General features: G+C 44.0%; 3 protein-coding genes across 11 annotated transcripts in view; 2 read left to right on the top strand and 1 right to left on the bottom strand.

The window, feature by feature from the left end:
• Positions 1–25953, top strand: part of LOC115136144 (protein Jade-1-like) — a 239888-nt gene extending 213935 nt beyond the window's left edge. For all 7 annotated transcript variants that reach the window (XM_029671640.2, XM_029671641.2, XM_065023874.1 and 4 more), the window contains one exon: positions 17943–25953. In XM_029671640.2, coding sequence (XP_029527500.1) covers positions 17943–18865 — 923 coding nt within the window. In that variant the 3' untranslated portion in view covers positions 18866–25953. The remainder of the gene's footprint in view (positions 1–17942) is intronic.
• Positions 25954–36151: 10198 nt separating this feature from the next.
• Positions 36152–44576, bottom strand: LOC115136138 (GTP-binding protein SAR1a). Its single transcript, XM_029671628.2, has 7 exons — positions 44404–44576; positions 40381–40456; positions 39457–39576; positions 39197–39262; positions 38982–39085; positions 38053–38184; positions 36152–37724 (listed from the first exon to the last, which is right to left on the bottom strand). The coding sequence occupies exons 2-7, from the start codon at positions 40436–40438 to the stop codon at positions 37608–37610; spliced, it is 597 nt and encodes a 198-aa protein (XP_029527488.1). The 5' UTR covers positions 40439–40456; positions 44404–44576; the 3' UTR covers positions 36152–37607.
• A 471-nt stretch (positions 44577–45047) lies between these two features.
• LOC115136137 (protein transport protein Sec24A-like) lies at positions 45048–70797 on the top strand. 3 transcript variants are annotated; one of them, XM_029671626.2, is made up of 24 exons: positions 45048–45433; positions 49663–50226; positions 52617–52784; positions 53099–53176; positions 53534–53608; positions 53736–53881; positions 54173–54354; positions 54495–54597; positions 54953–55079; positions 56185–56294; positions 56602–56714; positions 57102–57220; positions 57519–57574; positions 57798–58004; positions 58308–58431; positions 60117–60275; positions 62010–62183; positions 63411–63521; positions 64158–64333; positions 64672–64809; positions 65012–65116; positions 68416–68508; positions 69011–69114; positions 69429–70797. In XM_029671626.2, the coding sequence occupies exons 1-24, from the start codon at positions 45376–45378 to the stop codon at positions 69541–69543; spliced, it is 3405 nt and encodes a 1134-aa protein (XP_029527486.2). In that variant the 5' UTR covers positions 45048–45375; the 3' UTR covers positions 69544–70797. The 3 variants fall into 3 exon arrangements, with proteins under 3 accessions (XP_029527486.2, XP_029527487.2, XP_064879945.1); XM_065023873.1 differs by lacking the exon at positions 45048–45433 and adding an exon at positions 46684–46736; XM_029671627.2 differs by lacking the exon at positions 53099–53176 and having other exon boundaries at positions 45049–45433.
• Positions 70798–72089: the final 1292 nt, after the last annotated feature.

Genomic DNA, 72089 nt, shown 5'->3' with positions numbered 1-72089 from the left:
AGTAGACTAGAGGGAGTCAGGTACAGTAGACTAGAATGAATCGGGTACAGTAGACTAGAGTGAATCGGGTACAATAGAGTGAATCAGGTACAATAGACTGGATTGAATCAGGTACAGTCGACTAGAGTGAATCAGGTACAGTAGACTAGAGTAAATAAGGTACAGTAGAGTGAATCAGGTACAGTAGACTAGATTGAATCGGGTACAAGTAGATTAGAGTTAATAAGGTACATTAGACTAGAGTAAATAAGGTACAGTAGACTAGAGGGAGTCAGGTACAGTAGACTAGAATGAATCGGGTACAGTAGACTAGAGTGAATCGGGTACAATAGAGTGAATCAGGTACAATAGACTGGATTGAATCAGGTACAGTAGACTAGAGTGAATCTGGTACAGTAGACTAGAGGGAATCAGGTACAGTAGACTAGAGGGAGTCAGGTACAGTAGACTAGAATGAATCGGGTACAGTAGACTAGAGTAAATAAGGTACAGTAGAGTGAATCAGGTACAGTAGACTAGATTGAATCAGGTACAGTAGACTAGAGTAAATAAGGTACAGTAGAGTGAATCAGGTACAGTAGACTAGATTGAATCGGGTACAAGTAGACTAGAGTTAATAAGGTACAGTAGACTAGAGTAAATAAGGTACAGTAGAGTGAATCAGGTACAGTAGACTAGATTGAATCAGGTACCTTAGACTAGAGTGAATCAGGTACAGTAGACTAGAGTAAATAAGGTACAGTAGAGTGAATCGGGTACAGTATACTAGAGTGAATCAGGTACAGTAGACTAGAGTGAATCAGGTACAGTAGAGGGAATCAGGTACAGTAGACTAGAGGGAGTAAGGTGCAGTAGACTAGAGGGAGTCAGGTACAGTAGACTAGAGTGAATCAGGTATAGTCAACTAGAGGGAATCAGGTACACTAGAGTGAATCAAGTACAGTAGACTGGAGTGAATCAGGTACAGTAGACTAGAGTGAATCAAGTACAGTAGACTGGAGTGAATCAAGTACAGTAGACTAGAGTGAATCAAGTATAGTCAACTAGAGGGAATCAGGTACACTAGAGTGAATCAAGTACAGTAGACTGGAGTGAATCAGGTACAGTAGACTAGAGTGAATCAGGTACAGTAAACTAGAGGGAATCAGGTACAGTAGACTAGAGGGAGTCAGGTACAGTAGACTAGAGTGAATCAAGTACAGTAGACTGGAGTGAATCAGGTACAGTAGACTAGAGTGAATCAAGTACAGTAGACTAGAGTGAATCAAGTACAGTAGACTGGAGTGAATCAGGTACAGTAGACTAGAGTGAATCAGGTACAGTAGACTAGAGTGAATCAGGTATAGTCGACTAGAGGGAATCAGGTACACTAGAGGGAATCAGGTGCACTAGAGTGAATCAAGTACAGTAGACTAGAGTGAATCAGGTATAGTAGACTAGAGGGAATCAGGTACACTAGAGTGAATCAAGTACAGTAGACTGGAGTGATTCAGGTACAGTAGACTAGAGGGAATCAGGTACAGTAAACTAGAGTGAATCTGGTACAGTAGACTAGAGGGAATCAGGTACAGTAGACTAGAGGGAGTCAGGTACAGTAGACTAGAATGAATCGGGTACAATAGAGTGAATCAGGTACAATAGACTGGATTGAATCAGGTACAGTCGACTAGAGTGAATCAGGTACAGTAGACTAGAGTAAATAAGGTACAGTAGACTAGAGTAAATAAGGTACAGTAGACTAGAGGGAGTCAGGTACAGTAGACTAGAATGAATCGGGTACAGTAGACTAGAGTGAATCGGGTACAATAGAGTGAATCAGGTACAATAGACTGGATTGAATCAGGTACAGTAGACTAGAGTGAATCTGGTACAGTAGACTAGAGGGAATCAGGTACAGTAGACTAGAGGGAGTCAGGTACAGTAGACTAGAATGAATCGGGTACAGTAGACTAGAATGAATCTGGTACAATAGAGTGAATCAGGTACAATAGACTGGATTGAATCAGGTACAGTAGACTAGAGTGAATCAGGTACAGTAGACTAAAGTAAATAAGGTACAGTAGAGTGAATCAGGTACAGTAGACTAGATTGAATCAGGTACAGTAGACTAGAGTGAATCAGGTACAGTAGACTAGAGTAAATAAGGTACAGTAGAGTGAATCAGGTACAGTAGACTAGATTGAATCGGGTACAAGTAGACTAGAGTTAATAAGGTACAGTAGACTAGAGTAAATAAGGTACAGTAGAGTGAATCAGGTACAGTAGACTAGATTGAATCAGGTACCTTAGACTAGAGTGAATCAGGTACAGTAGACTAGAGTAAATAAGGTACAGTAGAGTGAATCGGGTACAGTATACTAGAGTGAATCAGGTACAGTAGACTAGAGTGAATCAGGTACAGTAGAGGGAATCAGGTACAGTAGACTAGAGGGAGTAAGGTGCAGTAGACTAGAGGGAGTCAGGTACAGTAGACTAGAGTGAATCAGGTACACTAGAGTGAATCAAGTACAGTCGACTAGAGTGAATCAGGTATAGTCAACTAGAGGGAATCAGGTACACTAGAGTGAATCAAGTACAGTCGACTAGAGTGAATCAGGTATAGTCAACTAGAGGGAATCAGGTACACTAGAGTGAATCAAGTACAGTAGACTGGAGTGAATCAGGTACAGTAGACTAGAGTGAATCAGGTACAGTAAACTAGAGGGAATCAGGTACAGTAGACTAGAGGGAGTCAGGTACAGTAGACTAGAGTGAATCAAGTACAGTAGACTGGAGTGAATCAAGTACAGTAGACTAGAGTGAATCAAGTACAGTAGACTGGAGTGAATCAGGTACAGTAGACTAGAGTGAATCAGGTATAGTCGACTAGAGGGAATCAGGCACACTAGAGGGAATCAGGTGCACTAGAGTGAATCAAGTACAGTAGACTGGAGTGAATCAAGTACAGTAGACTAGAGTGAATCAAGTACAGTAGACTGGAGTGAATCAGGTACAGTAGACTAGAGTGAATCAGGTATAGTAGACTAGAGGGAATCAGGTACACTAGAGTGAATCAAGTACAGTAGACTGGAGTGATTCAGGTACAGTAGACTAGAGGGAATCAGGTACAGTAAACTAGAGTGAATCTGGTACAGTAGACTAGAGGGAATCAGGTACAGTAGACTAGAGGGAGTCAGGTACAGTAGACTAGAATGAATCGGGTACAGTAGACTAGAGTGAATCGGGTACAATAGAGTGAATCAGGTACAATAGACTGGATTGAATCAGGTACAGTCGACTAGAGTGAATCAGGTACAGTAGACTAGAGTAAATAAGGTACAGTAGAGTTAATAAGGTACAGTAGAGTGAATCAGGTACAGTAGACTAGATTGAATCAGGTACAAGTAGATTAGAGTTAATAAGGTACAGTAGACTAGAGTAAATAAGGTACAGTAGAGTGAATCAGGTACAGTATACTAGATTGAATCAGGTACAGTAGACTAGAGTGAATCAGGTACAGTAGACTAGAGTAAATAAGGTACAGTAGAGTGAATCAGGTACAGTAGACTAGAGTGAATCAGGTACAGTAGACTAGAGTAAATAAGGTACAGTAGAGTGAATCAGGTACAGTAGACTAGAGTGAATCAGGTACAGTAGACTAGAGTAAATAAGGTACAGTAGAGTGAATCAGGTACAGTAGACTAGATTGAATCAGGTACAGTAGACTAGAGTGAATCAGGTACAGTAGACTAGAGTAAATAAGGTACAGTAGAGTGAATCAGGTACAGTAGACTAGATTGAATCAGGTACCTTAGACTAGAGTGAATCAGGTACAGTAGACTAGAGTAAATAAGGTACAGTAGAGTGAATCAGGTACAGTAGACTAGATTGAATCGGGTACAAGTAGATTAGAGTTAATAAGGTACAGTAGACTAAAGTAAATAAGGTACAGTAGAGTTAATAAGGTACAGTAGACTAGATTGAATCGGGTACAAGTAGATTAGAGTTAATAAGGTACAGTAGACTAGATTGAATCGGGTACAAGTAGATTAGAGTTAATAAGGTACAGTAGACTAGAGTAAATAAGGTACAGTAGAGTGAATCAGGTACAGTAGACTAGATTGAATCGGGTACAAGTAGATTAGAGTTAATAAGGTACAGTAGACTAGAGTAAATAAGGTACAGTAGAGTGAATCAGGTACAGTAGACTAGATTGAGTCAGGTACAAGTAGATTAGAGTTAATAAGGTACAGTAGAGTGAATCAGGTACAAGTAGATTAGAGTTAATAAGGTACAGTAGAGTGAATCAGGTACAAGTAGATTAGAGTTAATAAGGTACAGTAGAGTGAATCAGGTACAAGTAGATTAGAGTTAATAAGGTACAGTAGAGTGAATCAGGTACAAGTAGACTAGATTGAATCAGGTACAGTAGACTAGAGTAAATAAGGTACAGTAGAGTTAATCAGGTACAGTAGACTAGATTGAATCAGGTACAAGTAGATTAGAGTTAATAAGGTACAGTAGAGTGAATCAGGTACAGTAGACTAGATTGAATCGGGTACAAGTAGATTAGAGTTAATAAGGTACAGTAGAGTGAATCAGGTACAAGTAGATTAGAGTTAATAAGGTACAGTAGAGTGAATCAGGTACAAGTAGATTAGAGTTAATAAGGTACAGTAGAGTGGATGGCAGTGGGAGGTAGAGAAGTGTGCTGAGTATCATCTCTGTTTTGTACTCTCCTCCTTCCCTGCATCCCACACCCTTCCTCCTTACCCTTCCTTACTTCCCTCCATCCATGTGTGTCTCGGTGCTGAGATGTTAACATGCTCAACATCTCTTTAGTTGATAGCTTACTGTCACTGATATCATACAGCATCTCCCAGACTGAGGGAACGGGAGTAATCAAATCTACCTTTATTTATACACCACATTTCAGACGCAATTTACAATAAAAAAAAATAATTAAAAACATTGAAATAAAAGCTGAAATATTTACTACACAACAAACATAAGATACAAAACAAAGGAATGACACAAACTGAACAACTAAAAAGCACCCAGAGGAAAAGCAAAGCAAAAAATATACGTTTTCAATATGTCCACAGTTTCTGGCAGGCTATTCCAGAGTCTGGGGGCATAGTAACTAAAGCCTGCCTCTCCATGCGTCTTGGTCCTAGGCTTTGGGATAGTTAAAAGGCCAGTGCCAGAGGACCTGAGGGACCTACTGGGTACAGAACTTAAAGCATGTCTGACATGTATTGCGGTGCACAATCATGGATTGATTTAAAAAATCTATAGAAGAATCTTAAATCATTCTAAAACTCACAGGCAGCCAGTGCAGAGACCTTAAAACTGGTGTAATATGTGCTCTCTGTCTGGTCTTGGTCAGTGCCCGTGCTGCAGCATTCTGTATGTTTTACAGTGCCGAGACCTTAAAACTGGTGTAATATGTTCTCTCTGTCTGGTCTTGGTCAGTACTCATGCTGCAGCATTCTGTATGTTTTACAGTGCAGAGACCTTAAAACTGGTGTAATATGTGCTCTCTGTCTGGTCTTGGTCAGTACTCATGCTGCAGCATTCTGTATGTTTTACAGTGCAGAGACCTTAAAACTGGTGTAATATGTGCTCTCTGTCTGGTCTTGGTCAGTACTCATGCTGCAGCATTCTGTATGTTTTACAGTGCAGAGACCTTAAAACTGGTGTAATATGTTCTCTCTGTCTGGTCTTGGTCAGTACTCATGCTGCAGCATTCTGTATGTTTTACAGTGCAGAGACCTTAAAACTGGTGTAATATGTTCTCTCTGTCTGGTCTTGGTCAGTACTCATGCTGCAGCATTCTGTATGTTTTACAGTGCAGAGACCTTAAAACTGGTGTAATATGTGCTCTCTGTCTGGTCTTGGTCAGTACCCGTGCTGCAGCATTCTGTATGTTTTACAGTGCAGAGACCTTAAAACTGGTGTAATATGTGCTCTCTGTCTGGTCTTGGTCAGTACTCATGCTGCAGCATTCTGTATGTTTTACAGTGCAGAGACCTTAAAACTGGTGTAATATGTTCTCTCTGTCTGGTCTTGGTCAGTACTCATGCTGCAGCATTCTGTATGTTTTACAGTGCAGAGACCTTAAAACTGGTGTAATATGTGCTCTCTGTCTGGTCTTGGTCAGTACTCATGCTGCAGCATTCTGTATGTTTTACAGTGCAGAGACCTTAAAACTGGTGTAATATGTGCTCTCTGTCTGGTCTTGGTCAGTACTCATGCTGCAGCATTCTGTATGTTTTACAGTGCAGAGACCTTAAAACTGGTGTAATATGTGCTCCCTGTCTGGTCTTGGTCAGTACCCGTGCTGCAGCATTCTGTATGTTTTACAGTGCAGAGACCTTAAAACTGGTGTAATATGTGCTCTCTGTCTGGTCTTGGTCAGTACCAGTGCTGCAGTATTCTGTATGTTTTGCAGTTGACCGATGGCTTTCTTGGGTAGACCAGACAGGAGAGCATTACAGTAGTCAAGCCTGTTTGTAATAAAAGCTTTGATGAGTCTCTCTGTATCAGTCTGAGAGAGAAACAGCCACATCTTGACAATGTTTCCCAGGTGTTAAAAAGCTATTTTAGTCACATTCCTAATGTGTGATTGGAAATTTAGTTCCGAATTTAAAATAATACCTCTGTTTTTTAGCTGGTGTTTTTATCTTTATTACCCGTGAATTAAAATGTGCGGCTAGATTCTCTCTCTGTGCTTTCGCTCCAACATTAAGTACCTCTTGTCTTGATTTAGCAGGAGGAAGTTGAGCCAACCAAGTATTTAAATCACTAATAAATCACTAATTTATCCGTGGAGCTAAAATCCTCTGGTGACACAGAAATGTAAAAGTTGTTATCGTCTGCATAGCAGTGAAAATCAATGCTGTGCTTTCTGATAACTCTGCCCAGGGGTAACATATATAAACTGAACCGTACCAGAACCAAAATCGAAACTTGTGGAACGCCACATGTGATGTGTATTTTCTCTGAGTTATGTTCATCAATGGTGACAAACTCTCGACCGGTTAAAATAGGTCCTAAACGAATTTAGAAGTGGATCGGAGAGGCCATCGCACCTCTCCAGTCTGTCCAGAACAACATTATGATCAACAGTGTGGAATGCAGCACTAAGAGTACAAGGACAGAGAGCTGTTTAGCATCTGTGTTGGCTCTAAGATCATGTTGGTTATCTTATCTCTGAAACATGCCGTAAACTCGTCACATTTAGATGTAGAGGGAAGTTCACAGGTTTGCGGGGGTAGGATTTACCAGGACATCAATGGTAGAGAAGAACACTCTCAAAGTATTCTGATTTATAGTGATCAAGTTAGAGAAATGAGCCCGTCTGGCATTTCTAATTGCCTTGTTATATTTTCCAAGTTGCTCTCTCAGAATATCATAATTAGAGGTCGACCGATTAGGATTTTTCAACTCCGATACCGATTGAAGGAACAAAAAAAGCTGATTCCGATTCATTTTTATATATTTGTAATTATGACAATTACATCCATACTGAATTAACACTTTTATTTTAACTTAATATAATGCATCATTAAAATCAAGTTATAGTCTCAAATAAATAATGAAACATTTTCAATTTGATTTAAATAATGCAAAAACACAGTGTTGGAGAAGAAAGTAAAAGTGCAATATGTGCCAGGTAAAAAAGCTGCCGTTTAAGTTCCAAGAGAACGTATGAAAGCTGGTGGTTCCTTTTAACATGAGTCTTCAATATTCCCAGTTAAGAAGTTTTAGGTTGTAGTTATTATAGGAATTATAGGACTATTTCTCTCTATACCATTTGTATTTCATATACCTTTGACTATTGGATGTTCTTATAGGCACTATTGTATTGTCAGCCTAATCTCGGGAGTTGATAGGCTTGAAGTCATAAACAGAGCTGTGCTGCAAGCATTTCGAAGAGCTGCTGGCAAACGCAGTAAAGTGGAAATTAATGCTTACGAGCCTGCTGCTGCTTACCACCACTCAATCAGACTGCTCTATCAAATAGCAAATCATAGACTTAATTATAATATAATAAACACACAGAAATATGAGCCTTATTAGGTCACTAATATGGCCAAATCCGGAAACTATCATTTAGAAAACAAAATGTTTATTCTTTCAGTGAAATACGGAACCGTTCTGTATTTTATCGAACGGGTGGCAACCCTAAGTCTAAATATTGCTGTTACATTGCACAACCTTCAATGTTATGTCATAATTATGTAACATTCTGGCAAATTAATTACGGTCTTTATTAGGAAGAAATGGTCTTCACACAGCAACGAGCCAGGCGGCCCAAACGGCTTCTGTCACGGTTATCGTAAGAACTGGACCAAGGCGCAGCGGATGTTGAGTTCCACATATTTATTGCAAAGTGAAACTTAAAGAAAAAAAACAATAAATCAGTAAACGAACGACTAAACGTGACTACGTGGTGCACAAACACAAAACAATATCCCACAAACACAGGTGGGAGAAATATCTACTTAAATATAAATATGATCCCCAATTAGAGACAACGATTATCAGCTGCCTCTAATTGGGAATCATACAGAACACCAACATAGAAAATATTAACTAGAACACAACATAGAAATTATAAACTAGAATACCCCCTAGTCACACCCTGACCTACTCCACCATAGAGAAACAAGAGCTCTCTATGGTCAGGGTGTGACAGCTGCATATGCCCTGACGCGTATGTGCTTTTGTTAAATCATCACCCGTTTGGCGAAGTAGGCTGTGAGTCGATGATAAATAAACAGGCACCGCATTGATTATATGCAACGCAGGACAAACTAGTTAAACTAGTAATGTCATCAACCATGTGTAGTTAACTAGTGATTATGTTAAGATGTATTGTTTTTTATACGATAATAGTTATTATTTATTTATTTTTACCCCTTTTTCTCCCCAATTTCGTGGTATCCAATTGTTTTGTAGCTACTATCTTGTCTCATCGCTACAACTCCCGTACGCGCTCGGGAGAGACGAAGGTTGAAAGTCATGCATCCTCTGATACACAACCCAACCAAGCTGCACTGCTTCTTAACACAGCGCGCATCCAACCTGGAAGCCAGCCACACCAATGTGTCGGAGGAAACACTGTGCACCTGGCAACCTTGGTTAGCGCGCACTCTGCCCGGATCAAGACAAGGATATCTCTACCGGCCAAGCCCTCCCTAACCCGGACGACGCTAGGCCAATTGTGCGTCGCCCCACAGACCTCCCAGTCGCGGCCGGTTACGACAGAGCCTGGGCGCGAACCCAGAATCTCTGGTGGCACAGCTGGCGCTGCAGTACAGCGCCCTTAACCACTGCGCCTCTGCCTCTGCCTTTCTGCAATTTTTAATTGATTAATTTCCTCACTCATCCAAGGAGCTCTCCATTTGGATGTGGCCCTTTTCAACTTTACTGGAGGTATGGCATCAATGGTCGCTCTTAATTTGCTATTAGTTATCTAAATAATCAGAAGAGGAAGTCAGAATAGGTGGTGGAGTATTGTTCATACACTGAAATCTGGAGCAACTTCAGAGGTAAGGTAGCATTTCTTAATAATTCATTCAGTATTACCCTGTGCTACAAGGTCGTAAAAAAGACACTATGGTGACCAGATAAGGCAATATCAACAATAGAGGATATGTCAATAGAAATCCCCTTGGTAATAACCAGGTCCAGAGTACGGCCGTGGTTATGTGTGGGCCCAGTAACATGTTGGATAAAGTCCATAGAGCTCAAAAGATGAATACATTCAATGGCCCTGGAGTCCATGTCTTTTTCAACATGAATATTAATATCGCCCAGCACAATGATTTGTCATAGTTCTCAAGGACAATAGACAATACTTCAGATAAATCAGTAAAGAAAGTGGGGCAGTGTTTTGGTGGCCTATACAGGGTTATGGCCAGCACTGGTGGCCTATACAGGGTTATGGCCAGCACTGGTGGCCTATACATGGTTATGGCCAGCGCTGGTGGCCTATACAGGGTTATGGCCAGCGCTGGTGGCCTATACAGGGTTATGGCCAGCGCTGGTGGCCTATACAGGGTTATGGCCAGCGCTGGTGGCCTATACAGGGTTATGGCCAGCGCTGGTGGCCTATTCAGGGTTATGGCCAGTACTGGTGGCCTATACAGGGTTATGGCCAGTACTGGTGGCCTATACAGGGTTATGGCCAGCACTGGTGGCCTATACAGGGTTATGGCCAGTACTGGTGGCTTATACAGGGTTATGGCCAGCACTGGTGGCCTATACAGGGTTATGGCCAGCGCTGGTGGCCTATACAGGGTTATGGCCAGCACTGGTGGCCTATACAGGGTTATGGCCAGCGCTGGTGGCCTATACAGGGTTATGGCCAGCACTGGTGGCCTATACAGGGTTATGGCCAGTACTGGTGGCCTATACAGGGTTATAACCAGTACTAGTGGCCTATACAGGGTTATGGCCAGCGCTGGTGGCCTATACAGGGTTATAACCAGTACTGGTGGCCTATACAGGGTTATGGCCAGCACTGGTGGCCTATACAGGGTTATAACCAGTACTGGTGGCCTATACAGGGTTATGGCCAGTACTGGTGGCCTATACAGGGTTATAACCAGTACTGGTGGCCTATACAGGGTTATGGCCAGCACTGGTGGCCTATACAGGGTTATGGTCAGTACTGGTGGCCTATACAGGGTTATGGCCAGTACTGGTGGCCTATACAGGGTTATGGCCAGTACTGGTGGCCTATACAGGGTTATGGCCAGTACTGGTGGCCTATACAGGGTTATAACCAGTACTGGTGGCCTATACAGGGTTATGGCCAGTACTGGTGGCCTATACAGGGTTATGGCCAGTACTGGTGGCCTATACAGGGTTATGGTCAGTACTGGTGGCCTATACAGGGTTATGGCCAGTACTGGTGGCCTATACAGGGTTATGGTCAGTACTGGTGGCCTATACAGGGTTATGGCCAGTACTGGTGGCCTATACAGGGTTATGGCCAGTACTGGTGGCCTATACAGGGTTATGGTCAGTACTGGTGGCCTATACAGGGTTATGGTCAGTACTGGTGGCCTATACAGGGTTATGGCCAGTACTGGTGGCCTATACAGGGTTATGGCCAGTACTGGTGGCCTATACAGGGTTATGGCCAGTACTGGTGGCCTATACAGGGTTATGGTCAGTACTGGTGGCCTATACAGGGTTATGGCCAGTACTGGTGGCCTATACAGGGTTATGGCCAGCACTGGTGGCCTATACAGGGTTATGGCCAGCGCTGGTGGCCTATACAGGGTTATGGCCAGCACTGGTGGCCTATACAGGGTTATGGCCAGCGCTGGTGGCCTATACAGGGTTATGGCCAGCACTGGTGGCCTATACAGGGTTATGGCCAGTACTGGTGGCCTATACAGGGTTATAACCAGTACTAGTGGCCTATACAGGGTTATGGCCAGCGCTGGTGGCCTATACAGGGTTATAACCAGTACTGGTGGCCTATACAGGGTTATGGCCAGCACTGGTGGCCTATACAGGGTTATAACCAGTACTGGTGGCCTATACAGGGTTATGGCCAGTACTGGTGGCCTATACAGGGTTATAACCAGTACTGGTGGCCTATACAGGGTTATGGCCAGCACTGGTGGCCTATACAGGGTTATGGTCAGTACTGGTGGCCTATACAGGGTTATGGCCAGTACTGGTGGCCTATACAGGGTTATGGCCAGTACTGGTGGCCTATACAGGGTTATGGCCAGTACTGGTGGCCTATACAGGGTTATAACCAGTACTGGTGGCCTATACAGGGTTATGGCCAGTACTGGTGGCCTATACAGGGTTATGGCCAGTACTGGTGGCCTATACAGGGTTATGGTCAGTACTGGTGGCCTATACAGGGTTATGGCCAGTACTGGTGGCCTATACAGGGTTATGGTCAGTACTGGTGGCCTATACAGGGTTATGGCCAGTACTGGTGGCCTATACAGGGTTATGGCCAGTACTGGTGGCAGGGTTATGGTCAGTACTGGTGGCCTATACAGGGTTATGGTCAGTACTGGTGGCCTATACAGGGTTATGGCCAGTACTGGTGGCCTATACAGGGTTATGGCCAGTACTGGTGGCCTATACAGGGTTATGGCCAGTACTGGTGGCCTATACAGGGTTATGGCCAGTACTGGTGGCCTATACAGGGTTATGGCCAGTACTGGTGGCCTATACAGGGTTATGGTCAGTACTGGTGGCCTATACAGGGTTATGGCCAGTACTGGTGGCCTATACAGGGTTATGGCCAGCGCTGGTGGCCTATACAGGGTTATGGCCAGTACTGGTGGCCTATACAGGGTTATGGCCAGTACTGGTGGCCTATACAGGGTTATGGCCAGCGCTGGTGGCCTATACAGGGTTATGGCCAGTACTGGTGGCCTATACAGGGTTATGGTCAGTACTGGTGGCCTATACAGGGTTATGGCCAGCGCTGGTGGCCTATACAGGGTTATGGCCAGTACTGGTGGCCTATACAGGGTTATGGTCAGTACTGGTGGCCTATACAGGGTTATGGCCAGTACTGGTGGCCTATACAGGGTTATGGCCAGCGCTGGTGGCCTATACAGGGTTATGGCCAGTACTGGTGGCCTATACAGGGTTATGGCCAGTACTGGTGGCCTATACAGGGTTATGGCCAGCGCTGGTGGCCTATACAGGGTTATGGCCAGTACTGGTGGCCTATACAGGGTTATGGCCAGTACTGGTGGCCTATACAGGGTTATGGCCAGTACTGGTGGCCTATACAGGGTTATAACCAGTACTGGTGGCTGACATTTAAACAGTAAAGTATGATGCTCAAAAGACCCAAAATCGCCAAACGAAATGACCTTACAGCTGAGAGCATTAGTAAAAATAGAGGCTGTCCTCCCATCCTTTTTCTGATAGAGTATGAAAAGCTGTCGTCTGGGAGGAGGCTTCATTAAGAGCGGCACTACAGTCTGATGACAGCCATGTTTCAGTTAGAAACATGCAATCAACTTTTCACTCTAATTTTATTATTATTATTTTTTATTTCACCTTTATTTAACCAGGTAATGAGGTCATTCACGAGAAAGGTTTTTACTTGTGATTGCTCTAACATTTAAAAGCGCCATAGTCCTATGAGTGTAGGCCCCTCTGCCTCTGGGGCATCTGCCTCGAAGTAACCAATGGAATAACAACCAAATTATTAAAGTTACAACCACGTTTTCTGACAGTCTCCGATCCATCAGAATGGTAGGCGATAACTGTTTGTATTAACTCGAGTTAAAGGAACATAAAGTAGGTTACTCACAATAGCCATAGTGCCATTTCTATAGGAGTTAATATGCTTTCCAAGTCCTCTGTTGCTTATTCTGACAGGGAGAACTGGAGCACTACCAGACCATGTCTGTCAGTCTCTAATACAGTTTGCGATGTTGCTGGAAATAATCCTGGAACCCCTGCAGTTAGGGTGAATCCCGTCTCTTTTAAAAAGTGCTGGTTGCTCCCACAGTAAATCAAAGTTGTCACAAAAAGAGACATTCCTGTCGTTGCAACGTTTCTTCGGGTACAAGTTCAGGGCAAAAAGTTGGCCGAAACGTTCCGAACCCCTTCGGTAGTACGGGAGGGGGCCAGAGGTAATTATTCTCTTCCCTGTGCTAGCCAGGGTGTAAAAATATATATATATAATTGGTGTCCTCCCTCAGTTCTTCAGATCGCCTAAAACAAAGGTAATTTAAACCGATGTGAGTGACGATGGTGTCGATGTTGGAGTAGTTGCGCCTCTGTGGTTTTGTCACTCATTTTGTGGCACTGTTGCCGCGTTCACGTACTAGTCAACAAGGAAATGCTCCGAAATTTCCGACTTGCTAACTGGTTGTAGTTATATACGTGTCATGTTCAACGAATCAGCAAGCCTGTGTATATTTGGTAAATGTACTTGTATATTTTGTATGATATGGTGCTTTCACCATTGGATCACCAAGACCTGTAAATAAATGTACACTCTGAGCACGTCAACCTGCCTTGCCTTCTGCTGATTTCATGCCCTTATGCCCAACATGTCCCTATTTTACAATTACATCATCAAAATGTGTTGTAGACAAAATAATGAAAAGGCCTGGTAGCCTCAATAAATAGACACAGATTTGTAGTTGAACATTTCATGCCTAGATTTTTTAAAACTTGACCTAAGACTTGTGACTCGACTTGACTTGCTCTTAGAATGCACGACTTGGACTTCACTCGAGACTCGACCCGTTGTTCTTGGGACTCAACTTGAACTCAGACCTTTTGACTTGAGACCTGCTTGTGACTCGAATAATAGTGACTTGGTCCCACCTCTGGTTTTCTCTCCCTCTATTGTCTGGCCCTGTGAGAACCGGAGTTGCCAGGCTGCAGAGAGGCTCTGTGGCAGCTAACACTGGGCCATAATGACAGACAAGGAGCCATGCATATCTTATATACACAGACAGCATGCATCGTCTCCAAAAGCTGCGTTTGACAGTGAAAGTCCCTGGTGGTGGTGACAAAGCACAGACGGACTGACAGACCAAGAACAGGGCTAATGAATTGTTTAGACTCACACAGGAAGTGGGTTGATAGGGTGAGTCCCTAATGGAACCCTATTCCTTATGTACTGCACTACTTTTGACCAGCCCTCAAGTCTCTGGTTAAAAGTAGTGCACTATATGGGGAATAGGGTGCGATTTGGGGGACACACATACTGGCTGTGAAATTATTTTAAATTCAGTGAAAGAAAGTGTGGTCAAATCCCCCATTCTGTACTCTGTCACTCAGTCAGTCCTACACTTCCTCTTCCTATGGGTTCCAAGGTTGTTATAATTCCTCTTCCTATGGGTTCCAAGGTTGTTCCAGACTTCCTCTTCCTATGGGTTCCAGGGTTGTTCCAGACTTCCTCTTCCTACGGGTTCCAGGGTTGTTCCAGACTTCCTCTTCCTATGGGTTCCAGGGTTGTTCCAGACTTCCTCTTCCTATGGGTTCCAGGGTTGTTCCAGACTTCCTCTTCCTATGGGTTGCAGGGTTGTTCCAGACTTCCTCTTTCTATGGGTTCCAGGGTTCTTCCAAACTTCTAATTCAAATCAAATGTATTTATATAGCCCTTCTTACATCAGCTGATATATTAAAGTTCTGTACAGAAACCCAGCCTAAAACCACAAACAGCAAGCAATGCAGGTGTAGAAGCACGGTGGCTCGGAAAAATTCCATAGACAGGCCAAAACCTAGGAAGAAACCTAGAGAGGAACCAGGCTATGAGGGTTGGCCAGTCCTCTTCTGGCTGTGCCGGGTGGAGATTATAACAGAACATGGCCAAGATGTTCAAATGTTCATAAATGACCAGCATGGTCAAATAATAGTAATCACAGTGAACAGGTCAGGGTTCCATAGCCGCAGGCAGAACAGTTGAAACTGGAGCAGCAGCACGGCTAGGTGGACTGGGGACAACAAGGAGTCATCATGCCAGGTAGTCCTGAGGCATGGTCCTAGGGCTAAGGTCCTCTGAGAGAGAGAAAGAGAGAATTAGAGAGAGCATACTTAAATTCACACAGGACACCGAATAAGACAGGAGAAGTACTCCAGATATAACCAACTGACCCTAGCCCCCCCGACACATAAAATACTGCAGCATAAATACTGGCGGCTGAGACAGGAGGGGTCAGGAGACACTGTGGCCCCGTCCGATGGTACCCCCGGACAGGGCCAACCAGGCAGGATATAACCCCACCCACTTTGCCAAAGCACAGCCCCCACACCACTAGAGGGATATCTTCAACCACCAACTTACCATCCTGAGACAAGGCCGAGTATAGCCCAAAAAGATCTCCGCCACGGCACAACCCAAGGGGGGACGCCAACCCAGACAGGAAGACTACGTCAGTAACTCAACCCACTCAAGTGACGCACCCCTCCTAGAGACGGCATGGAAGAGCACCAGTAAGCCAGTGACTCAGCCCCTGTAATAGGGTTAGAGGCAGATAATCCCAGTGGAGAGAGGGGAACCGGCCAGGCAGAGACAGCGTGGGCGGTTCGTTGCTCCAGTGCCTTTCCATTCACCTTCACACTCCTGGGCCAGACGACACTCAATCACAGGACCTACTGAAGAGATGAGTCTTCAATAAAGACTTAAAGGTTGAGACCGAGTCTGCGTCTCACACATGGGTAGGCTGATCATTCCATAGAAATGGAGCTCTATAGGAGAAAGCCCTGATCAAATATTTTGGTTCTAGTCAGGATTCTAGCAGCTGTATTTAGCACTAACTGAAGTTTATTTATTGCTTTATCCGGGTAGTCGGAAAGTAGAGCATTGCGGTAGTCTAACCTAGAAGTGACAAAAGCATGGATTAATTTTTCTGTATCATTTTTGGACAGAAAGTTTTTGATTTTTGCAATGTTACGTAGATGGAAAAAAGCTGTCCTTGAAACAGTCCTGATATGTTGGTCAAAAGAGAGATCAGAGATCAGGGTCCAGAGTAACGATGAGGTCCTTCACAGTTTTATTTGAGACGACTGTACAACCATCAAGATTAATTGTCAGATTCAACAGAAGATCTATTTTTCTTGGGGACCTAGAACAAGCATCTCTGTTCTGTCCGAGTTTGAAAGTAGAAAGTTTGCAGCCATCCACTTCCTTATGTCTGAAACACAGGCTTCCAGCGAGGGCAATTTTGGGACTTCACCATGTTTCATTGAAATGTACAGCTGTGTGTCATCCGCATAGCAGTGAAAGTTAACATTATGTTTTCGAATGACATCCCCAAGAGGTAAAATATATAGTGAAAACAATAGTGGTCCTAAAACGGAACCTTGAGGAACACCGAAATTTACAGTTGATTTGTCAGAGGACTTACCATTCACAGAGACAAACTGATATCTTTCCTACAGATAAGATCTAAACCAGGCCAGGACCAATTTGGGTTTCCAATCTCTCCAAAAGAATGTGGTGATCGATGGTATCAAAAGCTGCACTAAGGTCTAGGAGCAGGAGGACAGGTGCAGAGCCTCGGTCTGACGCCATTAAAAGGGACATTTACCACCTTCACAAGCGCAGTCTCAGTTCTTCATATGGGTTCCAGGATTCTTCCAATGGGTTCCAGGGTTGTGAGACTTTCTCTTCTTATGGGTTCCCGGGTTGTTCCAGACTTCCTCTTCCTATGGGTTCCAGGATTCTTCCAAACTTCTTCTTCCTATGGGTTCCAGGGTTGTTCCAGACTTCCTCTTCCTATGGGTTCCAGGGCTGTTCCAGACTTCTTCTTCCTATGGATTCCAGGATTCTTCCAAACTTCTTCTTCCTATGGGTTCCCGGGTTGTTCCAGACTTCCTCTTCCTATGGGTTCCAGGGTTGTTCCAGACTTCTTCTTCCTATGGGTTCCAGGATTCTTACAAACTTCTTCTTCCTATGGGTTCCAGGGTTGTTCCAGACTTCCTCTTTCTATGGGTTCCAGGGTTGTTCCAGACTTCTTCTTCCTATGGGTTCCAGGGTTGTTCCAGACTTCTTCTTCCTATGGGTTCCAGGGTTGTTCCAGACTTCCTCTTCCTATGGGTTCCAAGGTTCTTCCAGACTTCCTCCCAGAAGGCTTTATATTTTGGATGGAACATTTGATGTTACTAACCTCCCACAGACATTCATTATTCATTACAATCATGGTCATAGTCAGATCAACCGAAGCACTGTGAATCTCAAGGGTGTCAAACTCAATTCCTGGAGGGCTGTGTGTCTGTTTTTCAGTCCTCCCTTGTACTTAATTGATCAATTAAGGTCCATGGTTAATTAGCATCTCCCCTCACCTAGTTGTCTGTCTTAATTGGACATGAATTGAAAGGAAATAACAAAACCAGCAGACACACTGCCCTCCAGGAAGTGAGTTTGACACCCCTGCTCTGTAGTGTGGTTTCTATGGTCCCTCTCACCTTTCGTCTGTCTATCTCTCCCCCAGGTTTCCCCAAGACCTTCCCTCTGGACAACTCCCTGTTTGACAGCTGGCTGGCCCAGTCAGTGCAGATCACGGCTGATGACATGCTGAGCAAGTGGGCCCTGGAAGCCGGGCAGCACCGTGACAAGACGGCCAACCTGCTGTCTGACCAGCTGCTGCAGGGAGAGGAGAACCTGCTCAGCCTTATGATGGACCACTCCATGAAGTCCACCTGGAAGACCCCTCAGCTGGGCCGCAAGACCCGGGGCAAGCCCCGAACCCGGGGCCATCACTCCACCACCAACACTGCCGCAGCAACAACCGACACCCCCCCTGCTGCTGCAGCCACCGCAGCCTCCACAGCCAAGGGGGCTCTACTGGCAGAGGAGAGGCCAGGCCATGGGGCTCGTAGAGGGGAAAGGTCCCGGGGCACCAAGGCCCTCCACCACCGCCACCCCCAGACCAGGAGCACTGAGGCCCCTCTGGACCCGCCACCGCAGCCGCCCACCTCCAAAATGGACTCCTGTCACATCTCGGAGGAGCGTGGCCCCTGGGACAGCCTCACGGGTACTGGGGTAGCGTCCTCCCCCCTGGCCTCCTGTTTCCCCCCATGCAGTAGTCCTGGGACAGTGCCTGAGTGGGGGTCAGGGGGTGGTCCCATTCCCCGCACGGCCTTGCGCCTCCGCCTGCACCGGCAGGGCAAGTCCCGGGGGAAGGGTGGGGCGTTGCAGGAAGCTGTGGAGCGCCCCCTGGAAAGGGAGAGAGAGAGGGACCCCCACCCAGTGAAGGAGACATCATCATCGCTGCTGGACCCGGAGACAGACTGCTACTTCTCTGACGCCGAGCAGAGCGACTCAGGCACACACTCCAGCGCCCGCAAGCTTCGTCTGGCTCAGTTGCATTCTGGGAGCGAGGACCTGCTGAGGAGGAGCGTGCTGGCTTTGTAGAAAAAACTGAGGCGCGCGCACACATACACACACCATCGACCAGAACACACACTGTTTTCTCAGACTGACTGGAGCTCCATCCCAGCTCCCTCTGCCACGGCTTCTGTCTGTGCTCTTGATATTAAAATTGTAGTTATTTTCTTTCTAGATCGATTTAATGAACAAAATCTCGGTACATCACTAGTCATGAATCAGTTTATCTGCTCTGTTCTGGGGATTTGAATGTAGCTGCTACATAGTTAAACAATGAGGCCCTAGATGTTAGTAGTTAAAGTAACTGTATGATGATGTAAGAAGAGAAAGTGGATTTGGACTACGTTACGTTTAGGTTTTATTTGGTTTAGATGTATAACACGGTGGTCATCAACCCTTTCTAGCAACGTGGGGTCAGTGGTAACTAACCACAAGAGTTGGGGTGAATACTTTGTGGACATTATATAGTTCAGGTGAATCACTTATTTTCAAATGACCTAAGATGGATCCCATGATGCAATCCCTGGGATATGATGTTTAAAAAGCCTTTCAGTTCAGAATCAGACCCAGAACAGGTCTAATGGGCTAACCCATCAGTCTGAGAAATATACAGAAAATATCACACAAATATTAGCCTTTAAAAGCACAAATAGCTAACAGGAACTGTAATGCAAACATTGTGCATAAACACACTCACACACATATACACCACACACATTACACAAACACACACACAATTACATTCTCAAAGCTACTCCCTCTGCATTCAGCCGTTGTTGTAACATACTGTTTGAGAATTACGTCAGCTCTTCACTGACTCTGCCTCCTCTTCCGTTTGAATCATTGGAGAAACAATATTGAACAAATTGTGTGCCTTCTGTCGCTCCCCCAAAAATGAGTTTATCAATCACTTCTAGAATCTGATTTGTTACAATCAAAAAAGGGAAACGTGTTGTATTGGTGATCAAGCGTACCGAAACAGATGACCTTAATTGTAGTGCCTAAAAAAGGATGTATATACAGCTTTTGCCATGAATCAACCCAACCGCACGCCAAGCCACACAGATACACAGTTCTACCATATTTGTGCAAATTGCTGCCCCAACAAAGCAACTTCTGGAGTCGTTGTTGCTCCCGTCAGACGAGTGGTATAATCAGCTACACTACAGACTCCTGGATTCTGACTTCTTTTTTTCGTTCTTTGTAAATTTGTTTTAACTCTTGTTTTTTCCGTCTCAGAGAGTTGTATTTTATACTTAAAGTGGTCCACAGTATTTTCTCAGGGTTTAAAACAATCGAAGAAGACATATAAGAAGGGTTGAAAATGTATTGAAATCAAAGTTAAACCGTAAATATATTATACTATAAAAAGGCTATTTTATACATATAAGTATGTATAGAAAAAGTTCCTTTGGCAAAGCTTCACTGTTTGAACTGACTACTACTGTACTGAGAGCTTTTCTCCTGTATCAATCGGTACACTACTACTGCTACTTCTACTACCCAACTGGCTGTCTCCTGAGTTGATGATGCCAAAGAACAGTGTAAAACAAACTGGGCAGCATGCACTCACTCGGGTAGCGTCCTAAACAACACCCTATTCCCTAGATAGTGCACATGGTGCCGGTTGGGACACAGCCTCACTCTCCGGTGTCACCATGGGATCCGCTGAAGGACATGAATACGGAAATCTACCTGATGCCAGCAGCGCTGTTCTAGTCGATTCAATTGGGAGTTCTGCATTGCTCAGGCCTGCTCTGGCCTGGTGTGGCTCGGCTTTAACACCCACCACCACTATTCCACCTTGGACCCTCCCATTCCCTGCTCCCTTAAGGCTGTTACTTACTGGCCCTCTGTGCCACTGACCTACTCTGGACGGAGTGTCGCAGTTCCCCCCTGCCCCCTACCTGGGAAGAGTTGAATGCTGCTGAACCGTGTGTGTGTGTGTGTGGCTGATGGTTCAGAGCCCACTGACACCCCCAGTGCTGTTATCACAGAGTTGGAATGTAGAAGATGACTAGATTTTTGTGTTTTTGTCCGGTCCCCAAATGGGACCCATATCATATTCAGGATGAAACCCCCTAAAACAGTATATTGGTCAGGTGGCTCTGTCTGTCTGTCTGTCTGCAGCCAGTCCGGTTACTTCCTTTGGCCACTTCCTTTCCATCCACCGTAACCCTTGGAGACAGACCAGTATAACCATAGAAATAGAATGAGTAGCACATTCTATTCATTCTTACTCTATGATTGCAATGTACACAATAACAACAACCATGCTTATTGTTGTCTGCAGATAGGTCGTCTGGGTGGATGAATAGGGTTAGCGCTGTAGTAGCCCCACCGAATCCACCCAAACACCTAGTCGTTTACGTGTTGCTAAGACGATGAAATGTAAACTTGGTTTCAATATTCAATATATACACCAATTTAGACTAGACAGTGTTTTAGACGGAGCCCTTCATGTACGGCCCCTAACGTAGTAGAAAACAGGTTGTTATTATTGGAGTGGGGCATCTACGCCCTCTTCCTCCGCTTCCTCTCAGAAACAGTAGGCTGCCATTTTAGTGAGGTGGTGAGGTCTTTTAGTCCAGCAGGCAGCAGGTGACTGCACTTTTCATACAGATTATAGATGGATGGAGGGATAGATGATATTATATCCTCGATGGACAGTAATATCCGACAGAGTACCTATGGATTACTATTATCCTCCTCAAGCAGGGTTTCTTTGCCCCATTCCTGAGCACCCACAGGGTTGCGTGTTTTGTTCCAGCCCACACTAACACACCTGATACAGATCATCAAATTGATGATCAGTTGAATTTAGGATGTGTTAGTGCTGAGCTGGAACAAAACATACATTCGGACGGTTGGTCCCCTGAAATAGGGTTGAGAAAGGATGTTTTGGTGTAGCTGTGGATGAATGTCCTAGTGCTGTCTCCGTACCACCTAGGAACTGCTGCTGCTGTTGTTGTTGTTGTCGTTTGTGGCGTGAAAAGGCCATCAGCACACTAACAGAACACAACGATGACGTCATTGATGAGAAGGATCTCCTCTTCTGTGTTAGTTGCTTCCTCCCATAGGGAACTGGTTCAAGGCTGTAGTAGTTCGACTGCCGTTTACCTATCTGGTTTTTGTATGCACCAACAATAGTATATAATACTGTACTAGAGACCGTTTTGTTTCCTTGTTAAAAGCCTTCAAGCTGTTTTTGTAACGCTTCTGCCGCGGCTCATATAACTAGAATGCTGACTCATAATCAGACCAACTGCTTCCTTATTGGCGCTTTAGCTCTCTGACAGTTGACGGACTGCTTCCACACAGTGAAGTATGGTTCCAATCCAACACCCACCCCACAGACTAGGGTTCTGTCTCACTCCCCTCTCTGCTTCAGTGTTCCGCCAGCCCGCCTTGACTTCTTCATTGTTTTGAAGCACAGCAGGATCAAAGGAACAAACTTTAAGGTCAAATAATGACATGCATGTATAGTGGAGAGAGAGAGAGTTTGTCACTCTGCTGCTGCTTCGAGAGAGTGTTTGCGTCCTGTCCACACAGTGTACTTAAACAGGCAGGGAATCTGAACAACACCCATCTCTTCCTTTTTCTGTGTGTCACACAAACTCAGTGCAAACACTTCTGGTTTTACTGGAGATCATTTTATTTGCATTCTTTGCTTTGGTTTTATACAACCAGAGAGAAAATGATTTGATAAAACAAAAGGGGGAATTGCTAATTGCAGTTTAAATGGTCAGGCCGGCTCCCCAGTGGGCTGATAGTTCAGTTGGTCAGGCCGGCTCCCCTGTGGGCTGATAGTTCAGTTGGCCAGGCCGGCTCCCCAGTGGGCTGATAGTTCAATTGGCCAGGCCGGCTCCCCAGTGGGCTGATAGTTCAGTTGGCCAGGCCGGCTCCCCAGTGGACTGATATTTCAATTGGCCAGGCCGGCTCCCCAGTGGACTGATATTTCAATTGGCTAGGCCGGCTCCCCAGTGGGCTGATAGTTCAGTTGGCCAGGCCGGCTCCCCAGTGGACTGATATTTCAATTGGCCAGGCCGGCTCCCCAGTGGGCTGATAGTTCAGTTGGCCAGGCCGGCTCCCCAGTGGACTGATATTTCAATTGGCCAGGCCGGCTCCCCAGTGGGCTGATAGTTCAGTTGGCCAGGCCGGCTCCCCAGTGGACTGATATTTCAATTGGCCAGGCCGGCTCCCCAGTGGACTGATATTTCAATTGGCCAGGCCGGCTCCCCAGTGGGCTGATAGTTCAGTTGGCCAGGCCGGCTCCCCAGTGGACTGATATTTCAATTGGCCAGGCCGGCTCCCCAGTGGACTGATATTTCAATTGGCCAGGCCGGCTCCCCAGTGGGCTGATAGTTCAGTTGGTCAGGCCGGCTCCCCTGTGGGCTGATAGTTCAGTTGGCCAGGCCGGCTCCCCAGTGGGCTGATAGTTCAGTTGGCCAGGCCGGCTCCCCAGTGGGCTGATAGTTCAGTTGGCCAGGCCGGCTCCCCAGTGGGCTGATAGTTCAGTTGGCCAGGCCGGCTCCCCAGTGGACTGATATTTCAATTGGCCAGGCCGGCTCCCTTGTGGGCTGATAGTTCAGTTGGTCAGGCCGGCTCCCCTGTGGGCTGATAGTTCAATTGGCCAGGCCGGCTCCCTTGTGGGCTGATAGTTCAGTTGGTCAGGCCGGCTCCCCAGTGGACTGATAGTTCAATTGGCCAGGCCGGCTCCCCTGTGGGCTGATAGTTCAATTGGCCAGGCCGGCTCCCTTGTGGGCTGATAGTTCAGTTGGCCAGGCCGGCTCTCCAGTGGGCTGATAGTTCAATTGGCCAGGCCGGCTCCCCTGTGGGCTGATAGTTCAGTTGGCCAGGCCGGCTCCCCTGTGGGCTGATAGTTCAGTTGGCCAGGCCGGCTCTCCTGTGGGCTGATAGTTCAATTGGCCAGGCCGGCTCCCCTGTGGGCTGATAGTTCAGTTGGCCAGGCCGGCTCTCCAGTGGGCTGATAGTTCAATTGGCCAGGCCGGCTCCCCTGTGGGCTGATAGTTCAGTTGGCCAGGCCGGCTCCCCTGTGGGCTGATAGTTCAGTTGGTCAGGCCGGCTCCCCTGTGGGCTAATAGTTCAGTTGGCCAGGCCGGCTCTCCAGTGGGCTGATAGTTCAATTGGCCAGGCCGGCTCTCCAGTGGGCTGATAGTTCAGTTGGCCAGGCCGGCTCCCCTGTGGGCTGATAGTTCAATTGGCCAGGCCGGCTCTCCAGTGGGCTGATAGTTCAGTTGGCCAGGCCGGCTCTCCAGTGGGCTGATAGTTCAGTTGGCCAGGCCGGCTCCCCAGTGGGCTGATAGTTCAATTGGCCAGGCCGGCTCCCTTGTGGGCTGATAGTTCAGTTGGCCAGGCTGGCTCCCTTGTGGGCTGATAGTTCAGTTGGCCAGGCCGGCTCTCCAGTGGGCTGATAGTTCAGTTGGCCAGGCCGGCTCCCCAGTGGGCTGATAGTTCAATTGGCCAGGCCGGCTCCCTTGTGGGCTGATAGTTCAGTTGGCCAGGCCGGCTCTCCAGTGGGCTGATAGTTCAATTGGCCAGGCCGGCTCCCTTGTGGGCTGATAGTTCAGTTGGCCAGGCCGGCTCTCCAGTGGGCTGATAGTTCAATTGGCCAGGCCGGCTCCCCTGTGGGCTGATAGTTCAGTTGGCCAGGCCGGCTCTCCAGTGGGCTGATAGTTCAATTGGCCAGGCCGGCTCCCTTGTGGGCTGATAGTTCAGTTGGCCAGGCCGGCTCCCCTGTGGGCTGATAGTTCAATTGGCCAGGCCGGCTCCCTTGTGGGCTGATAGTTCAGTTGGCCAGGCCAGCTCTCCAGTTGACTGAACAGCGTGCAGCTGAAGCCTGGAAGAGACCTTTTGTTCTCTCACTTCCTCCATGGAGAACGCTCACAGGAAACTAACCCCTGTTCTCTGGCAGCACAGTGGCCGGGTCTCAAATGGTACAATATTCCTTTTATAGTGTACTACAGGCCCTGGTCAAAAGTAGTGCACTATCAAGAAAATAGGATGCCATTTGGGATGCACACAAACTATTTCTGACCAGCAGGGTCACAGAATGTGTTGCTCTCATTAAAACCAATAGTTCCCCTCCAGAAGTTAGAGGCTCAAACTTTAAAATAAAATAAAAATGTAATCCAATGACATTTCAAATGTTTTTTGCGATGTTCATTTCCTGACCTGTATGCACTTATGAGTCCATTTCCAGGAGATAAGGTTTAATATTCAGAACCACAGCTGCTCCTCCTAAGGTTGGGCCAATTTACCATTAGTGTCTCTGCAAGCGAGCCAAGCTCAGATTTTTTGCAGTTTTTGTAACTGATCTGGCATCACTTTTCTGCCTCCAAATTCAGGCTACATCCCAAATGGCACTGTATTCTCTATGAAGTGCACTACTTTTGACCAGGGCCCTTAGGGCTCTGGTCAAAAGTATTGCACTAGGGAACAGGGTGACATTTGGGATGTTAAGTCTCTAAATACCTGTCCTGTATCTCCTACTGGTCACATCCATCATTTTGATAGGAGTCAGTGATCTCTCTTATCAAAGCAGACACTGACATGGTTTCCTCCTCCCTCCTCCACCTGCCTGTGTTATTTGTCCTTAAAAGGCGCTGAAATCTACTGCTGCCGTGTACAATTCAATTCCTCACCCATTTTGGCTCTATCTGCATCAGTTCTACAATACGATAATATGAATGTTGCAGGAGTTTATCCTGCTGTATTTTTTGTTTCAAAGAATATTGTGCCATTTGTTAATAGCAAATATAAATATTGAACATATATTAAAAAGAAAAGCTATTTTAAATTATTTTGGGGCTTTTTTTGCAATATTTATTTTCTTGTATTAGAATCTTCTTTGTAGGAGGAAAAATTAAACATTGTATTTTTCATTAGTGCAAAAACCTATTTTTCCTTTTTGTACAATTTCAATGTTAAGCAAAACATTAAAAAGCAATATGATGTTCCATGTGACTGTATCTGCATGCTGTTTGTGTTGCCTTGACGACGGCTGCGTCCACTATGACCCTGTTCCCCCCTCCTCCCCCCGGCACTCTAGAGTGGTTGACCAGTGTAGTCAATAAAGCAGTGCTTTCTGTGTACACATGCTCTCGCTCGTCTCTCTGTTCAGGTCACCATCCCAACAGCTCATCTCTTATTTTTAAAGGGCAATCTACGATTGAAATAACAACAAAGCAGACACCCCAACACTTTTTGGTAAACAGTTGAGGGATGGGGTACGATAGTTGAACTAAGCTCATGAGGCATTTATAAGTTATATGCTTCAAGAATCAATGGCTAGATATCATTAATTTAGAAGTCCAAAAAATGGATGTATCATTGCCAGAACTCCCCTTTAAAGAGCATTCCAGGTTGATTGATTCAACACAGTGTGACTCTGAATCTATCTGGGCCACTACATGGACTCGGCGGTAACTAGACTAGATACTCCCTGGATTGTTGTCAGAGACTGTTTCTATCACTTGTATTTCACATATAGGTTGTGAGATCGATTGCCCCATAACATACAAAACATCCCAAGTTGGAGGCCTAGTGAATGTTGACATCATAGCTGCATGTGTAAGAATAGCATAAGGTGATGAATTAGTTGGTATTAATACATTTACAATAGAATCCTCATACAGCTAGTTACTTTCAGTGCTTGATGGCACATTCTGTAGATAACTATACCATGCCCCTATATCAACAGTTGACGTTTCCAAATTAGCATCCAAACCAAAACATACCATTAATTGAAGAATCGATGAAGCAAGATCATCTTTATAACTAAATGTTCATGGACTTCTGCCATGTTCATACAACACCACCAGGACATCCAGCATGCAGAGCAACTTTGGGTTGAAACATAACACCATGGATACGTCCTAAATGGCACCATATTCCCGTTATAGTGTACTATTTTTTACCAGATCCCTTTGGGCCTGTGCACTAAATTAGGGAATATGATGCCATTTGGGATGAACCCAAAGGCTAGTTTGAATAAATAATTCTTACATTATCTGGAATCGCCTGTTCCCATCCATAAAGGCTAAATGTTAAGAGCGTGTCTGTCTGTATGCTCTGCTATGAATTAGAGTATCCCGCTGCTCTTAAAGAAACAGGCGTTGACTTTGTGGAGTGCTTGTTTAAAGTATCCTACACACCAAGCTGCTGGAAATTAAAGCTAGTTTGTTATTGTTGCTCTTGACCTGGGTCCAGGCAGGGCACTTTGCTGTAAGTGACGTATGACTTCCCATACTACCCCTAGTAAATACTCAGCATGGCTGCCTCTAGCCTGCATGTGGGAAACTAGTGGGAGTAGAGCAGCTGCTGCTTTTTAAGGAAGGTTTTACTTGCAATGACTGATATGTGGTTGTCGTAGCTACCTTTGTTCAATGCACTGTAAGTCGCTCTGGATAAGAGCTGCTAAATTACCTCAATGTAGTGTGTGTGTGTGTGTGTGTGTGTTTTAGGGGGGGGTTTACCTTTATTTAACTAGGCAAGTCAGTTAAGAACAGTGTGTTGGACTGTACAGACATACTGTACTCCTTGAGAGAAAATCAATCAAAACTAAAAGTTGGTTGATTCAATAAGTAGTGGTATGGTGTCTTTAGGCCTCCCTTTATTCTTATTACATATACTGAACAAAAATATCAACGCAACATGTAAACTGTTGGTCCCATGTTTCATGAGCTGAAATAAAAGATCCCAGAAATGTTTGATACACACAAAAAATGTAGTTTTCCTCAAGTTTTGTGCACAAATTTGTTTACATCCCTGTTTGTGAGCATTTCTCTTTTGCCAAGATAATCCATCAACCTGACAGGTGTGGCATATCAAGAAGCTAATTAAACAGCATGATCATTGCATAAGTGCACCTTGTGCTGGGGACAATACAATTCCACTAAATGTTGTCACACAACACAATGCCACGGATGTCTTAAGTTTTGAGGGAGCGTGCAATTGGCATACTGACTGCAGGAATGTCCACTAGAGCTGTTGCCAGATAATTTAATGTTCATTTCTCAACCATAAGCCGCTTCCAACGTCATTTTAGAGAATTTGGCAGTACGTCCAACAGGCCTCACAACCGCAGACCAGTTGTATGGTGTTGTGTGGGCAAGCGTTTTGCTGTCAACTTTGTGAATAGAGTGCCCCATGGTGGCGGTGGGGTTATGGTATGGGCAGGCATAAACTACGGACAATGAACACAATTGCATTTTATTGATGGCAATTTGAATGCACAGAGATACCATGACGAGATCCTGAGGCCCGTTGTCTTGTCATTCATCCACCACCATCACCTCATGTTTCAACATTGATCATGTAAGAAGGATCTGTACACAATTCCTGGAAGTTGAAAATGTCCCAGATCTTCCATGGCCTGCGTACTTACCAGACATGTCACCCATTGAGCAGGTTTGGGATGCTCTGGATTGACGTGTACAAAAGCGTGTACCAGTTCACACTAATATCCAGCAACTTGGCACAGCCATCGAATAGGAGTGGGCCAACATTCCATAGGCCACAATCAACAGCCTGATCAACTCTGTGTGAAGGAGATGTTGCGCTGCATGAGGCAAATGGTGGTCACACCAGATACTGACTGGTTTTCTGATCCACACCCCTACCCTTTTTATTTTTGAAGGTATCTGTGACCAACAGCTGCAGTCATTTGAAATCCATAGATTAGGACCTAATTTATTCATTTCAATTGACTGATTTCCTTATATGAACTGTAACTCAGTAAAATCTTTGAAAATGTTGCATGTTGCATTTACATTTTTATTCAGTATAATTATTTGATAGCCTCACTGCTGGTTAGATAGACTCATTGATACCTCTGATGTCATTCAGTCGGTCAGTATGAACAAACAGTTGGTAAATGTGATGTGACTGTAATGTGTTTGTTGGTGAATAACCCCCATGTCCTCTTCTTCCTCTTGTGTAACATTCCTAAACAGAAACAGGTTGCAGTTGGGTCATCCTGCCACACGAGGGAGCAGCCATAATTTTGTCTCCCGCAGGGTAGGTGGAAAAAAGTAACTTCGGAGTGGCATTTGCTGCCATGATTATGCCAATGCTATAGCCAAGCATCACTTAGTAACATAAATGGTGGCTGCTACCATGACAGGACGTCTACATCAACTGGCCTGACTGGCAGAACAGTGTAAGTAGGAAGGGAGGTGTTGACAGTGAAACACTCAATTACCCACCTCTAGTGACCTCTTGTGGCTGTATTAAATGACTTCAAAATCAATGGCTTCTTCATTCCTCACCTAGTACTCGGCTACAGTTACAATACACCACTGAGGACAACTAGCTACAATACTGTCCTACTTTTGAGATAAGCTCTATCGACAGTCCCAAACCTGACACTGGATCTATTGTCAACACCAACCTATCACTTTCAAAGATGCCTAGGACCTGTAGCCTTCAGTCTAAGTGTTTATTAAGCTGTACAATAGTAGGTTAATACTGAATTACAGTGGGTCTGTTTATCATCAGGGGAGGGTATTTCAACCGGTTGCATTATCCTCTGTCATAGCCCTGGACTTTCTCCTTCTTGGCTCTTTTGAAGTGTCTGGGCTGACAGATCTGTGAGTCCCCCTCCAATAGCGCTGTCTCCACTGTTTAAGTTTATATATTTAGGGACGGTGTCCTCTGGGATTGTGTGTGTCCGTGCGTGAAAAAGATCCAGGCAGCATTATTCTGAGTGCCTTCACTCAAGGACCCCCACTGGCCTATCCCCCTTCCTCCCAGAGACTTAAAATACAGCGCTGCTTTTGCAGTTCCCTTTTCTCTTTTTTGCTCACCTTTTCAGAGATGTTAGCCGGTGTGGTGCCGCCAACAGCCACCTAGCCTCTTCCCATGGTAACAAGGAAGTGATTCTTCAGTGAGGAAGACGATAGGCTTTCACTACATGAGGGGCATTCCATCCATGCCTGTACAGTGGCGTAAATTCTTCCTACTCTGTACTTCTAGTTTGTTTATTTTTTGTCGTGAACAACAAAATACTCTTTTTTTTACTACTGCGTCATTAATCAGGAGAGACTCTAACTCTCTCCTCCTCCTTTCCCCACCCTCTCTTTCGTTCTCCCTATTTCTCTCTCTTTCTCTTCACTAAAGCCAAACAGAGCCAGTGATCTCATTGATGTGGATGTTTCATAGTCAGAGTCAGTGATCTCATTGATGTGGATGTGTCATAGTCAGAGTCAGTGATCTCATTGATGTGGATGTGTCATAGTCAGAGCCAGTGATCTCATTGATGTGGATGTGTCATAGTCAGAGCCAGTGATCTCATTGATGTGGATGTGTCATAGTCAGAGTCAGTGATCTCATTGATGTGGATGTGTCATAGTCAGAGTCAGTGATCTCATTGATGTGGATGTGTCATAGTCAGAGCCAGTGATCTCATTGATGTGGATGTGTCATAGTCAGAGTCAGTGATCTCATTGATGTGGATGTGTCATAGTCAGAGTCAGTGATCTCATTGATGTGGATGTGTCATAGTCAGAGTCAGTGATCTCATTGATGTGGATGTGTCATAGTCAGAGTCAGTGATCTCATTGATGTGGATGTGTCATAGTCAAAGCCAGTGATCTCATTGATGTGGATGTTTCATAGTCAGAGTCAGTGATCTCATTGATGTGGATGTGTCATAGTCAGAGCCAGTGATCTCATTGATGTGGATGTGTCATAGTCAGAGCCAGTGTTGGTCCAAGTCTGTCCAGCCTGAAAACATTGTATGTCTATTTTTGGTTACTGTGGTGCAAAATCAGTGTCGCCCCCGGAAACGGGCAGCAACCTGCCATAGTGAGTGAAGTACTGTCTCTCTGGCAACGGCTCACAGTTTCTAAATGGGCATGGCTTCAGCACATACTTCAGTACAAGGTGTACCGAAACTCACTCATCCTAGGAAGTGAGGGATAGGATCCCAGTCACATGGTCCATTGTGGCATTTATATGCATGTAATATGTGTGTGTGTGTGTGTGTGTGTGTGTGTGTGTGTGTGTGTTTTATCTGCATTTCACCTTTTTTTTTTCCTTTATTTTACTAGGCAAGTCAGTTATGCATGTAATGTGTGTGTGTGTGTGTGTGTGTGTGTGTGTGTGTGTGTGTGTGTGTGTGTGTGTGTGTGTGTGTGTGTGTGTGTGTGTGTGTGTGTGTGTTTTATCTGCATTTCACCTATTTTACTAGGCAAGTCAGTTAAGAACAAATTCTTATTTTCAATGACAGCGGGTTAACTGCCTGTTCAGGGGCAGAACGACAGATTTTGTACTTGCAACCTTTCGGTTACTAGTCCAATGCTCTAACCACTAGGCTACCCTGCCGCCCTACCTACCTAATGGTAGGTTGTAAAAGTCTGAACTTGATTTTGTCATAATGATTTATTGCTAGGCAAGAAGACAGGTCTTATGTGTTTTGAAAAGACTTGGTCCGGCCTCATTCTCAGTAGTGTTCGCCCTATAATGCAGTGTTGGCCCTATAATGTAATGTTGGCCCTATAATGCAGTGTTGGCCCTATAATGCAGTGTTGGCCCTATAATGTAGTGTTGGCCCTATAATGCAGTGTTGGCCCTATAATGCAGTGTTGGCCCTATAATGTAGTGTTGGCCCTATAATGTAGTGTTGGCCCTATAATGCAGTGTTGGCCCTATAATGCAGTGTTGGCCCTATAATGTAGTACTGACCCTATAATGCAGTGTTGGCCCTATAATGTAATGTTGGCCCTATAATGCAGTGTTGGCCCTATAATGCAGTGTTGGCCCTATAATGTAGTGTTGTCCCTATAATGTAGTGCTGACCCTATAATGTAGTGCTGGCCCTATAATGTAGTGCTGACCCTATAATGCAATGTTGGCCCTATAATGCAGTGTTGGCCCTATAATGTAGTGCTGACCCTATAATACAGTGTTGGCCCTATAATGTAGTGCTGACCCTATAATGCAGTGTTGGCCCTATAATGTAGTGCTGGCCCTATAATGTAGTGCTGGCCCTATAATGTAGTGCTGACCCTATAATGCAGTGTTGGCCCTATAATGTAATGTTGGCCCTATAATGCAGTGTTGGCCCTATAATGCAGTGTTGGCCCTATAATGCAGTGTTGGCCCTATAATGTAGTGTTGTCCCTATAATGTAGTGTTGTCCCTATAATGTAGTGCTGACCCTATAATGTAGTGCTGGCCCTATAATGTAGTGCTGACCCTATAATGTAGTGTTGGCCCTATAATGTAGTGTTGGCCCTATAATGTAGTGTTGGCCCTATAATGTAGTGTTGGTCCTATAATGTAGTGTTGGCCCTATAATGTAGTAAACGAGGCGGTCTTCTGGTCAGACTCCGGAGACGGGCACATCGTGCACCACTCCCTAGCATTCTTCTCGCCAATGTCCAGTCTCTTGACAACAAGGTTGATGAAATCCGAGCAAGGGTAGCATTCCAGAGGGACATCAGAGACTGTAACGTTCTTTGCTTCACGGAAACATGGCTCACTGGAGAGACGCCATCGGAGGCGGTGCAGCCAGCGGGTTTCTCCACGCATCGCGCCGACAGGAACAAACATCTTTCTGGTAAGAAGAGGGGCGGGGGCGTATGCCTTATGGCTAACGAGACATGGTGTGATGAAAGAAACATACAGGAACTCAAATCCTTCTGTTCACCTGATTTAGAATTCCTCACAATCAAATGTAGACCGCATTTTCTACCAAGAGAATTCTCTTCGATTTTAATCACAGCCGTATATATCCCCCCCAAGCAGACACATCGATGGCTCTGAACGAACTTTATTTGACTCTCTGCAAACTGGAATCCATTTATCCGGAGGCTGCATTCATTGTAGCTGGGGATTTTAACAAGGCTAATCTGAAAACAAGACTCCCTAAATTTTATCAGCATATCGATTGCGCAACCAGGGGTGGAAAAACCTTGGATCATTGTTACTCTAACTTCCGCGACGCAAATAAGGCCCTGCCCCGCACCCCTTTCGGAAAAACTGACCACGACTCCATTTTGTTGATCCCTGCCTACAGACATTTAAACGTGTTAACCCTCGCAAGGCTGCAGGCCCAGACGGCATCCCCAGCCGCGCCCTCAGAGCATGCGCAGACCAGCTGGCCGGTGTGTTTACGGACATATTCAATCAATCCCTATACCAGTCTGCTGTTCCCACATGCTTCAAGAGGGCCACCATTGTTCCTGTTCCCAAGAAAACTAAGGTAACTGAGCTAAACGACTACCGCCCCGTAGCACTCACTTCCGTCATCATGAAGTGCTTTGAGAGACTAGTCAAGGACCATATCACCTCCACCCTACCTGACACCCTAGACCCACTCCAATTTGCTTACCGCCCAAATAGGTCCACAGACGATGCAATCTCAACCACACTGCACACTGCCCTAACCCATCTGGACAAGAGGAATACCTATGTGAGAATGCTGTTCATCGACTACAGCTCGGCATTCAACACCATAGTACCCTCCAAGCTCGTCATCAAGCTCGAGACCCTGGGTCTCGACCCCGCCCTGTGCAACTGGGTACTGGACTTCCTGACGGGCCGCCCCCAGGTGGTGAGGGTAGGCAACAACATCTCCTCCCCGCTGATCCTCAACACTGGGGCCCCACAAGGGTGCGTTCTGAGCCCTCTCCTGTACTCCCTGTTCACCCACGACTGCGTGGCCACGCACGCCTCCAACTCAATCATCAAATTTGCGGACGACACAACAGTGGTAGGCTTGATTACCAACAACGACGAGACGGCCTACAGGGAGGAGGTGAGGGTCCTCGGAGTGTGGTGTCAGGAAAATAACCTCACACTCAACGTCAACAAAACTAAGGAGATGATTGTGGACTTCAGGAAACAGCAGAGGGAACACCCCCCTATCCACATGGATGGAACAGTAGTGGAGAGGGTAGTAAGTTTTAAGTTCCTCAGCGTACACATCACAGACAAACTGAATTGGTCCACTCACACAGACAGCATCGTGAAGAAGGCGCAGCAGCGCCTCTTCAACCTCAGGAGGCTGAAGAAATTCGGCTTGTCACCAAAAGCACTCACAAACTTCTACAGATGCACAATCGAGAGCATCCTGGCGGGCTGTATCACCGCCTGGTACAGCAACTGCTCCGCCCTCAACCGTAAGGCTCTCCTGAGGGTAGTGAGGTCTGCACAACGCATCACCGGGGGCAAACTACCTGCCCTCCAGGACACCTACACCACCCGATGTTACAGGAAGGCCATAAAGATCATCAAGGACATCAACCACCCGAGCCACTGCCTGTTCACCCCGCTATCATCCAGAAGGCGAGGTCAGTACAGGTGCATCAAAGCTGGGACCAAGAGACTGAAAAACAGCTTCTATCTCAAGGCCATCAGACTGTTAAACAGCCATCACTAACATTGAGTGGCTGTTGCCAACACACTGTCATTGACACTGACTCAACTCCAGCCACTTTAATAATGGGAATTGATGGGAAATGATGTAAATATATCACTAGCCACTTTAAACAATGCTACCTTATATAATGTTACTTACCCTACATTATTCATCTCATATGCATACGTATATACTGTACTCTATATCATCGACTGCATCCTTATGTAATACATGTATCACTAGCCACTTTAACTATGCCACTTTGTTTACATACTCATCTCATATGTATATACTGTACTCGATACCATCTACTGTATCTTGCCTATGCTGTTCTGTACCATCACTCATTCATATATCCTTATGTACATATTCTTTATCCCCTTACACTGTGTATAAGACAGTAGTTTGGAATTGTTAGTTAGATTACTTGTTGGTTATTACTGCATTGTCGGAACTAGAAGCACAAGCATTTCGCTACACTCGCATTAACATCTGCTAACCATGTGTATGTGACAAATAAAATTTGATTTGATTTGAGGCTATTTTGTAAATGACATCGCCGAAGTCGAGGATCGGTAGGATAGTCAGTTTTACGAGGGTATGTTCAGCAGCATGAGTGAAGGAGGCTTTGTTGTGAAATAGGAAGCTGATTCTAGGTGCTCTCTTCATGCTGATTTAATCAGGAATTGGACAAAGGGAATATCATCATCATCATAATCAATGGGAAGTCACCTCTGTGTCGTACTGTATGTCCTGTGCTGTCACTAGACGCGCCACAACAGTCACACTACTCTCTGCAGCAGGACAGACATCATGGCAGACTCACAGGAGTAGGTAGGAATACTTTTGGTCTTTGTATAATGAATAATGACATATTTTCAATATGGAGGAAAGACCACCAGGGTGCCCCTGATGTTGGCCATCTCCCAGCCCCAGAAACATCCCCCTGGACTCCCGACTGGGCAACCCTGTGTGGAGGTGGCAGGACCGAGGTGACCAGAACAGCCAGAGGCACTGTGGGAAGTGTGGCCACATGTTCCTGGCGGTAATTCCTGGCTGTTTTCTCCCATCATAGCAGTGGGAGTGTGCATGGTTGACATTGTTAAAGGGGACTGTTGTAAGCTAGATGAGGACACATAATTGATTAATTTTTATTTTAAAGAAAATGGAAATCACTGTCAACTGTATATGTTTAAAGAGACTGATGGGAGTATTCACAAGAGACAGTAGCATAGCGAGAGAGAAGCTGAATCAGGCAAGTCTAAAGAAATAAATGTGTAAAAACACTTACATTTGTACTTACACGGTTTGATCATTTGAAAATTGCATGACTAAAGAAGCAATGTTTACCTATCAAATATATTGTTTACTGACTACCTGCCTGAAATGTAATTTAAAGGCTACCGTTAGTACAACATTTATCAGTTTTCTGCCTTATCAGCTATGCCCTCTAGTGGACTAATGTTGCAACGCATCGGCATGACCATGTACTGCTAACTGTTGTGTCCACACCCCTCCGCAAATACAGGTCAAATGATATTGCCCTATACTCGTCAGTCAACAGTTCCCCAGGGTAAACAACCAAATGATCTAAACCACCTTGTGTCCCCCCCCAAATGGCACCCTATTCAGTACACCACTTTTGACCAGGTCCCACAGGACTCTGTTCAAAAGTATTGCACTATATATTTTTTTATTTTACCTTAATTTAACGAGGCAAGTCAGTTAAGAACAAATTCAGCAAACTATAGGGAATAGGGTGCCATTTGGGACAGATCTATTGTCAGTAGAAAGTAAAACATGTTCCTGGTCTATTGGTATACCTTGATAAGAGTCCATCAGAGCAGAAAACAGTTGTGTAATTTCTTGCAAAGTCAACCGACTGAGCCACACCAAAATAACGGTTGGTTACAGACCACTGTTAATTCGGTTATTCATTGCAAATGTTTATTACAATTTATGATGCAAACAGTAAGTCTCTCCCTTATCGGAACAGTTCATGGAATATGAGGAAATGAAAACACCGAAGGGCAGAACAGGAAAAAAATGACAGGTTTTGAGATAAGCACTCAATTCCTTACACTGTAATTTGGCATTTGCTCCCTCGTTGTACTTCTGTATATGGTCGATAAAAAACAAAGAACAAGGCATGCATAATAGTTTTATAATGCACATTGATCAAGGAAACCACTTATTTTAAAAATCCCATATGGTCCCTTTCTGCTAGGTTTTCACTCGTGGACTATTCCTCATATCTAACTTGGGACACTATATTCATCCTGTTCAGGGTCAGTTTCCCAAAAGGATGTTATGTTTCTAAGGTGAACCTGGGCCCAGCTCTGCTTGAGGGAACTCATCTGACTTTCTAACATTGCCAACTACTGAGATGTTACATAGCTCCAACCACTTTTTACTGCATATTATCATCAAGCTATTTTCAATCATTTCATTCACAGTTAAATATCTTTCTGATCTTGTCTGCTAGCTAACAATTTGAACCTCGAACCCCAGAGAGATGGTTATATAGCCAATATTATTCCTTTTCATTCTTCCAAATTCAAATGTCCCCTCCCATTGTCGTATATGGTCCTTTCGATCTTACCACAGCATGTCGACCCCCAGAGTTCCATGCTGCCTACAACCCATTGGCCTACCTACACTCCAGTCTTGGAGCATGGGACCAGTCCGTGTCCACAGACAACACATTGCCGTTTGGAAATGGGATTACCTTAAATGCCAATACAAGTGACAAACTCTTAAGAAATGTAACTATTTCCAATACATTAATGTAGATCAATGCAGGGCTCGGTTTATTCTAAGAAAATGACACAGCCAGAGAGACAGAAGGGTTTTCTTTAAGGTGAGTGCTGTTGTCTACTTGGCCACACTTCTTACTATGTAAAAAATATAGGATGAAGAAAAGACATTAATGAAACATGATTAAACACGAGTCATGTCTGTATGTTGCCTTTCCTGTTAAAAAAGTGTATTGCAATGTGTACAACTAATCAGCTGTCTCACTGCTCAAAATGTGTTGGAAGGTGGCAGATTAGATTCATTTACAGATTTACAATTATATACTGCATTTGTCACACCAACAGATGTCATGGGGAGGCGAATAGATGGAAACAAAATAGAAAAGATTAATCCATTAGAATTTTTTTTAACACTTCTGCAGAACCAATGCTATGTTAATTCTCTTGGAAAAAAAGAGACAGTGTAACCCCAAAAAAGTGTTCTGGAGACCAATAAAAGTATTGGGTTCAAGTTGTACTGTTTTTTTCTGGTGGCGGAGGCAGACTTTATAAACCAAACATGGGACTGAGTATGGTGGCGGTAGAAGTGGGGTGTCTCCCTGTAGCACCTCCTGGTGCCGGGGCTCTAGTCAATGTACTGGGAGAGCCAGCGGAAGCCCTCGCCGTAACCCTGCCTCTTCAGCACGCTGCACATGAACACCTCCAGTGGTCTCGTGTTCAGCTCCTTCATGGGAATGTTGCCCTGGAGACCAGACAAACATTGTCAGGGAACCACATCATTAAAATGTATGGTTATTCTAAGCAGCTGTGGGGCTCCATTTGTTTTTGTTCTTCTGTTCTAAAAACCTTAACTACATCATAGAGGTGGCCTTTCAACAGGATATTGCTTTGGTTAATGGTGGGGCCAGGAGCCGACAGGGTGAAACTGTAGGCCCTAGTTGAATGGATGAGGGTTTGTATAATTCTGAAAACAGGTGCACTGTTATTTGTTGTACAGTAGTTCTACTGGGAGGAGAAGTGGGTGGCACAGTAGTATCAGGAGATGTGTGTTCGTGCAGGGATCCCCTTACCTTGCCTGTTGTCTGACCATATAATCCAAACATCTCACGTAGTGTCTCCTCACTGACGGCTTCTGTTTTGTCAATCTTGTTGCCGAGGACCAGGATAGGCACGTTTCCAATGGTCTCATCTGTCATTAGAGCCTGCATGGACCACAGGATGGAAATGTCTGGTTAGTTATCACAATAGTCCACTAAACATGTCATGATCTTCGACATTAGCTACCTGTGAAATGGCAAGGCATGCCTTCATTGCAACTGAAAATTGTATCTATTTTATTTTTACCCCTTTATTCTCCCCTATTTTGTGATATCCAAATTGGTAGTTGCAGTCGTTCCATCGCTGCAACTCCTGGTCAGACTCGGTAGAGGCTAAGGTCGAGAGCCGTGCGTCCTCCGAAACACAACCCTGCCAAGCCGCACTCCTTCTTGACACACTGCTCGCTTAACCCAGAAGCCAGCCGCACCAATGTGTTGGATGAAACACTGTACAACAGGTGACTGAAGTCAGCTTGCAACTCGTTAGAGTGCGATGGGACAAGGAAATCCGGCTGGCCAAACCCTCCCCTCACATGGACGACGCTGGGCCAATTGTGCGCTGCATCATTGGTCTCCAGGTCACGGCCGGCTGTAACACAGCCTGAGATCAAACCCGGGGCTGTAGTGACGTATCAAGAACTGCAATGCTGCGCCACTCGGGAGGCCCCTCAACTGACTAACTTCTAGCAGATATCATGAGGGTTCATGAGACTTTAGGAATGGTAAAGATACCATTATTTCATCAAGCATATAAAGAAATCAGTATGAAACATTAACTGCTTATGAAAAGGCCATCTGTTGATAGAACATATTTGGCATGGTTTAAGTTGAAATGTGATAGTTTTCAGTCCCATCCATCTTATGAGGTTTTTCCAATGTGGTTGTAAATCAATGACACTCACATCAAGTTCTGTTTTGGACTCTGGCAATCTAGGGAAGTCGATGCAATCCACAAGGAAGACGATGCCGTTGATGGCGGGGAGGTAGTTTTTCCACACTCTGCGAGCTTTGTGAACATACGCACAAAATAAAAAGAGATTAGTGCAGTTTTGCTGGGATACACAAATTAACAAATCAATTCTCTCTCTCACACACAAGGGCAGTCGGGCACACATACCTTGTGCATGGCCTCCAAGGTCAAAGGTGGTGAAGGTCATGCCAGCGATCGTCAGTTCTTCCGAGGCTGGTGGGTAAAATGGGTCATGTTTACATTGGGAAACTACTACACAAGCTCAGTCAATTGAGTAACCATCAAATAGCGCTGCCTTTTATGAACAGGAAGGATGATCCATACTTCACTTGATTGTCAAACCATTAGGTCTGTCAAGAAGCTGGATTGAAAAATGATAAAAACGTGACTATAAAATATCTACTCACTTGGATGTAAAGTTGGCACATGCTGTCCCAATCTGTCATCTTTGAGCATGTGCAGTAGCGTCGTCTTGCCAGCATTGTCCAGTCCAAGAAATACTAACTTGCCCGATTTCTTGTACAGTCCTAAAATGTCATTTAAATGTGTTTCTGAACATTTTTTGTACATTGAAAACAAAGAAGCTGTGACTATCACCTTGTCCTTTTGAGACCTGTTGTCTGTCCTTTGCCTAACAATGTATTCACAATTAAACCAAATCTTTGGAAAGTCTAAGAAATAAATCTTCTCACCAACAAAAGAAGTCAAAGTTGAAAGTATCAAGTTAAAACAGGTATACATAAAATATAGTGAACCAGACTTTTTATCTGAGATTCAAAATACACTGCTGACCTGCACTACCACACACAAACATTATACCTAGAGCCCTGGATGTATGCCTGTCTTTTCTGAGTCAGCTCTTAGGCCTCGTCATCATCATTACGCAACACCAAGAGAACCTCAGCAGTACCTGTTTAACAAGGTAAGCAGGAGTGCCACCACACCTCTCTGAGATAAGAGCTAGCAAGTGTCACAGTAACTAGAGAGGGCTCTAGAGGGAGGCTAAAGGGAGTGGTAGCAGCAGCCTGAAGTGAGCTTGTTTGTGTTTCACTGTAGCTAGGCAGTGGGCACACGTTGTAAAACAACACATAGGCCTAGTCCCAGACTACTCAAATCACCAGCTACCATGTTCAACCACAAGAGGGAAAATATGGATTTCTAAGAACGACAGACAGCACCACACTTGTTGTCAGTCTTTACAACAAGTGGTAATTAGGAAATACGAAAAATAAAAGCTATCAGTACAGAGTAGCTTGAGATCCAGCTTCCTATTCAAGCCATTCAGAGGACAGTATTGAAAGTGGAATAGGTGATGTTTACATGGTACTTACCTAGAAACTGCAATACGCTACTGAAACCACTATAAATCCAATCAAATATGAAGGACATATCCGGAGCTGGTGAATCCTGTAAGAAAGCAAGAACAGAAGTGATGAACAGGCATGCAAGTACAGCACATGACAAAACGATTGACTGATTACTTGCCTAGTTAAATTAAAGGTAAAATTTTTAAAAAATCTATTAAAAAAAATCCAACAGTGGATTTTAAATATTAATTTATCCCCGGATTCCAAAACTGTTGATAATGATCAATCCATATTACAAGTCTAAGAGTTGGCTACTTCAACCAGCAGAAGTATCAGTGACACAGGCAAAGTAACAAGACACGATTAGGATAATATATTTGACTTTCCAAAGATAAACTAACAATTAACCAAGAGTCTACGACCTAGAAGACATTACAATCCCTGCTATCAGAGTTCAGCCTGAAGAACATGGTACATGTTGCACAGTTGCAAGGAGAGAGGCCCTCCTATCTGAAGGATTTAGCCACACGTGATAAGAACCATGACAATAATTGGCTCCCCTCAGGAAGTATCATCTTGTTCCAGTCGGATTAATTGGACAGAAGTACATGCAGTTCAGACCAATCTTCACACTGTCTCGTTCCTAACAGCCAAGACGTGTGTTCCTGAACAGAGCCTTAACAACACTGACTCAGAGCATGCTGAAGTAGACCATGGGTCTTAGTTGGGATAATCCCAACCCCCACCAGATTTGGTTTGCCAAACTTTATTTTATTGTACTTTCCATGACAAAAGAACAAAGATTTCTGCATAGCGCATCCGTAAAAACTGTTTGACTAAACAAACCAATGACCATCTAAAAGTCCTCTAAAATAAGTTTGTCCTGTAAAATAAACTGCAATTCACACTCAAAAGGTCAGTTACCCTTGAATATTTTATTCCCTTTCCTATTTTTCACTGCAACAAATGAAACGTGCTCTAACATCTACACATAAACGCTTCCTTCAGTGAGCACTGAGCAGGAGAAAATATATTTTATCTGGGGGAGAAAAAAAGAAAGAAACGTGGCTGGCTGAGGAGGCTATTTTCCACCGCAATTCCACGACACCATGACTTTTGTCTCAGCACTCAGACTCAACTCTCTCCCTAGCTAGTGTGGCACCACAATGTGCCAGGCAGGCTGACCAACCTGTGGCTCTAGTTACACAACATGCAAACAGCTCCAGGGCTAAAGTATAAGGGAGTTAAAGGTCAAGACCATGCAAATAGCTTCTACACCTGCATTGTTGCTGTTTGGGGTTTTAGGCTGGGTTTCTGTACAGCACTTTGAGATATCAGCTGATGTAAGAAGGGCTATATAAATACATTTGATTTGAAATACAGCTGAACTAGGCTACACGTCAGCAGGAGCTCTCCTCCTGGCTGGCTCCCTATGTGTGACGTGATCCAGCAGAAGATGCTGGTCTAACAGTGTAGCCAGCAGATATAGGCTAGTGGAGATGTATCATCTAGCTATCAAAGCAAGATAGCAGAGCCCTACTCTGAACAGTTACCTTGATTACTTTAAGCTGGCGACCATACCATTCTGATTTTAAATGACTACTATAGTCACCCTGCACAGAGATACAATATATTTAGTATTCTATTGTGTTTTAAAAAACTGGAATCCTTAAGTCCTACTATTTCTCCTCAAGCAAGGGGTGAGGCCGATGACAAAGGACACCATCAAGCCAACTCCTTGAATGGCACACTCCAACCTATTTATATGTACATTACTGTATTTATACATGTGATATTGTTTTTCAACAGGAAAAGTTTTTTTTAAATAGCTGAAGTGTACCTTTAATGGTGGAACAGCCATGTATGTTTGCAATATTAAAACAAAGAAGCTGCAAACAATGAACAAACACTGTTTTATCCCACTTGGACATCATTGCAAACGCGATAGGTGAGCCCAATATCTATTTCAAAATGTTTTTTTGCCCTGCTGCACGGCACTCATCAGCTTGGGGGGGGGGGGGGTCTATGCTGCATATGGAATTGCTTTAGAATGATCCGACCATGGATCACTTGGCTATTTGATATTTGACTTAGAATTTTAGGACCCCTTTAGGTATCCCCCATAACAAAATATATAAGATATTGATTTTGGACTTTACTACTATAGCCCATAGAAATGCATTGAATAACACATTCATAAATAGCCAAAAAGACAGTCGAAAATGTTTTATCATAAGGAATAGGGTTTTCAAGTGTCTGTCCTATATCTAGGAGATATAAGAAAGCTCATGAAGTAAATAAATATATATGACAGATATTTAACCCATTTTTGGGGGTAGGCACAAAACTACTTTTATTTATTTTATTTTTATTTAACCAGATAGGCTAGTTGAGAACAAGTTCTCATTTACAACTGCGACCTGGCCAAGATAAAGCAAAGCAGTGCGACACAAACAACAACAAAGAGTTACACATGGAATAAACAAACATATAGTCAATAACACAATAGAAAAATCTATATACAGTGTGTGCAAATGTAGTAATTATTAGGGAGGTAAGGCAATAAATAGGCCATAGTGGCAAAGTCATTACAATTTAGCAATTAAACACTGGAGTGATAGATGTGCAGAAGATGAATGTGCAAGTAGAGATACTGGGGTGCAAAGGAGAAACACATTTTTGTTACAAAAATCCAGTAATAAACATTTATTTGACTGATTTAGTTATTTATATTAGCGAGCAGAATAGTGTCCAACTAATTCACCAACTACCTCCCATTCACCAACTACACCCCCATACACTTTTTTACCTAGTACCAGTTACCTTCAGACGATTCCTGTGACACTCACAGAACCAAACGGAGAGAACCTCCCCTATCCACAGTGGGGTCACATTAGTCTGCCCAAACGGTTCAGATGCTACAAACAGGTTGGCACCTCAGCGGTTCCAACTTCAGCCGAGTCCCATGGGGCCAAACCGTTCGGACGCTACAGACGTTTTCATGAGAAGACAGATTGTCGGGATGTTTCATGGTCTGACAGCTGTATCTCGGCCACCTAACACTGCAAATGCGGAAAGCCACCAAAGGCAGAAGCGGTGGATCTCTAGCTTAAACTGGCAGATTTTGATAGGATTTTTTACATCAATAGAGTCTAGGGGGTTAAATAATGTTCTACTTAATTATTTTAATTCCTCTTAACATCACAGTCCTTTATGTCATTGATCAATATAAGCTCAACAATAATATTTCATGCAACCGTTTTCTACAGTTTGGACTAATGATTACAACCCAGACTCCCAGACAGATGTAAATGCCAGACCAGCTGGCTCGTGTTCTCACCTTGTTGCTCGAGCCTCTCAAATTGAAGGATTTGAATTAAAACGGAAGCAAACTACAGGTTCTGACAGCTCGCTATAATTTAACATTGAATTTTAATTTACGATGCAAAACCGTTATGATTAATAATATAGTTATGACGACTATATCCAGCTGGCTAACTAACGTTTGATAGCCAAGCTAGCTAAAGGATAGCGAGCTGTGAGTCACAAATTGTGCCTTTAGTTGGCAGCGAGAATATGTTTTGTTGTTCACAATTGTTGTAGCTTGCTAGTTTACTAACTAACATTAAAATCTAGCTACAGTAGCGTTGACATAGTTACACAGGTAAGTTGCTATTAGCTAAGTTAGTGCATCTGAATTCATAGATACGTGTCAGTTTCATAGATAAGTTATAGTAGCATCGAGTTAATCGCAAACATAAAAGGAAGCGCTAGGTGTATTGACAGTAAAGCTGTTTGTTACAGCTAGAGAACATAGCAATATAAAAATGCACATACAAATGGACCTACTTTAATGTTACCACATTACATGTCAAAGTAACTTGAAATTGTTCATTAGCTACCGTCGGCAATTTGATTGAGGGTTCCTGACCGACTAACTCACGTTAGCATATACCGTTAGCTAGCTATCCGCGCTAGCCTTAATACCGAACGTTCAAATACACTTTCGCAAACCCCATATTTGAAATAATTTATGCGTACACTTACCCGTTATCTAAGTGTAGATCAATTGAGGAAATATGTTTGCTCTTAAAATCATGAAATTTTGCTTTACGGTCAAATGAGAGCACGCAATTCACGTCTTCTTCTCCACCTTCGCGTTATGTTACAGAGCCACGACACAGCAATGCAATCTGTGTCCAATAACTCTCCAGGCCCAGGCATAGCCGCTTCCTGTTTATGTTTCACAATCATCTTTCCGGTAGGGGAACATAAATGTGAACCATATTCTAGAACTTATGTCATCTAAACGTGTTAACACAGAACACATTTGATTTAAATAATAATATTCATCCTGCAATGTTATTTGATAACAAGGCAGTTTGGTATGTCTATATTTCTGATCTGAACATGTTTCTACTGAACATGTTTCTCCTACCAGTCCAGTCTTCAACTCCAGGAGAAACCCTGGAGAAACGAATTAATTAAAACGTTAACCATTAGTCTGGTTTTATATAAACTAATTGTATTTGTAATATACAGTCTGTCACCATATATTTAACCAATCCTACATGTTTTTACTCAAACAGAGGAAGCGAAGACAGTACAGCATTGCGAGTGTTTCCAGTACTGTAGAAATCCACTATGCACAGGAAGTGCCACGTGTACCAACTGCGCATGCTTGAAGAGGTTTTACGTTGTTCGTGCTGGGTGGGGAATCCCAAGAAGAGTGAAGGAACACAGATATTACGGAAAGGACAGTCTCACACGATTTTATTGACAAGGCCTACACCCGTAGTTGGACGGGGACCGGTCCTAACCATGGTCTGTGATAGCTAACGAGTCGACTAATTCACTTTTTTTCCCCATTTTTTTTTTTCAACCTTAAAGACGCTCCGTTAAACAAACATATCCCATTGCTAGCTAAACAGCTATCTTAGCTGGTTAGCTAAGTAAGACGCAGCTAACTATTCGCCAACGAAGCTTTTAAATTTGATTACGGTCGGTGTCTATTTCAAGATGTCCAGTACAGGGTTCAACTTTCAGAATGGACCAGGAGGACAGCAATACGCAAATGGTGAGCAATTTCGCACTAATATTAGCTAGCTAACATTACCTAATCACAACGGTTTAGTAACTAGCGCGTTAACAAGATAGGCTTTTACTTTATCCTAATCTGATTTGGCCGGTTAGCAAGCTGGCTAGCTAACTACATTAGCTTGCTGCCTTGCTAATAATGCTAACCTAAAAGATGGCTAATGTTAGTAGTGGGCTAATTTACTCTTATCAAGACTACAGTTTGAAATTAACATTGTTCATGTTAGTTAAGTTAGCAATTTGGATATAAGTGATCGCTTTGATTGATACCTAACTTTTAGCTAGCTAGGATAATCTGTTTTAGCTAGAGTCGTTGACAAATGTACTCGCGTATCTAGCTATCTACACTTAGTTATAGCTGCAATTTGTGTCAGTCTCTAGTCTAACTGATAATTAACGTTAGCTAGCGACTAGTGCTACCTTGAATGACGTTAGTCAACTCAATTGAAGATCAAGTTCAGGGGAGAGACCGATAGTTTGGGTCATGATGATGCTACAAGTTGTCAGTTGAGCTAGCCAATTTTCTACTGTAGTTAGCTATAACTAGTTGACTCGTACGTGGATCTTATATTTGGGGAATTGACCAAAATTATTAGCTATATAATTTGAGTCTTGTAATTTGATTGATACCCTGTCGACTGATAAACTGTCATCCTCTAGTTGATTTAGTCTTTGTTTAGGGCTAAACTTTCCTCTCATTTGTTGAAGTTCTTTGTGTAAGGGTCGCGTGACTTTGTTGCGTATTTCGTTGCCTTTTTCGAATCACTTGGCTGGTGTCACATAAAATGTAAAATTATAGTTATAATCGTATTATGCTTTGCAACATCTACTCAGAAGTGAATGACGTACCACAGCGCTTTTTTTGTGCTCTACCTCTGTGTACATGTGGCACATTGGGACGATCCGTTTTAGTTGCATTACTTAAAAATATTTTAAAAATCAGTAGTATAAATATACTTTTTGTCTGGCATTTCTCTCCCTGAATGACATGTAAAGTACATACATACAGTACCAGTCAAAAGTTTGGAGACACTTACTCATTCCAGGGGTTCTCTTTATTTTTTACTACTTTCCACATTGTAGAATAATAGTGAAGACATCAAAACTATGAAATAACACATGGAATCATGTAGTAACCAAAAAGTGTTAAACAAATACAAATATTTTTTATATTTGAGATTCATCAGCAGCCACTTTTTGCCTTGATTACAGCTTTGCCCACACTTGGCATTCTCTCAACCAGCTTCATGATGTAGTCACCTGGAATGCATTTCAATGAGCAGGTATGCCTTAAGTTCATTTGTGGAATTTCTTTCCTCATTGTGTTTGAGCCAATCAGTTGTGACAAGGTAGGGTTGGTATACAGAAGATAGCCCTATTTGGTAAAACACCAAGTCCATATTATGGAAAGAGCTCAAACAGCTCAAATAAGCAAAGAGAAACAACAGTCCATCATTACTTTAAGACATGAAGGTCAGTCAATCTGGAACATTTCAAGAACTTTGACAGTTTCTTCGAGTGCAGTCGCTAAAACCATCAACCGATATGATGAAACTGGCTCTCAAGAGGAACACCACAGGAAAGGAAGATCCAGAGTTACCTTTGCTACAGAGGATAAGTTCATTAGTTAACATCACCTCAGATTGCAGCCAAAATAAATGCTTCACAGAGTTCAAGTAACAAGACACTTCTCAGCATCAACTGTTCAGAGGAGACTGCATGAATCAGGCCTTCATGGTGGAATTGCTGCAAAGAAACCACTACTAAAAGACACCAATAATAAGAAGAGACTTGCTTGGGCCAAGAAACACGAGCAATGGACATTAGACTGGTGCAAATCTGTACTCTGGTCTGATGAGAGCAAATTTGTGGTTCCAACCGCTGCGTCTTTGAGAGACGTGGAGTAGGTGAGCGGATGATCTCTGCATGTGAGGTTCCCACCGTGGTGGAGGTGGTGTATGTGGAGGTGCTTTGGTGGTGACACGGTCAGTGATTTATTTAGGATTCAAGGCACACTTAACCAACATGGCTACCACAGCATTGCATGACCCAACGTACCTCCAGGCTGTGTAAGGGCTATTTTACCAAGAAGGAGAGTGATGGAGTGCTGCATCAGATGACCTGGCCCCCACAATCACCTGACCGCAACCCAATTTGAGATGGTTTGGGATGAGTTGGACTGCAGAGTGAAGGAAAAGCACCCAACAAGTTCTCAGCATATGTGGGAACTCCTTCAAGACGGTTGGGAAAGCATTCCAGGTGAAGCTGCTTGAGAGAATGCCAAGAGTGTGCAAAGCTGTCAAGGCAAAGGGTGGCTCCTTTGAAGAATATAAGATATATTGATTTAACACTTTTTTTTTCTTACTACATTATTCCATATGTGTTATTTCATAGATTTGATGTCATCACTATTCTACAATGTAAAAAATAATGTAGTACACACAAGTCAAAATAGAGATGAACCCATGAATGAGTATGTGTATATAAACTTTTGACTGAGTGTACAGTTTGAAAACTGTTTCATATCAATAATCTCTGGAGGGAACGTTAACCATCCAACTGGACTGAATTAAACACTAACTGTCAAACTGTGTTATTTGTACAGAACCAGTAGTACTCATTCTTTGTCTATAGATAACCAGAGAGTGTTTTGATTAGAGCAGGACATGTTCTTTATGCTGTTGGGTTTGGCTATTGATGATTTATGATTAAGCTTCATATTTTCCTTATCTCTGTAATCGAGGCAATAAAAAGTCTCTACTCCAACAGGTTTTTGAACTCTGATCATTCTGACCAAAGTGGATTTAATCTAGGGTGAATTCATCCTACTTAATTTACTTTAGGCCTAAGCAGTGCACTTATCGAAACGATTGCATATTTTATTTTACATTTATCAGTGACCTGTTTGCTGTACAGTTGTGCTAAGATTTTGTCTCCATGTTTGACTCTTATACTTGCCTCTAATTGGCTGAGCATGTGTACTCGGCACAGGCCAGGTTCACTGTGATTGGAGGGAAGCCTTCAACACAATCACTGTGGCCAGCAGGCATCTTAATGTTGGCGATTTCACTGGCGCTGCCCGGAAAGACAGGGATTATGGTTGTTAATCTTCACCATTGAGGAGTTGTTTTCTAATCCCACCTGTTTATCCTGGCTTGTCCAACAAGTCTTGAGCTATATTACATGTAGCACGCTGTTGCCGCCAGTCAGTCATGACTATTTAATTATAGTAAACCCTGTTTCTACCTAACAATCTTCAAGGTTAGGAGGAGTATTTGATTGGAAAAGCTCTATTTCTATTCTGTTTTTGTGTCTGGTATCATTTGTTCAGATCCTCTATTTACACTCACTGTCAGTACAGGAGTGTCGTCCAGGTGAGATTAGACTTGAGAAATGTGATTGCTGTGTCAGTCTGTCCACATATCGTTTTGCCTTATTTTGGAGACTTTGTCTGTATTTTCATCCCAATTTCCCTCACTGCTATTTAGTGATGGGGGGGGGGTAATCAATAGTTACATATCGGGATATTATTTTTGACAATATATTTAAATCAATTATAACTTATATAGTTTTTACAATATCGCAATATTATTTTGGGCAAGCTTGCTGTACCTGCACAAACTCCAGTATTTGTCCTTTTATAGCATATTCTCCATCTTTTGAAATGGGGAGCCAATTTGTTTTCAGCACTTATTTCTGTGACTGATCTAAACTTGTTTTCTCATGGCTCTCTTGTCCCTCTGCATCAGACATATGGTGAGCATATTGTTTGGACATCGAAACGCAATGAAATCACAGTATCGTATCACAATACATATAGAATCGTGAGAATCGCAATACATATCGTATTGGCACCTAAAGTATCGTGAAAATATTGTATTGGGAGGTCCCTGGCAATTCCCAGCCCTATTGCATTTAGCCTGATGTTTTTGCTACTCTCAAAGTTATCTAGCCCAAATCCTTCTTCAGAGCCACAAACTGTTGTAGGACTAGTCAATCAATACTGCCAGGCAGTTCTACATCTAGTAATGAAACATTTTCTCATCTTTTTTATTAACTGGCAGGCAAATGAGGCAGTCGGCTATTACTCTTTAGGCCTTTGGAATGCAGACTATAGTCATGGGATATTCACATGGGATGTCAGTGTGTTGCTGTATTTTATGTCAAATTCTGTCCTGTAGTCTAATCTGTCATGATCCTGTCTTCCAGGTCCCTTACAGAATCAAGTAGTGCTGCAGCCACCAGGACCGGGTTACATGGCCCACCAGCCTCCATACAACCCAATGCAAGCCAAGGGCCCCATGCCGCCTGGTCCTGGACTCTATAACTCTGGGCCCTACCAGCCCATCCCACCAGTCAGCTCTTACCAGGCCTCCCCAGGTCAGCCCAGGTTAAACAGGCCTCCTATGGGACCTCCCCACCCCATTACGCCCCCTCAGTCCACCAGCCCTTGCCCAGGCCTCAGGATGCCCCCAGCGCAGGCCACCCCTGCTCTACCTGTGTCTGCTAACAGCTACTACCAGCACCCCCCAGCCTGGCAGTATGGGGCCCTTCCACTGATGGGAGCTCCTCCACCAATGGGGGCGCCGCCTCCTATGGCCACTCCTCCCCTCGCGTTTGTGGATAATCACGTGACCTCCTCGCCTAACTTGGCACCACTCCAGGCCCCCTCGGCGGGGTACAGCGCTGCTCCTTCTCCTGTCTACCACAACGCCATGCAACCCTCAGGTCCTCCCTTGTCTCCTACCTCCCTCCACAGATCCACCCAGCCAGGTAAAACTCAGTGCAGAAGGGCTCTGTGATTAACACACTGTTACATATGCTACAGCAGTTTGACGTCCTACGATGAAAAACACTTGGTTGAAAAACATTTAGGCATTATGATGTTATGACATTGACTGGTGGTTTGACTGTGTAGTGACACTTCATATCAGGATTAACAACAGTAACAACAGGTCACTATGATGTCACAGGGAAGCGCCAGAAGTGTTCTAGCAAGCTGATGTTGGAAGTGGACATTGCCCCCTGCTGACACACACACACACACAGATCCAATTGGCTGCACATATCTTCTTGGCAGACACTCTTGAAAAGTTGTCCAGGGACCGATGGAGAGTTCCAGTATCCTCTGGTGATATTCAAATCCATCACCAATATCCAATCAAAAACTGATTGTATTGCAGCATGCGCTGAATACCACAGGTGTAGACATTACCATGAAATTATTGATTACAAACCTTTACCAACGATGCAGTTAAACAAACATATAATACAAAATACAAGTATTAAAACAAGGAATTAAATTAACAGGGTAATAAGGTATTTGAGGTAGATATGGACATGAAGGCAGGGTAAAGTGACTAGTCATCAGGATAGATCACAAGAAGGGCTCCAGTGGGCACTCGATCACCAACACTGGACAACTGAAGAGTGGAAGAACTTTGCCTGGTCCGACTAATCCCGGGTCCTGTTGCGTCATGCTGATGGCAGAGTCAGCATATGGCGTAAATAGCATGAGTCCATGGCCCCAACCTGCCTGGTGTCAACGGTATAGGCTGGTGGCAGGGTACCAGATCAATGTGCAGAGGTATTTGAGGTAGATATGGACATGAAGGCAGGGTAAAGTGACTAGGCATCAGGATATGTAGTAATAATAATAAGATTAAGAACAGAGTAGCAGCAGGGGGTGTGTGCGCCTGTTCTTCAGTACATTTTGGTCATTTATACTGGAATAGCTGAAAATAAATATTAATTTATAGTGTTAATTTTTTATATCTGTGTCTGTTCATGAGTTTCTAGTAGATAGAGAAAATAGCCTAATTAATGAAAAAAACATCTAATCAGCAATGGCATTATTTTCAATTCACTCTGCAACCCTTCTAGCTATTGACTTATTTCACAACTGACAACAGTTTGCCGCCAAAACAAAGACACATTAACATAGTAAAATATGTCTGCGCTATATAGAATCATGCTGAACCCTCATTTTAAACACCAATAGTATTCACTAAATTGAAAACAATCTTATTGAATTATTTCAAATATTTTTATGTGATGAGCCCACACAGAGAACCTGAGATAATTAGATGTCTGTAAATATCGGATAATTCTGATTTAGATTACATCAAATTCTGGTTAAAAAATCAGGTAAAGTTTCTAGTAATTCACCTTCACTTTGCAAACCTGTGTGTGAGAGAGTGTCAGTGTGTGTGCGTATATAGTCTTGTGAATGTGCGTAGAGGCAGTGCAAGTCTGGGTAAGCGTCATTTCCTGGGTTCAGATAGGCAGTTTAGTCACTTACTCCGGACTCACCTACACCACTAGCGGTATTTATGGTGTGTGGCTGTTATGTGGTCAGAAGACATCAGTGATTCATGAATGACGATTATCGCATTATGTAACAATGTGGTGTAAGAAATATCACGTTAGGCATCAAGGATGACTCCTTGATGACTGATTTTGAATAGGATTCACTCCAATTTGGCCAGTTGACTATTTTCATTCAAATTGATTTGATGACAGTATATTCATACTTACAATATCTGAATGACAGATTTTTGCTATTGGAAGAATGGTTCACTCTTGTCTGAAATGCACCAGTCAGTGTAGTCTCTGTAGGTACTGGGGTTCATTGACATTAGCTAGCTCTGGGTCACCAGCATCAGCTGTCATGGGACTCGTCACCTCCAGTGTAGGGATATAATGTTACTCTCCTCAGAGGGGCCTAGTTTCCTCTTATGCACGATAGTCCCCATACCATATACGATATACTCAATTTCTCTATGGCTAATTGGTCTTTTGATCAATCATATCACATTTTCTTTCCAGAGTCAAAAGACTTGTGAAATGAAAATCAGAGTTGGGCTGCCTGTGTAAATGCAGCCATAGGCTACATTGTCATGATATGCATCAGGTATCATCATGCAGCCTATAGGTGCCAGTTTTATTGCCTTAGGTTAGGCCTATGTACAGGTTAGCCTCGACCAAGCCAGTGATGCATGGGCTGGCAGCACAATACTATGTAGGAGCCACTTCTGTAAATATATAATTGTTATGTTAACATTGGCCAAGGTTTGTGTTGAGGGTTGTGATAGGATACTGTATAAGACATTTTAATATGTATGGCAAATGATCCTGAATGATATGTTCTTGTGGTTGTCCAGGCTCTGCCCCTCCTCCAATGAACCCTGTGGCTGCTCCTCACACATACCAGCCAGGTATGACAGCACCTTACGGCCACCCACCTACAGGACCCACACCCTCGATGAGACCCACTCCACCCCCCGTGGGCAATGCTACCCCTCCCCTTCCCTTTGGCCCCAAGACTGATGGTAAGTAAATATCAGTTTAGGGACCGTAGTCTTACATCTCAGAGCAGGAGTGCTGATCCATGTTCAGTTTTGTATTTTAAATCATAATGAATTAGAGGGTAACCTGATCCTAGATCAGCACTCCTACTCTGAGACTTTTTGTTTTTATCCTCTCATCTAATAATATGTTGTTTACCTTGGTCTTTGAAGCATCCACATATATTTGTAGTTTATTTGTTGTAAATTGAAGTTTTAGTGAGGGGGGGCTGTATCCGAGTATCTCCAGCAGCCACCCTTGGGGTCTCATTTCCTTCTCTTTCCTCCCACCGTGACAGCTCAGTGTGGGAGTGATGCTAGTGATGATGCTGCCCACACTGAGTACGACAACCAGGAGAATGATATTGAGTGTCCAGGTGTGGTTTAGTCACTATCAGTGTTGTGGTACTTGTATGTGTGTGGTCCCTGTGTACTTTTGATGTCCTCTATTAGATTTTTAGCATGGTTTCTTAGAGAAAAGGCTTAGAGAACTTGTTTACATTCAATACTGTCTTAGTTTTTGCCATTATTACATTTTAGTGACCTCATGGGTATCAGATTTTTCATTAAATTATGTCTTAATGTCTTTCATTGTGACTGAAATTAGGTGCGTTGAAAACAAAAACATCTATGCTAATTACTAAGTTCTCCAAAAACATTTTGTCAACACCCCCCCCAAAAAAAAAAAACTAAACTAAACTTATCCTGACTCTGGAATCTTTGCTCTGTAACAGGACACATACCCACACCTGCTAATGGCGCTCAAGTTCCCAACAGCTTTGATCACTTGGAGACAAGCCCTAAAATGGGTAAGTCCTCTACTACTCCATAGTTTAATCAGAAATGAATGACTAATATTACATTTTAGTCCCCTATATTTACTGCTAGCAACACTCAGAACTGACATGAGGCCTGTTTTGGTGCTTGTCCCTATAGCTGGCCCACCCCAGCAGCCAGCCCCCCCTGTTCGACACATGGGTCTGTCCTACCCCTCTTTACCCCCAGGGTACCAGAACACCTCCGCCTCCCCTATGCAGGCCCAGACGCAGCCTTACAGCCATGCACCTCAGTCATACCAGCAGGTAAAACACCAGACTGCTCTCTGCTTTCTCAAACCAAATCCAAGACTGACATACTAACAGTACAACGCTCAACTTTCTCTATTATATACAGAGCTTAGCACTTGTCTGATCACGTGAACACTTAAACATTTTAAAATGAACTCTGAATGTTGAAATGGTACATGGATAGACTGTTCAAATATTGAAACTTACCGGTGTTGCGTCCCAAATGGCACCCTATTCCATATAGTCTTTTGACCAGGCCTTTGTTCATTGTACTCACCATTGTACTGTCCTATGTTTCCTCCACAGCCGTCTGCAGGTCCAGCCCAGCTGAGCCCCTCCCTGGCTGGTTTGAGTCTGCAGTCCCAGACCCCTGAGACCCTGAGGGTGGTTAACCTGCTGCAGGAGAGGAACCTGCTCCCCCCGGGCCCCATTACCCCTCCTACACCCTGCCTGCCCCAGGACCTGCAGAAAATCAACTGTCACCCAGAGTGAGTGATAGTTTGTCTGGCACTGTTTTTCAATGACAATCCCCACCACAATGTTGAATATTGTCAAAAGTGTTAATGTACTTTTACTGTGAAATGTACTGGTTCAGACCTGTTGTTTCTCTTGCCTCATCTCTCTACAGGGTCTTCCGCAGTACCCTGACCAACATCCCCCAGACCCAGTCTCTGTTAAACAAAGCAAAGCTTCCACTCGGCTTGCTGCTCCACCCCTTCAAAGATCTCTCGGTAAGATGTTGCCCACTATCTCCCAACCCTCAGTAGACTTCCTTCAACCCTTCCCTCTTCTGGTAAAAGATAGAAGAATGCATTTAGCCTAGAATAACTGTATTTAATCTACGCATCTATGATCATGTCTTTTAAATGTAATTTGATGTTTTTCATTTGTATGGAACTTGGCATTGACGATTGTCATAACCTAACATGTCCTAAGGGTTTGATTTTTCTGTCAACTGCAGCAACTAGCTGTATTAAGTTTTATTCTTCAAGAATCAATGGTACAGCTTTTTTTTTAAATGATGTACCAATCCGATTGTACCTTTTTTTTTTTCTTTTAATGATTTGGTTTGTCTGTACACTGCAGCAACTGCCTGTGGTCACCTCCAGCACTATAGTGCGGTGTCGCTCCTGCAGGACGTATATCAACCCCTTCGTGACCTTCCTGGACCAGAGGAGATGGAAGTGTAACCTGTGCTACCGGGTCAACGACGGTAAGGACCATAGCCACGAGCTCCTCTTAAATGACACCCTGTCTATTCCCCATATTCAGCACCACTTTTGACCACATCCAATGTTTAAGTTTATTTTATTTTTACAGAGACAGTGCACATTAATCAACGTTTCAGTAAAAGTGCCGGTTTTAGCCAGCCGGCTAATTTTCAACCGCAGTCCCTGGGCAGGTTATTAAAAACAATTACAATATAGACAATCATTGAGCAGTGAAAACACGCAGAGCAACATAGGACAAGCAAGACGTAGCATACAGACAGAGCAACAGAACAAGCAAGATGTAGCACACAGACAGAGCAACAGAACAAAAAGCAGCAAGACAAAATTCATAAAAGCAAGTGTTTCCACACCTCACAAGCTACAGACAACATGGAAAGTGGCAATACACAGCTAGGGATGTTCACAAATCTGATTGGCCTTTAGCCATGTATTCATACATCTTGTGAAAGTGTGATAGGTGGTGCAATTATGTGTGTCAGATGGCAGTGTATTCCAGACATGGGAAGCTCTCACAGAGAAAGCGGATTTAGTAAAGGTGCTTTTCCTTAAGGGAACTATACAGTCACCTCTCATGGCAAACCTTGTGGATCTGCTGCCATATGTTTGGGTTTTCTGTTTAACAAAAATACTGAGTGGAGGGGGAGCCTCCATTTAGGATCTTGAATACAAGACATGCGTCGGTGTATTGCACAAGATTTTTCCACTCAGGAGCTCATGCTTTCTCAGGATGTAACAGCGATGATGGCTACTGGGCTTCTTTGACAGCCTGTTTGTAGACAGACTGAATAGGTTTTAATGTTGTACAGCAAGCTTGGGCCCAACTAGTCAAGCAGTATGTTAACTGGGGGAGTATCATAGATTTGAAGTTCATTCCAAACACATGTTTTAAGTGAGAAGTTAGGCTGGTCTGAAGCGGAAAAAGGACATTCACTTGAGCACCAAGGCCTAACTTCACCCATGCTCTACCAATATATTCCAGCACATAGCTTTGACCTAAACGTTCAGAATTTCATTCACCTGATGACAGTAGTGATGGACAGTCCTGTTCTTTTCTGACTGATGACAACCTCCATGTTTGTTGTACAGTTCCAGAGGAATTCATGTACAACCCAGTCACCAGATCGTACGGAGAGCCACACAAAAGACCTGAGGTCCAGAACGCCACCATCGAGTTCATCGCACCCTCAGAATACATGGTAAATACACATTATATAGTTTTAAGATTTGTCTATTTAAAGCATTGCATGTTATTTTGCCTGAATCTGTGGTAAGTGGTTACATCCCCCCCCTTTTTATATGCTACTTAAATGCAGATGAAATGAGCAGTGTTCCACTGTTGCCACGTTCATAGTGATTCCATCAGGCTTTCTGACTCCATGGAGTTGTTTATGATTTCCTGGAGTTGTTTATCTAGGAAGCATTTGCATGTTTTGTTAGGATGTGGTAAGAGAGTGTGGTGTATGAGTGTGTTTGTATTGATTGTGTGAAACCTGTCATCCTCAGCTGAGACCCCCCCAGCCTGCCGCTTATCTCTTCGTGCTGGATGTATCCCACAATGCCGTGGAAACGGGATACCTAGATGTCGTCTGTCAGTCACTGCTGGAGAACATCAACGCGTATGTGTACATCAGTTACAGACTGAGGAAGCCATTGGGATGCAGATGAAATACACTCCTGGGATAATGTCCACAGCCCTGATATGATGGTTCATTACGTATTGTCCTATTAAGCTATGTAATAACATATTCTGTACTGATCAATACTAGGTAGCTTAAAGACTTCAGTTTAGCATCAGATAGCCCTAAAACAATGTTTATTTGAGTTTTTAATGTGACTATATACACATTTTTGTCATTAAGATTAATAACAAAAAGTGATTCAGACACAGAAATAAAATAACTTACAGAAGTATTGAGCAAGAAGAAGAAAGTCAATATTAACTGAACCGGACCACACATCACTGTGACCTGTGAGTATCGGCTGACTGACCATGTGTGTTCCAGGCTCCCTGGAGACTCCAGGACAAAGATTGGCTTCATCTCCTTTGACAGCACCATCCACTTCTACAACCTCCAGGAAGGCCTGGCCCAACCACAGATGCTCATTGTCTCGGACATTGAAGGTGAGAGACCACAAAGTGCTTACAAGCTTTGTCATTAGAATAATTCACTGTCTAGAAATGCCTAGGGAAATGAGGAAGGTCCACACTCACTATTTGCAGTGAAAGAAAGGAAAATGTATTTGTTATTTTGTGACACATGCTTCACCCAATCGGGCTTCATCAGTGTATAAGTTGTGACAACATGGAAAAACATCCTATAGATAGGGCTGCAATATAAATGATGCTGTACTTTTAAAGTCTTTATTTCAGCAGGTTACAGTGGTCTAAAGGTCTTCTATGCTGTTTTCCTTTCTTCCAGATATATTTTTACCAACACCAGACAGCCTTTTAGTGAACCTCAATGAATGCAAGGAGGTAAGGAGCTCTTAAAACTATTCCTGTACAGATTCCTCAGAGACAGGCTCTCAACAAAATGTTAAACGAAGATGTTACAAGTCCAATCTGTAAAACTATTCACAGCAACATCGTGAAAATGCATCAAGACACACACATTCGGTAACTTTTTTTTTGCCTGAACCTCTTTTACACTGTTTTGCATTTCAAAACTTTATTGAAAAATGTGTTTTTATTCGTACAGCTAGTGCAGGATCTGCTGAAGAGCTTGCCCCAGATGTTTGGCAAGACCATGGAGACCCATTCTGCTCTGGGCCCGGCCCTGCAGGCAGCCTTCAAGCTGCTGTCGCCCACCGGGGGGCGCATGTCCGTCTTCCAGACCCAGCTGCCCAAACTGGGCGTGGGGACCCTCAAGTCCAGAGAGGACCCCAACCAGAGAGCTTCAGCCAAGGTCGGGACTAGCGAGAGCCTGGGTCTCACTGGTTTATGTATTTTGTATCCAAAGTGGCACCCTATTACCTATATAGTGAACTACTTTTTAGGTCCCATGTGTAGGAAATGGGTACCATTTGCTGTACATTTTATTTTTAATTACTTGGTAAAGAGAGGAATGCAGTGTGCACATCTGTTCTGCAGTGGCGGTAGAAACTTTATCTTTCTCAATACTCAAGATATAGTTTCAGACATTTCTTATGCCTAATATTCTCATTTAGAAATGTTTTGTTGTGCTCATTGTGTGGTGGTGATTCCCCAGGAAATCCCGAACCTGTCTCCTGCCACAGACTTCTATAAGAAGCTGGCCCTGGACTGTTCAGGACAGCAGGTGGCTGTGGACCTATTCCTACTGAGCTCCCAGTACTGTGACCTGGCCTCTTTAGGTGAGTGGTGCCTTCTGACTGATACATCTGAACTTCAGTGTGTTATTATTAACAATGTCACCTTATTTCAGCAGCCAGCAGTGCTCTTTATCTGTCTGTGTTGCTGTATACAGTACCAGTCAAAAGTTTGGACATACCTACTTGAAGGGTTTTCTTTATTTTTACTATTTTCTACATAGTAGAATAATAGTGAAGACATGATTCCATATGTTGTTTTGATGTCTGATCAAAATTCTAAACGCAACATTTTACGGTGTCGATCCCATGTTTTATGAGCTCAAATAAAAGATCCCAGAAATGTTCCATATACACAAAAAGCTTTTATCTCAAATTCTGTGCACAGATTTGTTGATATCCCTGTTGGTGAGCAATTCTCCTTTGCCAAGATAATCCATCCACCTGACAGGTGTGGTATATCAAGAAGCCAATTAAACCGCATGATTATTACAAAGGTGCACCTTGTGCTGGGGACAATAAAAGGCCACTCTAAATGTGCAGTTTTGTCACAACCCAATGCACAGATGTTTCAAGTTGAGGGAGCGTGCAATTGGCATGCTCACCTGCAGGAATATCTACCAGCGCTGTTGCCAGAGAATTGCATGTTAATTTCTCTACCATAAGCCGCCTACAATGTCGTTTTGGAGAATTTGGCAGTACAGACCACGTGTAACCACGCCAGTCCAGGGCCTCTACATCCGGCTTCTTCACCTGCGCGATTGTCTGAGACCAGCCACTCAGATAGCTGATGAAACTGGGTTTGCACAACCAAAGCATTTCTGCAAAAACTGTCACTGTCTCAGTGAAACTCATCTGTGTTCTCGACGTCTTCACCAAGGTCCTTGACCTGACTGTTGTTTGGCGTCATAACCGACTTCAGTGGGCAAAAATGCTCACCTTTGATGGCCACTGGCATGCTGGAGAAGTTTGCTCTTCACGGATGAATCCCGGTTTCAACTCTACCGGGCATATTGTGGTGTTGTGTGTGTGCAAGCGGTTTGCCGATGTCAACATTGTGAACAGAGTGCCCTGTGTTGCCTGTACGGGTTATGGTATAGGCAGGCATAAGCTATGGAAAAAGAACACACTGCATTTTATCGATGGAAATTTGAATGCAAAGAAATGCCATGACAAGATTTGAGGCCTATTGTTGAGCCATTCATCCGCCACCCTCACCTCATGGAAGCTGAAAATGTCCCAGTTATTCCATGGCCTGCATACTCACCAGACATGTCACCCATTTAGTTTAGCACATTTGGGTTGCTCTGCATCAACGTGTTCCAGTTCCTGCCAATATCCAGCAACTTCGCACAGCCATTGAAAAGGAGTGTGACAACATTCAACAACCTGATCAACTCTATGCGAATGAGATTAGTTGCACTGCATGAGGTAAATGGTGGTCACACCAGATACTGACTGGTTTTTCTTAAGGGATCTGTGACCAACAGGTGTATATCTGTATTCTCGGTGCCATGTGAAATCCATAGATTAGGACCTAATTCATTTATTTCAATTGACAGATTTTCTTATATGAAGTATCACTCAGTAAAACCTTTGAAATTTTTAGAGGTTGCGTTTTTTTAAATGTTCATTTATTCAAATGCCACAAGGCCCTTCGTATAGAACATCTTACTCTGGTTGGACTCATGTGTAATCTCTGCTTCATCTTCTCTCTCTCGTTCTCTCAGCTTGCATATCCAGGTACTCAGCAGGAAGTGTGTACTACTACCCCTCATACCAGCAGCAGCACAACCCAGCCGGGGTTGAGTGCTTCCAGAAGGATCTCAAGAGGTACCTCACCAGGAAGATTGGCTTGGAGGCTGTAATGAGGATCCGCTGCACTAAAGGTAACAAGTCCTCACTCAATATTTTCTCACTATGTTGATTGCCTTGCATTATGTTATTTCACATGGAAGCAGCAGCAGCACTTTAAATGTCAGACATTATATTCTATAACGTCCTTGTGGAAAGTGTTCGCTGAAGGAAATCTCAATGACAATTGAGGAAGGATACTGTGAACCCTGTAAACTTATGGTTGTGAGTCTGTCTGTGCTCCAGTTGATTTCAGTATCTGGGAGTAAAAACTGTCAGATTAAATGTATTTAATTCAAATCTCTCGGACCCACTTCTATATCTAAACTTAGCAAAGAAAGACACGTCCTCTCACTGTCAACTGCGTTTATTTTCAGCAAACTTAACATGTGTAAATATTTGTATGAACATAAGATTCAACAACTGAGACATAAACTGAACAAGTTCCACAGACATGTGACTAACAGAAATTGAGTAAGGTGTCATTGGAAAAAAGGGGGTGTCAATCAAAAGTAACAGTCAGTATCTGGTGTGGCCACCAGCTGCATTAAGTACTGCAGTGCATCTCCTCCTCATGGACTGCACCAGATTTGCCAGTACTTGCTGTGAGATGTTACCCCACTCTTCCACCAAGGCACCTGCAAGTTCCCGGACATTTCTGGGGGGAATGGCCCTAGCCCTCACCCTCCGATCCAACCGGTCCCAGACGTGCTCAATGGGATTGAGATCCAGGCTCTTCGCTGGCCATGGCAGAACACTTGCAGGAAATCATGCGCAGAATGAGCAGTTTGGCTGGTGGCATTGTCATGCTGGTGGGTCATGTCAGGGTGAGCCTGCAGGAAGGGTACCACATGAGGGAGGAGGATGTCTTCCCTGTAACGCACAGCTTTGAGATTGCCTGCAATGACAACAAATTCAGTCCGATGATGCTGTGACATATCGCCCAAAACCATGATTGACCTTCCACCTCCAAATCGATCCCATTCCAGAGTACAGGCCTCTGTGTAACGCTCATTCCTTTGGAGATAACCGCGATTTCGACCATCACTCCTGGTGAGACAAAACCGCGACTCGTCAGTGAAGAGCACTTTTTGCCAGTCCTAGCCTTACAACAGGCCTACAACCCCTCAGTCCAGCCTTTCTCAGCCTATTGCGGACAGTAAGAGCACTGATGGAGAGAGTGTGCATTCCTGGTGTAACTCGGGCAGTTGTTGTTGCCATCCTGTACCTGTCCCGCAGGTGTGATGATCGGATGTACCGATCCTGTGCAGGTGTCGTTACACGTGGTCTGCCACTGCGAGGACGATCAGCGTTCCGTCCTGTCTCCCTGTAGCGCTGTCTGTGGTGTCTCACAGTACGGACATTGCAATTTATTGCCCCGGCCACATCTGCCTCATGCCACCTTGCAGCATGCCTAAGGCACGTTCACGCAGGTGATCAGGGACCCTGGGCATCTTTCTTTTGGTGTTTTTCAGAGTCAGTAGAAAGGCCTCTTTAGTATCCTGAGTTTTCATAACTGTGACCTTAATTGCCTACCGTCTATAAGCTGTTAGTGTCTTAACGACCGTTCCACAGGTGCATGTTCATTCATTGTTTCCCATGCTTGTTCAATGAACCGTAAACAGTGTTTAAACCCTTTACAGTGAAGTTATTTGGATTTTTGCGAATTATCTTTGAAAGACCAGGTCCTGAAAAAGGGACGATTTATTTTGTATGTTGATTATTGTGAAAAGAAAATATAAAACTCTGACCCCTCAACTTCCATGCAGGTTTGTCCATCCACACGTTCCATGGGAACTTCTTTGTGCGCTCCACGGATCTGCTGTCCCTGCCCAATGTGAACCCAGACGCGGGCTTTGCTGTGCAGATGTCCATTGAGGAGAACCTGGTGGACATGCAGTCCGTCTCCTTCCAGGCTGCGCTGCTCTACACATCCAGCAAAGGTACACTGTCTGGAGCTGCTGTGATGGGGGTGTAGGGAGCTTTACCATGAAAAGATTAGCTGTGTTCGAATACTCACACTAACCACACTAACCATACTATTTGTGACATACTTTGAGTATGTAGTCTGCTTATAGCTCATACTATGAATATAGTTAGTATGCCAGAAGTTCCTGGATGTTGTACTACATTCACCAAAATTCAAAGTATACAAGAAGTGGGACACTATTTCTGTGTTTTTAGGGCCCATAATGCAATTCTTCAGAATGGGCGTGGCTTCACATTTTCCGATTTGAAGAAAATGGGGGGGGGGGGGGGATATGCTGCCCGAAGTCCGAGAGCGGATACAAATTCATCCATTTAACTAATTATGACAAATGTTAAAATGTTGCGCAATGTAATAAAGTAATGACTTTTCAAATAAGTTACATTACATGTTATGTTGTCTGACAATTTGTTAGCTACGCTAGCTAACCTTATGAACCACATAGCATATCATTACAGCAGTTGCTTGTATGTTGGCTAGCTACCTAACTTTGGTTTGCTACTAATACATTGAACTTGCCAGTATATTAACTATATACTATCTAACTTTTATTGACTTGATTATTCACGTCATACATAGCTTAGTTACGTGGTATAGTTGTTGTGCTTTCTCAATGGACATTGTTAATGAAGTCCGTAAGATGTCTAGCTAGTATTTGTTATGCTAGCAAGAAGTTGCATAGCAACAGCATCGACTTCCGGTAGACGGGCGAAGCGCAAGTACACTCAACTGAATGGATTACGTTGGAATACAGTCAACTAAAATGAACTAATAGTATGTAGTGTATATTCTCATTAAGTATGTAGTATACAGTATGTTAGTATGGATATTCGAACACAGCTTTTGTCATTATTTTTCTGTGGGATTTACTTGGTTTAGATTCACTATGTGCATCCCAAATAGCACCCTATTCCATACATGGTGTACTACTTTTTACCAGGACTCAAAAGGCTCTTGTCCAAAAAAGTGCACTATATAGAGAATAGGGTGCCATTTGGGACTCAGCCTCACTGGAACAAGTGAGATGGAACACTTTTTGTAATGTATACTGAAATTTAAAGATATTATTTCTTTCTGAAGTGCAATTTAGTTTTGTTTGTTTCCTTTCTTGACAAATATATTTCCGATGCAAAGCAATTGTAATGCTGAAATAATAACTTGTTGCTTGGTGTTGTTTCTACAGGAGAGAGAAGAATTCGAGTCCACACCATGTGTTTGCCTGTTGTCAACTCCCTGTCTGACATCTTTGCTGGGGCTGATGTCCAGGCCATCACTGGTCTGCTGGCTAGCATGGGTAGGTAGTTCCAGGGACGCAGTGTTGGTGTAGTTATTAAAGGCATGTTTATTTCCATCAGTACCAGGTGAAGTCCTTAGACTGTCCCATCATCCTGTGGTCTTTAATGTCTCATAGTGAGAACACGCTTGTCATCCACACAGTGCCATCCATAGCTGCCTCATTTGCATGGACAGATGGTAATGTCAGATGGTTGCCTGGTTACTGTGACCTTTGTGGAATCCAAGTGGCTAAATCAAACTGACTGAAGACTAATCTTCTTATAATGTATTGGAGGTTTTATTAGTATCAGTCACTGATAAAATATTGTTATTCAGTCACATTATTTGGATGGTCTGGAAAGTCCATCTGTAGAAGCTCTACAGATAACTCTAACCTTAGCAAGTAGTTGCTTAAGTTTAGAATAAGGGTTAGGGTAAGGGCTAAGTTTAGGGTTAGAATGTGGGTTAGTAGATGGTGTGTAGAGCATCTACAGATGGACTATCCAAATGGTGTTGGTTGCTTTTGTAATGAAGGCCATGACTGCAAACTTGTACTGTACAATCATGTAACTTGTGAATCCCAATCCCGGAGGTAAAAATGTAGCTGAGAGTTTTGAATTCAATGCCCTGTTCCTGATGTGTCCTCCCCCTCTAGCTGTGGATCGCTCGGTGACGTCCAGTTTGAGTGACGCCCGGGACGCGATGACCAACGCTTCCATTGACTCTCTGACATCCTACCGCACCTCTGTGCTCACTATCCAGCAGCCTGGCCTCCTGGCCCCCGCCTGCCTCAGGCTGTTCCCCCTCTACATCCTGGCCCTGCTCAAACAGGTACACTACCCACCCACTCTCTCCCTGGCTAGTACCCTGGCAGTCTACAGCTTCATCCCATATGGCACCCTGTTCCCTGCACTACTTTTGACCAGGGCCCATTGGGCTCTGGTAAAAAGTAGTGTGCAATATAAGGAATAGGGTGCCATGTGGGATGAAGCCTACTTCCCATTGGGATTTCAACTTTCACCGACGAGTTATAATTACAACTCAGCATAGCATAAAAACCAGCTTTAAAACACCATAAGAAATCCAGTCAGTCAGAAACTGACCAATCTACCTTTATTGGCTTACGGATCTCCTTTGCTCATGTTGTTTTTATTCTCTGTGGTCCACAGAAAGCCTTCCGAACCGGTACAAGCACCAGGCTGGACGACCGTGTGTTTGCCATGTGTCAGCTGAAGTACCAGCCCCTGGCCTACGTCATGCTGATGATCCACCCAGCGCTGTACCGCGTGGACGACCTGACTGATGAGGTGAGGGCTAGGGGAACAGAGCATAGATAATGAGAAGAGCAATATAGTTTATCACCTCTTATACACTCAGATCATTTAAAGAAAGAACACTGATATTCAGGTCTATGCTTCGGCTTCCATCTGACGTGTGGATATATTGCACTTTTCCTCTTTTATTAACCAAGCTTCTCTTTTCGTCCCCCTCCTTCCACCCCCTCCACAGGGAGCCCTGAACATCAGTGAGCGTGCCATCCCCCAGCCCAGAGTCCAGCAGCTGTCTGTGGAGAAGCTGAGCAGAGAGGGGGCCTTCCTTATGGATGCTGGCTCGGTTAGTAGCATGATGATGATGTACACCATATGTGCAAAAGTATGTCGACACCCCTTTCAAATTAGTGGATTAATCTATTTCAGCCACACCTGTTTCTGACAGGTGTATAAAATAGAACACACAGCCAATATAATATCCATAGACAAACGTTGGTAATAGAATTGCCTTACTGAAGACCTCAGTGACTTTCAATGTGGCACAGTCATAGGATGCCACCTTTCCAACAAGTCAGTTTGTCAAATTCCTGCCCTGCTAGAGCTGCCCCAGTCAACTGTAAGTGCTATTATTGTGAAGTGGAAACGTCTAGGAGCAACAACTGCTCAGCCGAGTAGTGGGAGGCCGCTCAAAGAACAGGACCGCCGGGTGCTGAAGCACATAGGGTGTAAAAATCATCTGTCCTCAGTTGCAACACTCACTACCGAGTGTCAAACTGCCTCTGGAAGCAATGTCAGCACAAGAACTGTTCGTTGGGAGCTTCATGAAATGGGTTTTCATGACCGAGTAGACTCACACAGGCCTAAGATCAACGTGCAATGCCAAGCTTCGACTGGAGTGGTATAAAGCTTGCAACCATTGCACTCTGGAGCTGTGGAAACGTGTTCTCTGGAACACCATCTGGCAGTCCGACGGACGAATCTGGGTTTGGGAAATGCCAGAAGAATGCTACATGGCCCAATGCACAGTGCCAACTGTAAAGTTTGGAGGAGGAATAGTTGTCTGGGCTGTTTTTCATGGTTCGGACTAGGCTCCCTTAGTTCCAGTGAAGGGAAATCTTAATGCTACAACACAATGACATTCTAGGCGATTCTGTGTTTCCAACTTTGTGGCAACAGTTTGGGGAAGGCCCTTTTCTGTTTTCAGCATGACAATGCCCCCATGCGCAAAGCGAGGTCCATACAGAAATAGTTTGTTGATCGGTGTGGAAGAACTTGACTGGCCTGCACAGAGCCCTGACCTCAACCCCATCGAACACCTTTGCGAGCCAGGCCTAATCACCCAACATCAGTGCCCTACCTCACTAATGCTCTTGTGGCTGAATGGAAGCAAGTCCCTTACGCAATGTTACATGTGAAAAGCCTTCCCAGAAGAGTGCATGCTGTTATAGTAGCAAAGGGGTGACCAACTCTATATTGATGCCCATGATTTTGGAATGAAATTAAATCAAATCAAATTTTATTTGTCACATGCAGATGTTAATGCGAGTGTAGCGAAATGCTTGTGCTTCTAGTTCCGACAATGCAGTAATAACCAACAAGTAATCTAGCTAACAATTCCAAAACTACTACCTTATAGACACAAGTGTAAGGGGATAAAGAATATGTACATAAAGATATATGAATGAGTGATGGTACAGAGCGGCATAGGCAAGATACAGTAGATGGTATTGAGTGCAGTATTTCCCATCAATTCCCATTATTAAAGTGGCTGGAGTTGAGTCAGTGTCAGTGTGTTGGCAGCAGCCACTCAATGTTAGTGGTGGCTGTTTAACAGTCTGATGGCCTTGAGATAGAAGCTGTTTTTCAGTTTCTCGGTCCCAGCTTTGATGCACCTGTACTGACCTCGCCTTCTGGATGATAGCGGGGTGAACATCGGGTGGTGTAGGTGTCCTGGAGGGCAGGTAGTTTGCCCCCGGTGATGCGTTGTGCAGACCTCACTACCCTCTGGAGAGCTTTACGGTTGTGGGCGGAGCAGTTGCCATACCAGGCGGTGATACAGCCCGCCAGGATGCTCTCGATTGTATATCTGTAGAAGTTTGTGAGTGCTTTTGGTGACAAGCCAAATTTCTTCAGCCTCCTGAGGTTGAAGAGGCGCTGCTGCGCCTTCTTCACGATGCTGTCTGTGTGAGTGGACCAATTCAGTTTGTCTGTGATGTGTATGCCGAGGAACTTAACTTACTACCCTCTCCACTACTGTTCCATCGATGTGGATAGGGGGGTGTTCCCTCTGCTGTTTCCTGAAGTCCACAATCATCTCCTTAGTTTTGTTGACGTTGAGTGTGAGGTTATTTTCCTGACACCACACTCCGAGGGCCCTCACCTCCTCCCTGTAGGCAGTCTCGTCGTTGTTGGTAATCAAGCCTACCACTGTTGTGTCGTCCGCAAACTTGATGATTGAGTTGGAGGCGTGCGTGGCCACGCAGTCGTGGGTGAACAGGGAGTACAGGAGAGGGCTCAGAACGCATCCTTGTGGGGCCCCAGTGTTGAGGATCAGCGGGGTGGAGATGTTGTTGCCTACCCTCACCACCTGGGGGGCGGCCCGTCAGGATGTCCAGTACCCAGTTGCACAGGGCGGGGTCGAGACCCAGGGTCTCGAGCTTGATGACGAGCTTGGAGGGCACTATGGTGTTAAATGCCGAGCTGTAGTCGATGAACAGCATTCTCACATAGGTATTCCTCTTGTCCAGATGGGTTAGGGCAGTGTGGTTGAGATTGCATCGTCTGTGGACCTATTTGGGTGGTAAGCAAATTGGAGTGGGTCTAGGGTGTCGGGTAGGGTGGAGGTGATATGGTCCTTGACTAGTCTCTCAAAGCACTTACATTTACATTTAAGTCATTTAGCAGACGCTCTTATCCAGAGCGACTTACAAAATTCATGATGACGGAAGTGAGTGCTACGGGGCGGTAGTCGTTTAGCTCAGTTACCTTAGTTTTCTTGGGAACAGGAACAATGGTGGCCCTCTTGAAGCATGTGGGAACAGCAGACTGGTATAGGGATTGATTGAATATGTCCGTAAACACACCGGCCAGCTGGTCTGCGCATGCTCTGAGGGCGCGGCTGGGGATGCCGTCTGGGCCTGCAGCCTTGCGAGGGTTAACACGTTTAAATGTTTTCTTCACCTCGGCTGCAGTGAAGGAGAGTCCGCATGTTTTCGTTGCGGGCCGTGTCAGTGGCACTGTATTGTCCTCAAAGCGGGCAGAAACGTTATTTAGTCTGCCAGGGAGCAAGACATCCTGGTCCGTGACTGGGCTGGTTTTCTTCTTGTAGTCCGTGATTGACTGTAGACCCTGCCACATGAATGAGATGTTGGATGAGCAGGTGTCCACATACATTTGGTGACGTGGTGTTTAATTTATTAGGGACAGCTACAATGACAGCATTGACACATTGCATCATCAACAGTCGGATGCATTTCACCATCATGCTTTAGCTTGCGCTAATTTGCATGATTATTGAGGAATCCTTCTGTCATTTGCCGTACAAAATAGATAGATACAACACATCTACAGTGGATTCTTCTCAACAAACACACAGATGCATAACACGAACACAATGTGACTGACTTCTCCATTCTCCAACAGGTGATCTATCTCTGGATCGGAAGAAACTGCAACCCAGACTTCCTCACGCAAGTCCTGGGGGTCCCAGACTACGCTGCTGTGCCTCAGAACATGGTAAGGAACCTAAGCACCTGCTCCCCCTTTAACTGTTTCTCTTAGCCCAGCTCCCCTGCTCCTGACAAGGTTCTGTATCGCTCACCAAGACCTCTGTTTATAACACAGTGGTTCGAGCCCTGAATGCCAATTGGCTGAAAGCCATGGTATGTCAGACCATATACAATGGGTATGACACCGTTTTTTTTTTTTTTTACAATTAAATTGTTAACCAGTTTATGTAATAGCAATAAGGCACCTTGGGTTTGCTGTAAAAGGCCTATATTCCACGGCTAAGGGCTGTATCCAGGCACTCTGCGTCGTGTGTAAGAACAGCCCTTAGCCCTGGTGTATTGGCCATATACCACTTAATTCACATGTGTTGGTTGTATCTTTTGTTTGTGACTTATATTGTACTGTGTGTGTATATATTGCACTATAATGCTGTTTAAAATGCGATGCACAACACATTTCCTGAAAGGGAGACCATAAAGATATTATTATAATGTGTTCCATCTCCCAGAACCTTCTCCCAGAGTTGGACACTGCAGAGTCCCAGAGAACCAGAGCGTTTGTTGGCTGGCTGAGGGAACAGAGGCCCTTTTTCCCCATCCTGCATGTCATTAGGTAGGCAGTAGTAACTAGATGAGATCACTGGGGGAGTTCAGAGGCAATGTCTGCATTCCGAATGGACCCCTATTCCCTTAATAGTTCATTACTTTTTACCAGGGCCCATAGAGCTCTGGTACAAAAATAGTGCACTGTTTAGGGAATAGGGGGCCATTTGGTTGAGTTTGAAGCCCAAAATTAAATGAAGTATTAAGATCAGGTTGAACTCATTGACAGCGAGTTTTGCTGACCTGTCAAACGACTGAGTTCAATTCTGCAAGAGACTGTGTAAATGTTGTGGATCCAACCTTACCCTTTCTGTTCCTTTCCAGGGAGGAGAGCCCACTGAAAGCCAGCTTTATGCAGAACATGATTGAGGATCGGACAGAGTCGGCCCTGTCTTACTATGAGTTTTTACTCCATGTCCAACAGCAAGTCTCCAAGTAAACGCAGCGTATGGAGTCAGCCCTGGGAACACTGACAGGATGTGCATCCGTGTGTGAACGAACGTTGGGAAGATTGAACCTGTCAGGGACGGCTGCCTCTCACAGCATCTTCAGTTATGGCGCACTATTCTTGTGTCTAGCATTGCCTTTCTTAAAGATTGCGCCCCCCCATCTGCAGACCTTCTTTCAAACAGATCAAACTTTATGTGGTGAGCAGGACATGGACAGAGGCAACTCGGCTAATTCTGATTTGGCTCTTTTTGTTTTCAGCTGGAACATGTTGTCAAGACCAGGGAATCCATGACACGATATTATGTACATCAGTGATTGAGCAAATCAGTGTTTATTCTCATAGAACTATGCTTTCTAAGAGATCCTTTCAGATACAGTTCTGGCTATGGATGTGAAGTCTTGTTCAAAAAGCACCGTTGTATTTGTTAATAAAGTAATATATGTATCATGCTGAAGGCCATGTTGAAGGAGTATCGTCTAACCTCGGACTGTTTATTATTGGATGTCCCCTTATGCATAAGAATACAGTATATCTCAGCTATGATGATGACAATAGTCATCTACCAATTAGTGGTAAAGGACAGAAGTTTGGTTATTATTGTGTCGAACAAATCTCTAGACTTAATGTAAAGTCTGAAATGTAGATGTTTTTAAAGGTGAACAGAGCTCGTTATAATTTCCTGCCTTGAATGTTGTTGACTAAGGGGAATTCCACGGTAACAGTGACACTGAGACTCAAATATTTCACTTTAAAATGTATTTCAAACAAAAACCAGTGATTGCAAAGTTAAACAAACCATATAACTCTATGCATGATGCCTGTTACTGTGGAATTGGAATTGCCCCTAAGCAATGGAATGCCGTCTCATCTCTTGGGTCAGATCTTTCCTTCAAAGACTCACTCACCCATTCTCCTCTCCTCATGGACATTCAAAACAACTAGCTTTTTTGTTTTTAGTTTAATTTATGAGATTCCCGATCTGATTAAATACTGTTATTGCCTTGTATGGGAACTCACTTTCTATTATTGAAACTGTTTAAATACAGACACTATATATTAAATATTTTAATATAATAGGATATGGGAAATTCTTTAACACGGACATATAACAAAGCCATTGTGATCTTTTAATCATGCTTATTGATACTTGTATATTGAAAATACTCCATTATAATGGTAAAGAATTGTTAATTTTAGTATGAAGATGAAATGACGCTAATAAAATGTTTGGGGCTTTTTAAACGTAGTTGTGATTTGTCATGGATGGGCAGAGTACGTTTTAGGTTTCCTGACTATTGAAATTAGAACGTTTGAAAAATGTGTGAGATGAAAATGGACAAACCAAAGGGTGTGCGACAGAAGGGTAATCAGTGGCCAAAATGGACAACCCAACGGGTGTGCGACAGAAGGGTAATCAGTGGCCAAAATGGACAAACCAACGGGTGTGCGACAGAAGGGTAATCAGTGGCCAAAATGGACAAACCAACGGGTGTGCGACAGAAGGGTAATCAGTGGCCAAAATGGACAAACCAACGGGTGTGCGACAGAAGGGTAATCAGTGGCCAAAATGGACAAACCAACGGGTGTGCGACAGAAGGGTAATCAGTGGCCAAAATGGACAAACCAACGGGTGTGCGACAGAAGGGTAATCAGTGGCCAAAATGGACAAACCAACGGGTGTGCGACAGAAGGGTAATCAGTGGCCAAAATGGACACAACAAAAGGGTAATCAGTGGCCAAAATGGACAAACCAAAGGGTGTGCGACAGAAGGGTAATCAGTGGCCAAAATTGACAAACCAAAGGGTGTGTGACAGAAGGGTAATCAGTGGCCATTCTGAACCTTGTTTTGAGTCCAGTAGGTCACATGACCAAGGAGCTATTGAAATGTTACATTTTGGAAAATGTATGTAAAAACGTGTGGGATGAAAATGGACAAACCAAAGGGCGTGCAATTTGTAGGCCTGCTGAGTGTACATAGGTGGAGATTCAAACAAGAAAACATCTTTCACTTGTCTTCAAGACAGTAAGATTCCTATTGTCAAGGTAATCATTCACAAAGTCCTTTAAAAGTGACCAGCTCTTCCGCACTGGTATCAGTCCCACATGACTATTAAAAATGATGTTCTGACAGTCTGCCGGGACTGAGGAATTCTTCCGTTCCACTGGTTGATAAGGACTTCTCTCATGAACACTTCACCGGTGGTCTTGTATCGTTTCAAGTACAGTCATGGATATTGCTGCAGCCTCAGATGATAGATTCTCTTAACCTGTAACAAAGGAAACAAAAAAGTGAAAGTAACATGTCCTGGTTAAGAGAAATTGATATTACACATAGATTTCCATAAGTAAGCTTGTCCCAATTTTCTGTAAAAAAATTGACATTTCACCTAGATATCACTAATACGACAACTGCGGTGTACAACATAGACGCTTATCAGGTTCTGATCATCTTACTATGCTTCTTCACCTGAGATTGGCCCCCGATTGCTAATCAATCAGTTCTTAATTCTCCAGGCTCCACTTTGTCATCAAC

Source organism: Oncorhynchus nerka, linkage group LG10 (assembly GCF_034236695.1).
Source record: "Oncorhynchus nerka isolate Pitt River linkage group LG10, Oner_Uvic_2.0, whole genome shotgun sequence".
NCBI lineage: Eukaryota > Metazoa > Chordata > Actinopteri > Salmoniformes > Salmonidae > Oncorhynchus > Oncorhynchus nerka.
The sequence above is the reverse complement of the archived record's forward strand: the minus strand, read 5'-3'. Positions and strand labels throughout refer to the sequence as shown.

Coding starts and splice junctions, on each gene's coding strand:
- LOC115136138 (XM_029671628.2), bottom strand. CDS start 40,438: ATGTCCTTCATATTTGATTGGATTTATAGTGGTTTCAGTAGCGTATTG. Junction 39,263..39,456: donor TGTGCCAACTTTACATCCAA/GTGAGTAGATAT, acceptor TTTACCCACCAG/CCTCGGAAGAACTGACGATC. Junction 37,725..38,052: donor ATGGTCAGACAACAGGCAAG/GTAAGGGGATCC, acceptor TCTGGTCTCCAG/GGCAACATTCCCATGAAGGA.
- LOC115136137 (XM_029671626.2), top strand. CDS start 45,376: ATGTCCAGTACAGGGTTCAACTTTCAGAATGGACCAGGAGGACAGCAA. Junction 62,184..63,410: donor GCTCTACACATCCAGCAAAG/GTACACTGTCTG, acceptor TTGTTTCTACAG/GAGAGAGAAGAATTCGAGTC. Junction 69,115..69,428: donor CCCATCCTGCATGTCATTAG/GTAGGCAGTAGT, acceptor GTTCCTTTCCAG/GGAGGAGAGCCCACTGAAAG.